Source organism: Schistocerca nitens, chromosome 6, assembly GCF_023898315.1.
Source record: "Schistocerca nitens isolate TAMUIC-IGC-003100 chromosome 6, iqSchNite1.1, whole genome shotgun sequence".
NCBI lineage: Eukaryota > Metazoa > Arthropoda > Insecta > Orthoptera > Acrididae > Schistocerca > Schistocerca nitens.
In genome coordinates this window covers 442,960,415-443,032,503 of record NC_064619.1, presented here as the reverse complement: position 1 = coordinate 443,032,503, position 72,089 = coordinate 442,960,415, and positions in this window count along the sequence as shown.

Genomic DNA, 72,089 nt, shown 5'->3' with positions numbered 1-72,089 from the left:
CGCTACTCTTCATGGTTTTCTGTTAGTCGACGAGGAACGCGCCAGGCACACGCCTTTCACTACCTCAACTGCTGCACGAGTGTGTCAGCACTACCAACAGAGACGTCGGGATGTGCAGCGAGATGTTTGATTGTGATCCGTCGATCACCTCGAATGAGAGTGTCCGCACGTTCCAACACGGCAGGAGTCACAACAGTGTGCGGCCGGCCGGCACGCAGGAGGTTGTGTAGGTTTGTGCAACCTTGTTGTGATGGTCACAGACGCCTCCCCTAACGACTCACCGTGCTTTTGTTGACTGCTAGGTCTACGTAGACATTCTGCAAAAGCCTATGAATATCTGCTACGCTCTGATTTTCCGCCAAAAGAAACTCAGTAACAGTTCTCTGCTTGCAACACACCTCCGACACATACGCCATTGTGAAGGCTACATATAGCGCTGCCATCTATCGGGACTTCATGAAACTACAGGGGCCGAAGCGGGAATATTCCACGATGTTCCACAACGAATTCCAACTGGCTCAGAAAAAAAAAAAAAAGTCTTGCTGGACTTCTTGAAGACCTCTCGTAGTAGCACACTGCGTTATTTTCGTGCTTTATTATGCTATCCTAGTGTTGCTATTTCATTTTTTGTCAGGCAGTGTATATCAGCTATCAGTTTTAAAAATGAGTTCATCGGAAACTCCCCTCCCTCCGCCCCCCCCCCCCACTCCTCCCCTTCCTCAATGTCGCAATCCTCGAGACGACAGTTTCAATACGATTTTCGTAAATCACCTGTTGTTCGCGTGCATCTCGTTACGAGAAGTTGAAATGAGTGCAGCAGTATATGGCGACAGTTGAGTGCCGGCCAAATATGCAACGGAGCCGGGCTGTGCGTCATGGGGGCACCATTTGGCGCAGTAACGGCCGAGCGGCGGGGTGCATTACTGGGGGCAGGAACGGAGCCAAGCTGTGTCACTTCCGCCCCGCGTCCAGACTGCCCCACTGCGACCTTCCGCTCTCTCGCCGTCCCGGACCCTAACTATTAATGGCGCGGCCTAAAAGCTCGGCTCTGGTCCGCGGCCTGCCGCCGGGTTCGTGATGGCCGCCACACATGGAACTGTAAACACAGCTCTTTGCTTCATTCCGCCTGACCAGTGAGTCATTAGCGCTGTACGCGAGTGCGTCTTGGATCATACTGGGTATACTAGATGCCGAGCACGTTAAGAAGTGTCAAATTATATTAACTCTGCTGTTGTGTTAGAATGCATATACCGTTTCGGATCAATATGATCCCATTTGTTAAAAACTGGAAATTCAATTATTGGAAGAATAGGATATTTAACAATCTCTGTGAGCAGCTGTATACAACTTTCTTTTTTTAAATTAATGAAACTCCTATTCTAAGAGGGGGCGGCTCGTGGAGGTTATTACATCCCTAGATACCCATATTTATGTAATAAAATGTTTATATTTTAACAAATATAAATTTCCAAATTTCTAGGCTAACTTTTAGAGAATAAAGTAGCATTAAAACTAAGACTCTCGAAAATGGCAAGGAACTATAGAAAATGCAAGCTACACTACTGGCCATTAAAATTACTACACCAAGAAGAAATGCAGATGATAAACGGGTATTCATTGGACAAATATATTATACTAGAACTGACATGTGATTACATTTTCACGCAATTTGGGTCCATAGATCCTGAGAAATCAGTACCCAGAACCACCTCTGGCCGTAATAACGGCCTTGATACGCCTGGGAATTGAGTCAAACAGAGCTTGGATGGCGTGTACAGGTACAGCTGCCCATGCAGCTTCAAAACGATACCACAGTTCATCAAGAGTAGTGACTGGCGTATTGCGACCAGCCAGTTGCTCGGCCACCATTGACCAGACGTTCTCAGTTGGTGAGAGATAGGGAGAATGTGGTGGCCAGGGCAGCAGTCGCACATTTTCTGTATCCAGAAAGGTGCGTACAGGACCTGCAACATGGGGTCGTGCATTATCTTGTTGAAATGTAGGGTTTCACAGGGATCGAATGAAGGGTAGAACCACGGGTCGTAAAAAATCTGAAATGTAGCGTCGACTGTTCAAAGTGCCGTCAATGCGAACTTCAGGTGATCAAGACGTGTAACCAGTAGCTCCCCATACCATGACGCCGGGTGATACGCCAGTATGGCGATGACGAATACACGCTTCCAATGTGCGTTCACCGTGATGTCGCCAAACACGGATGCGACCATCATGATGCTGTAAACAGAACCTGGATTCATCCGAAAAACTGACGTTTTGCCATTCGTGCACCCAGGTTCGTCGTCGAGTACACCATCGCGGGCGCTCCTGTCTGTGATGCAGCGTCAAGGGTAACCGCAGCTATGGTCTCCGAGCTGATAGTCCATACTGCTGCGAACGTCGTCGAACTGTTCGTGCAGATGGTTGTTGTCTTGCAAACATCCCCATCTGTTAACTCAGGGATCGAGACGTGGCTGCACGATCCGTTACAGACATGCGGATAAGATGTCTGTCATCTCGACTGCTAGTGATACGAGGCCGTTGGGATCCAGCACGGCGTTCCGTATTACCCTCCTGAACCCATCGATTCCATTTTCTGCTAACAGTCATTGGATTTCGACCAACATGAGCAACACTGTCGCGATACGATAAGTCGCAATCGCGATATGCTACAATCCGACCTTTATCAAAGTCGGAAACGTGATGGTACGCATTTCTCCTCCTTACACGAGGCATCACAACAACGTTTCACCAGGCAACGCCGGTCTACAGCTCTTTGTGTATGAGAAATCGGTTGGAAACTTTCATATCAGCACGTTGTAGGTGTCCCCACCGGCGCCAACCTTGTGTGAATGCTGTGAAAAGCTAATCATTCGAATATCACAGCATCTTCTTCCTGTCGGTTACATTTCGCGACTGTAGCACGTCATCTTCGTGGTGTAGCAATTTCAATGGCCAGTAGTGTGTTTCAGGGTAGGATAGTTTATAGTTGCGTACATGACTGCCTGCCCACATGGATGGGGTTACATCCTGAGCATTTGCAGATGTGGGCGTCTGCAGAAATTTTTCCTCAATTGGCCAAGATTCAAAGCTTGCAGTTGCGATATAACTCGTTCAATGAGTCTGGAAAAGGGTTGCGCCTCACAAACTGAATCTGACAAGAAACACACAAAACGTATTACATCTCAAAAGACTTATCGTTATCTGCTTCATATTTTTAAGGTAGACTACTTTGGTACCCGCAAACGGCCTTGCCTCAGTGGTAACACCGGTTCCCGTCAGATCACCGAAGTTAAGCACTGGTGGGATTGGCTAGCACTTGGGTGTGTCACTGTCCGGGACTGTTGGCGATCGGGGTGCACTCAGGTCTTGTGAGGCCAACTGAAGACATGCGCGGAAAAACGGGCTAACCATCAAATGTAAGAACTTAGAAACAAGTCTTGCCATGTGTTTCTGGGTACGGGAACTATCAAAATTGACATTGGTCTCACCCTTAAATCCTAATGTGATATCCAGGGGTGAGACCAATATCAGTTTTGATCGTTCTCGTACAGATGGCAACACTTACCTCAGGGCTTCTACATTCGAAGGTTAGCCCGTTTTTCCGAGCATGTTTTCAGTTCAGGAGCTACTTGATTGAGAAGTAGCGGAACTGGTCACGAAAACTGACAACGGTCGGGAGAGCGGTGTGCTGACCCATTCGAACCCGCATCCGGTGACATGGTGGTCGGTCGGTACCGCTATGTCTTCAAGGCCTATCCGGATGGTGTTCTACTTTGGTACCTAAACGGTAAGCATATCTCAATCGTATGTGCAAAGTACATCTTTTTGCATTATTAATCGGCCCTGTCAGTATGGGTGCCCTTTTCTTTTGATTAAGCGATTTGAAATTGCATGTTCATATTAACAAATCAGGGATATCCAACGAACTGTGAAGCAAAGCCAGTAGGTTGTCACAAACTTTATTCATACTCCCATAATATGTTAAGCGTAGTCCAGGACCAATACACGACTAGATCAAAGTGAGAAACCTCCCAAATCCAACCTCAAATTGCAGATACAACCAACTTTTAGAGCTTAGGTCCGCACCAAGCCCATCTTCGTCGCTCCAGTTTGTCATATTATTGGACAACAAGCTAGCTGGAATACAGAATTTGTGTATCTTTGGCAGCATAGCTTTTGAGAAGTTCCGAGTTCTGAAGAGCACATATTTTCTATCTTTAAGTGTTACCCATTTTTCCCTCTCTCCTAACGCAGAAAACCGCAGTTTCACTTTTTTGACTCATGCGCTCAGGATCAAGTAGACATGTACAGAACTACAGTGTAACATGGCTCTGTGCTTTTGAGTGTACTACAATAGCTCTGTCTTGTAAAACATATTGCGGTACGGTTCTGTAAAGGTTTGTATCCACCTCGACTGCAGATCAGCGCCGAAACCGCTGCCACACCAAGGAATCGGTATAATTCCTCTGAACATAGTGACAACTAAGGAATCCCAAGATACATGGTGAATGCTAAAGCTGTAGTATTTCTCACCACGGTCAGCACTGTCAAATCTGCGGCTTAGTGGAGCCGCAGACAATGATCTTCAGACAATTTTGTAATGAATGAAATGGTTATACCCAGATTCCATAAGAGCAAGTGCACCCTCTTGCCCCCTCCGCCTTTGCAGCTGTTTTTGGTTGCAGATAAAATTGCAGCCAGGACAAGGCACCCGTTAACTGGCTGACCGTATCTGCTGTAAACAACAAATCTGACGCGATGCGTGACTGCACAGGGAGACACGACAAACCACAGGGAGTTGCGTAATGAGAGACAGATAGCGAAAGACCATCCATTCTGAAAAAATTCTACAGAAAGACTAACTTTCTAAAACTTACTGAAAAAACAGTATTGCCCTCATTTACACGTTGCACACACGTAGTCTACCAAGGTGTGTTCAAAATCATAGAGCTAAGCGAAATGCTAATGGTAGTGAGTGCAGACAACGAGTTTGGATTGTGTAAATCACGACGTTGTTAAAGTTATTTGTTGCTGTTACAGTTCTTAAATCAATTGAACAACACATTTTATTTTTGTACAACTGCTTTTCAGCTGTTGTATTTCTCTGTATCACAATTCGTTGGAAGTTGTGCGTAAACGGTATATACCAATATTCTACGTATTTTTGTGATTACGCAATTTATTATTACTGTATTAAACATTTTATTGCTAATATTATTAAATTATAGGCCTATGGGGTGGCGGGGGGTAGGGAAGTGGGGGGAGGGGGTGGCAGACAACTGAGACCAAGGCCCTGCGACCCCCACGATAATACACTCCTGGGAATGGAAAAAAGAACACATTGACACCGGTGTGTCAGACCCACCATACTTGCTCCGGACACTGCGAGAGGGCTGTACAAGCAATGATCACACGCACGGCACAGCGGACACACCAGGAACCGCGGTGTTGGCCGTCGAATGGCGCTAGCTGCGCAGCATTTGTGCACCGACGCCGTCAGTGTCAGCCAGTTTGCCGTGGCATACGGAGCTCCATCGCAGTCTTTAACACTGGTAGCATGCCGCGACAGCGTGGACGTGAACCGTATGTGCAGTTGACGGACTTTGAGCGAGGGCGTATAGTGGGCATGCGGGAGGCCGGGTGGACGTACCGCCGAATTGCTCAACACGTGGGGCGTGAGGTCTCCACAGTACATCGATGTTGTCGCCAGTGGTCGGCGGAAGGGGCACGTGCCCGTCGACCTGGGACCGGACCGCAGCGACGCACGGATGCACGCCAAGACCGTAGGATCCTACGCAGTGCCGTAGGGGACCGCACCGCCACTTCCCAGCAAATTAGGGACACTGTTGCTCCTGGGGTATCGGCGAGGACCATTCGCAACCGTCTCCATGAAGCTGGGCTATGGTCCCGCACACCGTTAGGCCGTCTTCCGCTCACGCCCCAACATCGTGCAGCCCGCCTCCAGTGGTGTCGCGACAGGCGTGAATGGAGGGACGAATGGAGACGTGTCGTCTTCAGCGATGAGAGTCGCTTCTGCCTTGGTGCCAATGATGGTCGTATGCGTGTTTGGCGCCGTGCAGGTGAGCGCCACAATCAGGACTGCATACGACCGAGGCACACAGGGCCAACACCCGGCATCATGGTGTGGGGAGCGATCTCCTACAATGGCCGTACACCACTGGTGATCGTCGAGGGGACACTGAATAGTGCACGGTACATCCAAACCGTCATCGAACCCATCGTTCTACCATTCCTAGACCGGCAAGGGAACTTGCTGTTCCAACAGGACAATGCACGTCCGCATGTATCCCGTGCCACCCAACGTGCTCTAGAAGGTGTAAGTCAACTACCCTGGCCAGCAAGATCTCCGGATCTGTCCCCCATTGAGCATGTTTGGGACTGGATGAAGCGTCGTCTCACGCAGTCTGCACGTCCAGCACGAACGCTGGTCCAACTGAGGCGCCAGGTGGAAATGGCATGGCAAGCCGTTCCACAGGACTACATCCAGCATCTCTACGATCGTCTCCATGGGAGAATAGCAGCCTGCATTGCTGCGAAAGATGGATATACACTGTACTAGTGCCGACATTGTGCATGCTCTGTTTCCTGTGTCTATGTGCCTGTGGTTCTGTCAGTGTGATCATGTGATGTATCTGACCCCAGGAATGTGTCAATAAAGTTTCCCCTTCCTGGGACAATGAATTCACGGTGTTCTTATTTCCATTTCCAGGAGTGTACGCATGGGAGTTACGGGCTGTGGTATGAGAGTAAACAGTAAACTTCCCATCAACAGGAAAAATGAAATATGTAATGTACCTGTACAGGTACTGAAAAAATTCTCATAGATCAAGCTTTATATAAAATGAGTAAATTATTAGAGTTATGAGGCATCCCTCAGTGCAAGACTAGAAGAAATCACTTACGAAAAAAAAACACTGTTAGAAGAAGAAATATGATAATTTCATTTATGTCGTGAAGATAAAATGTTTCATTTTAATTATGTTAACAAAAAAGTATATTTATTTATTTATTTCCATCAATAGGATAGAAATGCGTACTTTTATTTAATCTTTCTTTTTAAGCATTCACTTAAACCTGTGCCAGTAAATTGCAGGTTGTAATAATATGTGCAACCAATTGTTCTTATAAAATAGGGAAAACTGTATAGACGCGACATCTACAATGCTCAGTTAATATTGTATTCTTTCGTTTGAGTGTCCTATATTAAATTTTAGTTCACTACTTGTACACATGTAATCTACAGGATAAAAAAAGTGTCGAACAAAATCCCATCCCTCAGAATAGAACCCTGCATACGCACTTTTGGACACAAGTAGATGAGATGGGCTTTACAAATATGTCTGTTGCCGTTTCCACAGAAGGTTGTCTTATTATCATTGTTTGGTGGTGAGGATCTACAGCGTACGCTTTTTACAGTTTTTCTTTTTGTTGCGTTCTCCATGACTACAATAAGTAGTATTTTCAAGTTTTTGGATATATTTGGCAATCCTGGTGATTCGTCGGATATCGTAAGGTGTGTTCTTGATCGATAGTTGCTTTATGAGTGATTTTCCAATATTCTATTCAATAGTCTATTCTAATAGACTCCTAGTTTTCAATTTATTTGCGTTCTAAGTGCGATCTACTGAACCGAAGTACACAAAACACAAGCATATTGAGCACAAATGTACAGAATATTATAGAAAATAATTGTTGGCAGTCATTTTGTCTTTCGATTGCAGCTATGCGTACTTGTTAATTGGTCGAGTATCAACAGCTCCTTTAGTTCTATCGAATTTCAAAATCGTTTCTGCCTTTTTATTCATCTCTACTGCTATTTTGGTCATCCTATATATCGTATTCGCAAGGATGATCTTTTTGTTTTTCTTTGGGATGTAATTCATCACAGTGGTGTGTTTTGTGAAGTAAAATGAACTGTGAACTTCCCTCTTTGTTATTAACTTTCTGTGGAACTTCTGTTTTTTTTTCCTAATAGAGTCACTTTCCTTTTCAGCAACTGCTGTCCCAAATCGTAAGAAGTAAAAAAATTGTTACAAGTTACCTTCTGGCCTCTTAATTAGCTGATGAGATCAAACACAGCCCTCATACCGTAGTTTTTATCTGGTGCTGCTCCTGGTGCTTCGCCTGCCAAAAGTGCGCTTTCAGTATGTTTATGAAGGTCAACTGTAGCAAAGCGTCCATGGTTTCTCCTATAATTTTCTGGGTTATTTGGACTATGCTATCTGGATGAACAAGAACAATAATTTCTACTTCAGCGGCAGTGATTTGTTTGTCGTCGAGAGTACTCAGCAACTGTTACAACGGCTGAGTAACATACGGAACACACTGCTAGTGGGATTTCAAGTGGACAGTAATGCAAAACAAGTTATTTTCTGACAATATATGCGTTATTTTTTGAAATAATCAGCAACTGGTTACTAATTATGTCAGTAAATACAATTACAGTTTCTGGAGATGGATAAAATACTAAACATTCATTATTATATTAAATGAAATCCTTTACAACATACAAGTATAACAAGGCATTAAATACCACAAAAATAGTATTTCACATGATAAAGTAAAAAGATATCTTTTTAATTCATATTGACTCAAGCCCTACATACGTAACACTGTTTAAGCGATCAGAATTTCTTTGTCACAAACAGCTTTGCAATTGTAGACAATACCAGGGGCGGTGGCAAGGGGGGCGGGGCGGGCTATGGGTGCAATAGCCCTCTCCCAATGGAGTGCCATATTACACTAGATAAAATGACTTCAGAAATCTGCGAATATATCACTCCAACAGATTCAATCTTTTTTTTATAATTATATAGCAATATAGGTTGCGATGTATTTCAAACACATTTTAACAAAAGAATAAGAGCGGCAAATAGCTTACTATCTAAACCAATAAATATCATTTAACTTAAAATGGGCGTCTTATTATTTATTTACATTTTTTTACCCTGAACAAAACAGTTACCAAAAACTACTTTAAGGAACATCAAATTTTACCAATTTGTCGTTGGAGGACCCCAACTCTCCTTTTTTTAAGCGATATTCTATTCCCCCAAACCCCCTCCCCCTCCATTAGGCACCCCACCCCTTTGACCGACTTCTAGAATCGCAATACCAGCGTATTTCACAAACGTTTCTCGGTTTATACAAAGGATAATAATGACAGAATATTGTTTTAGGGTCATACAGACCCGAACACAACAACAGGAGTAAGGACAAAAAATGGTTCAAATTACTCTGAGCACTATGGGACTTAACAGCTGTGGTCATCAGTCCCCTAGAACTTAGAACTACCTAAACCTAACTAACCTAAGGACATCACACACATCTATGCCCGAGGCAGGATTCGAACCTGCGACCGTAGCGGTCGCGCGGTTCCAGACTGTAGCGCCTAGAACCGTTCGGCCACCCCGGCCGGCGGAGTAAAGACAGAGTGACATGTTAAAACCCGCCTGAGAATTATTTCCAGTGTCAGATCAATCTTCGTAGCCGAGGCCACTAACGTAAAATTGTCCAGGACGCTCGACATCGGCTCTGAGTTAGCAGGTTCGAATCCTGATAGTAAAAGATATTACCATCGCCAATCCTGGGTCGGTAACGGGAGGAGAGGTGGTAACGTACAGTTCATGGTCACCAGACATTGCGCCAGCGTCCTTGATTAAACTAACCTCTCCGCATTTTCTCATGGAGTGCGGGCATGTGACATTGTTTATGCTGATCCGTCCGTCGGTTGGTCGGTAATCCACTTGGTACTATTCAAGAGGAGCAGTTTACATGTCTAGAGGTACAAATCTGTATTACCAATGGATAAAAAGTTCAGGCGGCCCCAGTTGCGGGTTGCCCAACGGCTTCCAGGGGCAACAAAATTTGATTTTCAGTATTTCATATAATTATTGAGCAAATTTAAATTGCTGTCATAATCTACTCACTAAGAGATATATTCTTACGTTGAACGTTTAACACAATAAGTGATGTATTAAAGTTGGAAGTTGTGTATACGTCTCGAACAGCGTAACTCACAGCGCGCAATTGCCAACTCTATATTCATACGGTATTTCGGAACAAGAGAACACAGCGACTCCCAACAGACTAAACACATAATTTCAAACCTTTTCGAAACTTTTTGTCGCTTACAACCCCCACAAAATAATGCAAGGAAACCAGTCTATCGCTTACGACACATGTCCAGAAATTATAGTGTTCATTTGATGAAAAATAGAAGAGGTGTTGTTGTTGTTGTGGTCTTCAGTCCAGAGACTGGTTTGATGGAGCTCTCGATGCTACTCTATCCTGTGCAAGCTTCTTCATCTCCCAGTACCAACTGCAACCTACATCCTTCTGAATCTGCTTAGTGTATTGATCTCTTTGCCTCCCTCTACGATTTTTACCCTCCACGCTGCCTTCCAATACTAAATTGGTGATCCCTTGATGCCTCACAATATGTCCTACCAAACGATCCCTCCTTCTAGTCAAGTTGTTCTCTTATCTCCATTCTGCTCAATACCTCCTCATTAGTTATGTGATCTACGCATCTAATCTTCAGCATTCTTCTGTAGCGCCACATTTCGAAAGCTTCTATTCTCTTCTTGCGTATACTATTTATCGTCCACGTTTCACTTCCATACATGGCTACACTCCATACAAATACTTTCAGAAACGATTTACTGACGTTTAAATCTATACCCGATGTTAACAAATTTCTCTTCTTCAGAAATGCTTTCCTTGTCATTGCCAGTCTACACTTTATATCCTCTCTACTTCGACTGTCATCAGTTATTTTGCTCCCCAAATAGCAAAACTCTTTACTACTTAAAGTGTCTCATTTTCTAATCTAATTTTCTCAGCATCACCCGATTTAATTCGACTAGATTCCATTATCCTCCTTTTGCTTTTGTTGATGTTCATCTTATATCCTCCTTTGAAGACACTGTCGATTCCGTTCAACTGCTCTTCCAAGCCCTCTGCTGTCTCTGACACCGCATCTCGTGGTCGTGCGGTAGCGTTCTCGCTTCCCACGCCCGGGTTCCCGGGTTCGATTCCCGGCGGGGTCAGGGATTTTCTCTGCCTCGTGATGGCTGGGTGTTGTGTGTGATGTCCTTAGGTTAGTTAGGTTTAAGTAGTTCTAAGTTCTAGGGGACTGATGACCATAGATGTTAAGTCCCATAGTGCTCAGAGCCATTTGAACCATTTTTTTTGTCTCTGACAGAATTACAATGTCAACGGCAAACCTCAAAGTTTTTTACGTCTTCTCCATGGATTTTAATTCCTACTCCGGATTTTTCTTTTGTTTCCTGTACTGCTTGCTCAATATACAGATTGAATAACATCGGGGAGAGGCTTAAACCCTGTCTCACTCCCTTCCCGACCACTGCTTCCCTTTCATGTCCCTCGACTCTTATAACCGCCGTCTGGTATGTGTACAAATTGTAAATAGCCTTTCACTCCCTGTATTTAACCCCTGCCACCTTCAGAATTTGTCAAAAGCTTTCAACATTGTCAAAAGCTTTCTCTAAGTCTACAAATGCTAGAAACGTAGGTTTGCCTTTCCTTAATCGATTTGCTAAGATAAGACGTAGCGTCAGTATTGCCTCAACATTTCCACAAAATCCAAACTGATCTTCCCCAAGGTCGGCTTCTACCAGTTTTTCCATTCGTCTATAAAGAATTCGTGTTAGTATTTTGCAGCCGTGGCTTATTAAACTGATAGTTCGGAAATTTTCACATCTGTCAATACTTGCTTTCTTTGGGATTGGAATTATTATATTCTTCTTGAAGTCTGAAGGTATTTCGCCTGTCTCATACATCTTGCTCACCAGATGGTAGAGTTTTGTCAGGACTGGCTCTCCCAAGGCTGTCAGTAGTTCTAATGGAATGTTGCCTACTCCCGGGGCCTTGTTTCGACTCAGGTCTTTCAGTGCTCTGTCAAACTCTTCACGCTGTATCATATCTCCCATTTCATCTTCATCTACATCCTCTTCCATTTCCATAATATTGTCCTCGAGTACAGCGCCCTTGCATAGACCCTCTATATACTCCTTCCACCTTTCTGTTTTCCCTTCTTTGCTTAGAACTGGGTTTCCATCTGAGCTCTTGATATTCATGCAAGGTCTCTTTAATTTTCCTGTAGGCAGTATCTATCTTACGCATAGTGATATACGCCTCTACATCCTTACATTTGTCCTCTAGCCATCCCTGCTTAGCCACTTTGCAATTCCTGTCGATCTCAATTTCTGGAAAATTACAAGTTCACAGACTATCCCAAGAAGTATTTTCCGACTTAGTCGCCTTCGTTCCCAATGCACTTTGGGAGCTGAGGAATGAGCATCCTCATACCTACGTCAAAAAAGTCTGCTGCCACCTGTTTGGTCCATTGCTGGAAGGCACATCGGAGATCACCGTCGGTAGAAATTCTTTTTCCACCCATAAAAAATTTCCAAGAGACGTGAAAAGAAATTCTGAGCTGCTTGACAAGGACTGTGGGAGGGGTGGTTGATGATGTCCCGGAGGAAAGAATACCAGGATTGCTTTGTAGCACTGGCTGAATTGGTACGTGCATTTTCATGCAACAAGCACGCTGCCTTCATTAACATTCCCCCTCTTTTGTTCTATGTCGCCCTCCGTAATGTTTCACAGTGCCGAGTAGTACTGTTTCCTCCTAGGGCAAAATTTGGATGCGGAAAATCCTTTTACAGTTCCAAAAGGCCAGAAAAACGTTTTATATTTTTGTTTTTTGTTTTCTGCTAAAGGTGAGAATGGGTATTGCCCATAAATGTCTTTTCGTTTCAGAGATGTAGTGGACTACACACCTTTCGTCACCAGTCACAACAGAACCAAGGAACTGTTCACCTAGTTCGAAGCACTTGAGAAATTCCCGTGAAGATACGAATCTGTTAGTCTTGTGTTGAGCTGTAAATGACATGAGCGTTTGGCGTCATTGGCAGGGAGGCCCCTTACGGTGAAGGTCCGGCCGCCTTGGTGCAGGTCTTATTACATTAGACGCCACACTGGGTGACCTGCGCGCCGGATGGGGATGAAATGATGATGAAGACAACACAACACCCAGTCCCTGAGCGGAGAAAATACCCGACCCAGTCGGGAATCGAACCCGGGCCCATAGGAAGGCAATCCGTCACGGTGACCACTTAGCTATCGGGGCGGACGTGTTGAGCTGTGAACTGTATTTGATACCCTTCTCGCACACAGTTTTCTAAAACCAAGTGTTCCATTAATGATTTCATGCAAAAGAGATCTGGAAATTTCAGGAAACATTGCGTTCATCTCGTCCAAAGTCAATCAACGGTCACCACGAATCGTTTCGTCGATCTTCTTCACCATAAATTCAGTCACGACTGAGGGACGCCTACTTCTCTGTCCGTCATGAACATTTGTTCTGCCACTTTTAATATGACGACACCATTTGTACGCATTAGTATGACTCATCCCAACCTCATATACAGTTCTGATTTCGTTAAAAATCTGAACGGTGCAGCTCTTCTATTTGCAAACAAGAAACACCGCTACGCTTCTCATCTCGCTGTTGACGGGGTTGGAGCAAACACACTCATTTCAACACGGCACTACAACAGGTTTCAACTGTCTGGGACAAACGAGAGCGCATTCTGCTGTAAACACTTTGTCCTTGAACACGGTGTTGCCTACGTAGTCGGAAAAAAAAACACTTTTAACGTAAGACTCGGTGCTCTTATTTTATGAACATGCCCTCGCTGTTCATCCATGATGTTTACATTTATTTCTTCTTTACTTACAGCTCTATTAGCAATACATTTTACAGACAGTATCCACGTATATTATTGAACGTACCTGCAAAATTATATAGTTTTACGTCATATCAGGAGAGATGACGTCACAAACATTAACTTACATGAAAAATTAGGGTTTTGCATCTTAAACATGCTTAAAGACAAATATTTAACAGATTAACTCTTTTGTATGATAATCAGACGTCTGAAGCTGTTTTATATGTGGAAGTTCGATTCTCTGAGGAATCGGGTGTAGGGATTACTAGTATTACCCAAAAGAGAAATATTTTGACTATCATATTTGTTTAAATAGGTAAGAAACGATGCAAAAGACAAACAGCTCCCGGATGGAGGCTGTGTTTTCTGACCGCCAAAAAGCTATAAAAATTTATTACATTTAGGCATCATACGTTTCACTGGTAGAATGTCTCACATTCCGTCTTTGCGCCCAACAATGTTCCGAGAACCTTAAACAAACACAATTACTGTTAAGATCCCAGAAAAAAATGCTATACTAAATCACTGTTGTTAAATATCATTATTTTGTCTTTATTCTTAAAAAAAATTATACCCTTGATTGTTTGATGTCCCACAGCTGAATTTCAAAATCATAACCCTCTCTTTCATTCAAATTAGTCCTGAACACAGGAAAAACATAGATACAGGAACCATTGGTGTAACAGTTGTAAATTGTCGTAGCTGTGTTGGGAAAGTACCAGAGCTCCAAGCGCTAATAGAAAGCACTGATGCTCAAATCATTATAGGCACTGAAAGCTGGCTAAAGCCGGATATAAGCTCAGCCGATATTTTTGCGAAGAACCTAACGGTGTTCCGAAAGGATAGGCTGAAGACGGTTGGCGGAGGCGTTTTGTTGCTCTCAGAAAAAGTTTAACTTGTCGCGAAATTGAAGTAGATACTTCCTGTGAGTTAGTATGGGCAGAGGTCATTGTTGGTAACCGGAATAAAATAATAATTGGATCCTTTTACTGACCTCCAAATTCAGATGATACAGTTGCTGAAAGGTTCAAAGAAAACTTGAGTTTGATTTCAAACAATTACCCGACTCATACGATAATAGTTGGTGGTGACTAATTTACCCTCGAAATTTTGGCGACAATACATGTTTAATTCCGGAGGTACGCATAAAATATCATCCGAAACGCATTCTCTGAAAATTATCTCGAGCAATTAGCTCATGAGCCCACGCGAATAGTAAACGGTTGTGAAAACACACTTGACCTCTTAGCAAAAAATAATCCTGAGTTAATAACGAGCATCAAAACCGATTCAGGGATTAGTGAACACAGACTTGTCGTAGCGAGATTGAACATTGGCATCCCCAAATCCTCGAAAAATAAGCGAAAAATATACCTATTCAAAAAAGCAGATAAAAATTCACTTGATGCCTTCCTAAGAGACAATCTCCACTCATTCCAGATTAATAATATAAGTCTAGACCAGATGTGGCTTAAATTCAAAGAAATAGTATCGCCAGCAATTGAGAGATTTATACCAAAAAATTAACAAACGACGGAGCCGATCCTCCTTGGTACACAAAACGGGTTAGAACATTGTTGCAGACACAACGAAACAAACATGCCAAATTTAAACAGACGCAAAATCCCCTAGATTGGTGATCTTTTACAGAAGCTCGAAACCTGACAGAAAATACAAAGCGATTCTGGTCGTATTTGAAGTATATTAGCGGCAAGAAACAATGTCTTCTCTGCACGATAGCAGTGGAGATACCATCGAAGACAATGCTGCCAAAGCAGAGTTACTAAACACAGCCTTCCGAAATGCCTTCACAAAAGAAGACGAAGTAAATATTCCAGAATTCGAATCGAGATAAGCTGCCAACATGAAGTAGAAGTAAATACCCTCGGAGTAGTGAAGCAACTTAAATCACTTAATAAAAGCAAGTCTTCAGGTCCAGACTGTATACCAGTTAGGTTCGTTTCGGAGTATGCTCGATGAAAGATCCGTACACAAAGACTGGAAAGTTACACAGGTAACACCAATATTCAAGAAAGATAGTAAGAGTAATCCACTAATTTACAAGCACATATCGTTAACGTCGATATGCAGCAGGATTTTAGAACATATATTGTGTTCGAACATAATGAATTACCTCGAAGAAAACGGTCTGTTGACACACAGTTAACATGGGTTTAGAAAACATCGTTCCTGTGAAACACAACTAGCTCTTTATTCACATGAAGTGTTGAGTACTATTGACAAGGGATTTCAGATCGAATCCGTATTTCTGGATTTCCAGAAGGCTTTCTCACTGTACCACACAAGCGGCTCGTAGTGAAACTGTGCGCTTATGGAATATCGTCTCAGTTATGTGACTGGATCTGTGATTTCCTGTCAGAGAGGTCACAGTTCGTTGTAACTGACGGAAAGTCATCGAGTAAAACAGAGGTGATTTCTGGCGTTCCCGAAGGTAGTGTTATAGGCCCTTTGCTGTTCCTTATCTATATAAACGATGTGAGAGGCAATCTGAGCAGCCGTCTTCGGTTGTTCGCAGATGACGCTGTCGTTTATCGATTAATAAAGTCATCAGAAGATCAAAACAAACTGCAAAACGATTTAGAAGAAGTATCGGAATGGTGTGAAAAGTGGCAGTTGACCTTAAATAACGAAAAGTGTGAGGTGATCCACATGAGTGCTAAAAGGAACGCGTTAAACTTCGTTTACACGATAAATCAGTCTAATCTAAAAGCCGTAAATTCAACTAAATACCTAGGTAGTACAATTACGAACAATTTAATTTGGAAGGAACACACAGAAAATGATGTGGGGAAGGCTAACCAAAGACTGCGTTTTTTTTGCATGACACTAGGAAAATGTAACAGACCTACTAAGGAGACTGCCTACACTACGCTTGTCCGTCCAGTTTTAGAATACCGTTGCGCGGTGTGGGATCCTTACTAGATAGGACTGACGGAGTACATCGAAAAAGTTCAAAGAAAGGCAGCATATTTTGTATTATCGCGAAATATGGGAGACAGTGTCACAGAAATAATACTGGATTTGGGATGGACATCATTAAAAGAAAGGCGTTTTTCGTTGCGACGGAATCTTCTCACGAAATTCCAATCACCAACTTTCTCCTCCGAATGCGAAAATATTTTGTTGACGCCGACTTACATAGGGAGGAACGATCACCAAGATAAAATAAGGGAAATCAGAGGTCGTACGAAAAGATATAGGTGTTCATTCTTCCCGCGCGCTATACGAGATTGGAATAATAGAGATTTGTGATGGTGGTTCGATGAACCCTCTGCCAGGCACTTAAATGCGATTTGTAGAGTATCCATGTAGATGTAGATATGTGGCGCCGTTGGCGCTAGTTGCTTCCCTGTAATTATGTAAGATCTCTGCGATCGACTCTGTAATCGCGTGGCCGAGGTTTTCCTCTGTGGTCGCTCTTCGGTTATTTAAGCACACGACGCTGTGGGGACAGGGCTGGTTTTGGTCGGTGGGTTGACGCTCCGGTGTGTAGTGTGTTTGTCGGCGGTCGCTCTTTGCGCATGGTCTGCCTCTTTCAGTCACGGGGTCAGTGGGGCTGCGGACGGAGACATTTAAAACATAAAATTGCCAGTATCTGCATCCAGTGACAGGAAAGCCAAACATAACAAATGACAGGCTGAGAACCAGTGAACTTAAAAAGTAACCAATTTGAAATATAAAACTGCCTAATCTACATCCAGTAGCAGAAGAGTCCTAACGTAACAAATGACAGGTTGTGAATCAGTGCAATTAAAACATACTAGATTTGAAAGCTTAAAAAATTTTTGAAACATTTCAAGAATTAAAAAATTTAAAAGATAAACAGAAGTTTTTACACTAACTGGCCATCTGACGTTCCTGGAATAAAAGAGATGGAGACCGTAGACGAAGGGCGCGTGTCAGGGTTATAAAACAGCAGCGGAGAAGACAGTAAGTTACCCCCGAAACTGGCTATTGAAACCATTGACAAAGATATTCCGCAGATTTTTATATATAAGATCAACTTGCTCGTTAAGAACAGTATCAGGACTGTTCGATCTCCATTTGAATACCCATCTCTTCCAAAACGTTTAAAGTTTAGCCCTTATCATAGAGGTGAAGTACAGAATCATAGTCCTCACTATTCTCTAATTTATGATTATTTAACCCTAAGTTCATAGACATTGCTGATTCGGGATTGTTAACTTAACATTAACGTTAACGTTACAATGCTCCTTATATCTAGTCTAAAAAGATCTGCCAGTTTGTCCAACGTAGCGCCAGTTACATTGGGCACTCTTATTGTAAGGTTATCATTCAAAATAATCGAAAATTGGATATTGAATGCATTTTTTGAAAGTTATATGTGTCTAGAATGTTGGAGCAAAAAGTGTTTAATTTGTGCGTTAGAAAGCTTTCTACTGCCCATGTTTGGAAGCAGTGTCACAGTCGCCATGGGACGCTCTGAGCCGGAGACGCCCGGCTCAGGTAGAAAAAAATGGTTCAAATGGCTCTGAGCACTATGGGCTTAACATCTGATGTCATCAGTCCCCTAGAACTTACAAGCGAACCTCCCCATCGCACCCCCTCAGCTTTAGTTATAAGTTGGCACAGTGGATAGGCCTTGAAAAACTGAACACAGATCAATCGAGAAAACAGGAAAAAGTTGTGTGGAACTATGAAAAAAATAAGCACAATATACAAACTGAGTAGTCCATGCGGAAGATAGGCAACATCAAGGGTTATGTGAGGCCAGGAGTGCCATGGTCCCGCGGTTAGCGTGTGCAGCTGCCGAACGAGAGGTACTTGGTTCAAGTCTTCCTTCGAGCGTAAAATTTTATTTTTTATTTTCAGACAATTATCAAAGTTCAGGCACTCACACATAATCAAATTCGCTCTCCAAAATTCCAGGACATGTTCAGATTTGCTTGGATATATGCAGGATTTGACGGTCTACACACGGAAAAATTTGAAAACGTTAAAAACATGTTTTGACAGAGCACAGGGAAAATTGTGCGACTGTGAAATTGTTGGATTCATTTGTTGCAGTTTATGTGACAAATTCTTATGTTTTCATCACTTTTTTGGGAGTAATTCTAACAACCACAAGAAAACCTAAATCGGGCAATGTAGAAGAATCTTTTTACCCATTCGCCAAGTGTACAAGTTAGGTGGGTCGACAACATATTCCTGTCATGTGACGCACATGCCCTCACCAGTGTCGTATAGAATATATCAGACGTGTGTTCCTGTGGAGGAATCGGTTGACCTATGACCTTGCGATCAAATGTTTTCGGTTTCCATTGGAGAGGCACGTCGTTTCGTCTACTAATCGCACGGGTTTGCGGTGCGGTCGCAAAACACAGACACTAAACTTATTACAGTGAACAGAAACGTCAATGAACGAATGGACAGATCATAATTTTGCGAAAATAAAGAAAAACTTTTCATTTGAGGGGAGACTTGAACCAAGGACCTCTCGTTCCGCAGCTGCACACGCTAACCACGGGACCACTGCGCTCTTACGTCGAGAGTATCCTTGATGTTGCCACCTAACTGCGCATGGACTACTCATTTTGTATATTTTGCTCATTTTTTCACAGTTCCACACAACTTCTTCCTGTTTTCTCGATTGATCTGTGTTCAGTTTTTCAAGGCCTATCCACTGTGCCAACTTATAACTAAATCTGAGGGGGGTGCGATGGGGAGGTTCCTTTGTTAGAACTACTTAAACCTAACTAACCTAACGACATCACACACATCCATGCCCGAGGCAGGATTCGAACCTACGACCTTAGCGGTCGCGCTGTTCCGGACTGAAGGGCCTAGAACCGCTCGTCCACCGGGGCCGGTGGCTCAGGTAGAAAACTTGTTGTTCTGTAACGCACGTTCACAAGATAATTTATATTGCAGCAAGCATGCAAATATATTCGTCTAAAACGCTGATGAACCACGTGTGCAGGCTGCCGAACGCAGCATGTCCAACTCAGCCACATCAGCTCTTCTCGCCAAGAAGAAAGAGGGAATTGCTCTGCAGGAACAGGTTAGAAGTGGGGTTAATATACGGTCCTGGAATTGAAAACTAAACATAAGTACGAAAACATTTTTTAGTCAAAATTTGGTCAAAACTGGTCAAAACAGTTTCTGGTCCTCCATATTGGATTAGCTATTTTGAATTATAAAAATATAACGTCATATTTGTATTTAGCGACATTGAAAATATATAATAACATGTAGTTTCTGATTCAAATTGAACTAATAATACATATACAAGTTCTCCCTAGGCTTTTCTCGAGAAACGATTTTTCAAAACTGCGTGCAGCCTAAAATAAAAACTGTTCAACCTATTAGCTTCTACCCTTAGACCCCAAAAAGTAAACACTTTTCTTTGGAGTTTATATCGGTAATATATGAAATCCGTTAATATTAACTATTCTTTGTAAAGCCATAAAGATTGGAAAAAGCCAAAAATCGAACTCAAAATTGGAGTTAGCACCATATCGTTAAATTTCCTATTATTCCATTGTGGTTAGGTATAAGCTCCCATAGATGTAATGTAGTATCGACTGACGTTATCCATTTTTTATTTCAGATAACACCTAAGGGGTTACACTGCACGCAGTCTGCGTGCTTCAAACTCGCAGGTCCTTCACCAAACCGCAATTACGGTCGCCATTTTGCTTTCTTGTATTGAAAACCTAAAATAAAGTTCAAAGTATAATCAACCAGAATCCCAAAACAGATCCTTTTATGTGTTTCCATTGTCTCAAAAAATTTCCAGAATGGCCTCAATCATCCAATAAATGACTGTTGTACTACATGGTTTAAGTTTCCTGTACTCTGAGCGAATGAGACGTTGACCATTATTGTGAAGAATAAAGAAAGCAAGAATAGCATTTAAATCCCTCAACCACTTTACAACTTTCTTCGAAATGATAATCATGTAAACAGAGCACTGTGAATTGGTATCGACAATTTAGGTACACTGTCTTTGTAAACAGAAAAGTACCTGTCCAAGGAGTGTGCCCGATGCAGCCATGGAGACCGAGTATGCCAGACGCAACTGTGGACGCGACTGCTACGGTCGCAGGTTCGAATCCTACCTCGGGCATGGATGTGTGTGATGTCCTTAGGTTAGTTAGGTTTAAGTAGTTCTAAGTTCTAGGGGACTGATGACCTCAGATGTTAAGTCCCATAGTGCTCAGAGCCATTTGAGCAACTGTGTAGAGTGTCAGGAAAACTTTCGTATGCGTCGCTAGTGGTGAGCCCAACAACACTCGACACATCAGTGGCACCACGACGTCTCTTTAGAGTCAATGAGCAATGGAAACATCCATGCATGCAGGTTCCGAAATTGTATTCTTCATCATCACATGGGCCTAGCACGTGGGTGGCGTGGTAGAGGGTGATTGTAATTAATTAAAGTGCAGATACTCATGGAAGACCAGTGTGGGCTATAAGTATCGTATAACAATTAAATCTGGTGTAGATATGCTAATGTCTTAATGTGGAACCGATTTACGCAGGAAAGAACATAGTTCCATGTGCAAATCTGGCGCTGTACAGCATCTCTTCGACGTCTCTGGTGCTCGTGTTGAAAAGCAGTATAAAAAACGGTTAATAACAAAATCAATATTATGCCCTTCTCACTAGTTTGACCTTTCTGCCCCGGCCTACTCCTAATCCATTATGCATGGAAATATGTCTGTACGCTTCTCACAGGGCCGACTTGCACCAGGTGGTCAAAATTGCAACTAATTTGTTTTACAGGGTAAATCGGTTCCGCGGTGATGTGGAGCTCTGTGAGTAGCTGCTTTTTATCACCACACGGTAGTATGAGGTGCCTTTTCGTACACAACACGACCATTTCTCGTTAGCACAGCCAGTGACTTTCACAGCAGATGTTACATTTCCGATGCGTTAAGGTCGGTGGTTGTACCCTATACTGGAGCTCTCTGTGACGTTATCGATAACGCAACACCGCTTGTTATCTGCGTCATTCTGACCTATTTTGATACAATGAGACTTCAATTGTTACTCTATCCGACATGTTCCCCAAATCCATCACTCAATGAAAACGTTTGGTAACATCACCAGTCGTCAGCCACTACGTTTGATGAGCTTCGGTACAGAGCTGAAGCACCATGGAAAGACATACCTGCAGCGTTTATCCAAGCTCATTTAGACTCAATGCCCAGCCGAGTTAGTGCCGTTATTCATGCAAGAGGTGGCAACTCTATGTACTAAATTTTGCACCCTGCATACTCCCAAATAATCACAAATTTAATGACGTATTCTTCATACTACACTCATCTACAATACCATGGAACGTAAATGGGAACCAAGAACGAAAGAAGACCTGTATCAGCGGTTTCGAGAGTCACGCAATGGCCGAATACTGGAACCGAAGGAGTTATAGTGTTTTGGCCGCATCTTTCGAGCTGATGGATCTCGCCCTAACGGAGACCTCCATTCTCAACCTGCTGGAGAACGCCCAATACGACGTCCAAGGACACGATGGAAAGATCGAGTACTAACGAGTGGAACCGACACCGGTTGAAGATGAAGCTAGAGACCAGCAAGGAGGGCCCGTCATCTTCAGTTGATATCTCTTCCGTTGCGACTGACTCATTTCCCTTTTTATTGTACTTTCTGTAATGCGTTGCTTTATAATTTTTATTGTTTTCAGTTTTTGTGTTTTCCTTCTGTAGTGTGTTTTTTTTTTCCTTTCGCATTCTGCTGTGAGCCTTACAGGCCCGTTGATGCTACAAATGATGGTAATGATGATTCTTCGTACGCACAAAAGATAAAATTTCGAAATTAGTTATCCTTCATATAATCGGTGTGATGGGCTGTTGTTTCCGACATATTAACGTAGATCTAGGTAACTTTCATAACCGTTTTTACACTCTCTTACGATTTGCTAATTATCTCTTGTGAGTAAGCCTCTTTTTTATGTAGTTATAATGGTACGGAATAATATTTGCAAAACACTGAAAAACTACATTATTTACATTATGATTTATAATGTGATAAACATAGTATAATATTAAAAATTATGGCTCCTATTCGAAGGTATGGCTTCAGCTCTTACTTGAAGACGTTAAATACCCGCTACTGCAGAACACGAGTAACACACTTTCCTTGGGGCAACTTTACTAAACAACTTTTTACTGCAAACTGAACTGTCATCCGGTTTAGTAACAGAGGGAAAAATACGCTGTTCAGCAGATTAATCTCAGGTAGCTGCTGTGTTGGAGATAGTGTGCTCCAGTCGCTACAGCAAGTCACATGCCTAGGCTGTGATCAGACAAACTGGCCATTGGCGTGACATTCGAGGTACGGACGGGTAAGAGCCGGCCGCGGTGGCCGACCGGTTCTAGGCGCTTCAGTCCGGAACCGCGTGACTGCTACGGTCGCAGGTTCGAATCTTGCCTCGGGCATGGATGTGTGTGTTGTCCTTAGGTTAATTAGGTTTAAGTAGTTCTAAGTTCTGGGTACTGATGTCCTCAGATATTAAGTCCCATAGTGCTCAGAGCCATTTGAACCATTAGAACGGACGGGTAAGATTCCTGATAGCACCCTGTTTAATAGTGGCCGGATAGTGGCTGCCCTATGCGCAGAACTCTCCATCGTAGAGGTCGTGCAGACACTTTTTTTTTTTCACGTGCCAGTGTGTCAGGGCTGTAATCTAAGTATGTCGATTCGATAAAGACAGCCACCACCAAGTCACCCATCATTTGCAATTTAATCAAAGCTCTTGACGCATTAGGAATTCTACGATACCAGCATATATCGATATATTCATTTACATAAAGAAAAGTCTATATAAAAACTATCTCCTTAAAAATTAATTATTTCACGCCTAAATACTTATATTCCGTGTATTTAAAGCAATACTGAAGTTTTAACGTAAAATTTTGAAATTCAGTTCTATGAAATTTTGCTAAATATGTATCAGGAATTGTCTCTGACAAAGATGTAAACTCTTTGCTTTGTGTAGTATCTGTGTTCGTCTTCATTGTGAACTAACTTGACGGGAAATGGTGTTTAATAGCAGTGGAAACATTGTGAGGCTGCAGAAAGCAGACGTGACTCGCCCGCTAAACCTGCTGGGCAGAACAGTGATTGTGGAAACGGCCAAATAAGGTGGCGGCCAGTTTCACTTCAAAATTGCAATTTAATAACACATTTAAACCAAAACGGCACATAGCTGAACCTGTACAATTACGAGTTTCAAAATCCAATTCTTTCACGGCTGAAGGCCTCCAAACAAGAAATCTTAAAAATCAACAAGATAAATTTCAAGTAACTGAAGACACACAGTTAAAATTGCAAAATAAAATTATATATAATCACAGCTATCTAGGCTGAAAGCCTCATGGCAAAAGTGGATAGAACAAACATATACAAGGTGCAACACAAACGGCTGAAGGCCACAAAATTCTAAATTTTTAAATATATTATCATAATCTTTTAAGGCAGAGGGCCGCAATGTTTTCGCTTAAGGGGAAATTTCTAGAACTTAAGCGACTAAAGGCCCACAGTTGATTTTCCAAAACTTCAAAAATACCTTAAACCTTTAAGTGGCTGACAGGGCACTAAATGAAAAGAGAGCACAACAACAGTTACTTTTAGCAAAATATCCATTTGCCGGAATTCGAACTTATTTCTACGGGCTGAAGGCCCTTGATTTACATAACACAATTTAAAAAATTTCTCTTAAAGCATTGGCTATAATAGATTACCAACAGACCATTAAACACCCATGAAAAGGGCAGTAGAGACAACAGCACTCAGACGCCTCTGGTGGGCCTGCCCTCGAAACATTAACGTTCACTTAGATGAGACGGATGGTGGGCCCAACTACACTTGATCCGTCGGTAACCCAACCAAGAGGAAGTCACGGGCCTACCGACCAAACAACTTGCTAACCACCAATCGGTACATGAACTCAAGGACCAAACTGTTACGGACGTGATTATCCACAATGAAATATGTATTATGCTGTCAAAACTACACACCGTGTTGGACAGCGATAACAGGTGAGGAAAGGTCATTGCCTGAAATTACGTTAGTGGCCAGGGCAGGTAACCGAAACACTAACGCCCACAAGGCAGAAAATTCCGCTGGTACACTTGAATTTGAAATAAGGTAATATAGTTAGCTCCACCAAAAAAGAACACTGGCTGAATTTATGTCAATGGGCAGGGCAGGTAACCAGAACACTAACGGCCACAAGACAGAAAACTCCGCTGGTGTACTTTAATTGTGGTGAACCAATATAGTTAATTCCACCGCACGGCCGATCGATTTCACCACTACAACCACTCGGTGTTGCTCACAGGAAAAGCCCCCCCCCCCCCCCCCACAACAGCGTACCACCGACAACAACGACACAACATGAACGGGCGTGGCTTGGGTACTTTGAAGACACCACTCAACTTTGACGTCCTGGGTCGGTGAGCCACGAAGCTCGTAGCGATCGGACAGCTCCACACACTCTCCGACACTGCACAGGGACCGCCACCGGACCCAGCCAACCGCGCCGCACGTAGATATCCTCCCTGGTCCGCACCAACCGACCGACTCCCCTCAGAATGCCGACAGCATGTGAAATAGTCGTCAGTGGAAATAACGCCAATACACACACAACCTGACAAACACCTGCACGAAGACCTAAAGATACCCAACAGTAAATAAGCACGCGCGAAGACAAATCGGGAGTTAATGCACACACCCACAGCCGACTCATGAACGATCGGCGAGCCAAAACGTGTCGTCCGGTAGGACGACCGACCGACGATCCGCCAAGACCGTGGCCCGGCTCAAGTGATGCGTGGCGGCAATGGTCGGGCGAGCCATGTCGACGCAGACCTCACTGCTCCAACCCGACTGCACTAGTGCCGCATTACAGCTCCCCGACTGGCAGATCCGAACTGCTCTCCAGACACGTTCCAAGTGACTGGCAGACCCAAACTCGCGTACGGCAGACAACGACTGGGAAGTAATAGCAGTCGAGCGAAGATACTACAAGAAGGGAAATATTAATACGCGCAGGCAAAGCAGCAACTCAGTGACAGTAGTAAATTAACGTAGTGAGGTGGAAGTACGTTAAAAATAGGGGGTAAAATACATGATGGCGGGAACATGAACCACGCATGGGTCAAGACGTATTGCTGGAATTGTTAGTTCATATTGTCTTTACAATCTGTGAAAAGTTTCAGAATACAAACGTTTAAAAATTCAGATGCGTTACTTCATTTTGCAATTTGAGATCTACCGGATTTTCAGAATCCTTTCATCATTTAATTTTCTACGTGCTAGGTCAGCCGGCAGAGCTTATGTGTCTAATCGACAAACGAAGTCAACAACAACACAGTCACCTAAGTAAAATCTGTATACCTCACTATGTGGTTGTGCCCTTCGATGCAACTTATTTGAAAATAATGACTACCGTCCGTTCTGAGGACAAGGCACTGAATGTGCAGCATTAAAGGGGAACGTTACATTTAGAAGTGCAGAAAAAGGTAAACTGTATACAGACGATGTATCACAACTAGCAAACGAAAATTAAGAGAGATGAAAGTATATGATAGCAGAAGCAAGAAAATTCTAGTAAACAGGGTTCCAAAAAGGATTCATCTGCGAAATAATTTTTGTGTCTGTAGCATCTCAAAAATTCAGAGCTGTCCTTTAAAAATCTTTTAAGTAACCACATTGATGATAGTATAACTGAACAATATTAAAGGACTGTAGTGATGTAATTTAAATTTTATTATATTAATTAGTTTAGATGCAATGAAACTTTATGGCCGAAGATTAGATATTTAATTTCTTTGAAATGTGCAAGGAGAACTGTTAGTAATGTCCCCAGGTATAGCAGTCGTTGGAGCTTCCGTCCCACGTTCACAGTAGGTGCCGACCGGATGCAAAGACATTGATCTTTCGCCGGTACGGTGGCCGGATGAGACGGCGCTAGCGGGTTGTTAGCGTATAGACTTGGATTTTCTTCTGTTCGGTAAAAACTGAGCTAGTAAAACTGCGAGAGCGCCTCACTCCACTCTCACTCTCTGCCTGAACATCTTTGGCGTTACATCTTGGTGGAGACAAGCCGTACTAACTAGGACAAAGAAGATACGACGGTTAATACAATAGCCGTTAGCCTGGGACTCCATCTTGGTCTCTATTCTGATACAGACAAATGAACTTGTTTATCAAGTGCTGGCTAGCAGACGGAAGTTACGCATTCCTCTGCGCATTAAGCCGTAGTTTTCGAATAATTAATTTTGACAACCACTTCGCAATTTTATTAGTGGTTCATCTGCGCCGCAGCCGTTAAAACATGACATGCTATCGGACTGCCACCTACACTCCACACATTTTGGCCAGGCCAGGTAAACAACGTAATTCGTCGACACGTGGGACAAGGCAGCTAACGGTGATGTGCGCGCAGATGGGATATCCAACGTCAAGAGACACACGGCACGTGATGGTTAACATGGATTTTTGCTCTCAGCACCCTGCGGCGGCAGTTGTCACCTTAATTGGCTCGCAAACAATACAGTTGTTCATGAAAATGGATGTTTAGAATTCCTACGTCAGCTCTATTAAAACGCACGTTTCTTCCCTTGTCTGATCAAATGGTTCAAATGGCTCTGAGCAATATGGGACTTAACATCTAAGGTCATCAGTCCCCTACAACTTAGAACTACTTAAACCTAACTAACCTACGGACATCACACACATCCTGCCACGGATTCGAACCTGCGACCGTAGCGGTCGCGCGGTTCCAGACTGTAGGGTCTAGAGCCACTCGGCCACTCCGGCCGGCCCTTGTCTGTATGCTAGTCATGCTTTTCCACATGTGGTTTAGACAAATAAGAACTTCAAAAAATGGCTCTGAGCACTATGGGACTCAACTGCTGTGGTTATCAGTCCCCTAGAACTTAGAACTACTTAAACCTAACTAACCTAAGGACATCACACACATCCATGCCCGAGGCAGGATTCGAACCTGCGACCGTAGCAGTCCCACGGTTCCGGACTGCGCGCCTAGAACCGCGAGACCACCGCGGCCGGCTAAGAACTTCGATATCAGCGAATATGTAATAAGACAAAATGGAAAGACACATGTTCAGTCAGTAAGGATATCAGCTTATAAAAGTTCACCAAATCGAAAAAACTTACCCCTGTTAGAGAACGTGCTTACATTTACAAAACATCAAGAATTACAGAAATTAGTTCTACTAATTTCGTAAGAAAGTCCCACAGCCCTTTATAAGATGTGAAGGAGAAAACAAAAAAACTTAAATACAGCAATACTCGAATCCTCTGACAATCTACTCTATTATCTAATGTTTTGCCTCTATCCACCACTCCAGTCTGTAGCTTCGTGAGAAATGACTTTGAATTTAATAATTTGTAGGCTTTAATCGATGAAATGTTATTAATTTACATTTAATTATAACAAATCCTTAAAAGAGCGACATGTCATTAATCTTCAATTTTCTGTTGCCTTAAAACGGCCCGATCTCTCAACTCGCGAGCTATAACGTTTAATAATGAAATATGAAAATTCTTTAACCGTCACTTTGATGTTTCCCATCGCTTTGTTACAAAAAATCGTACCCGTAGCTATTTGTTCTCGAGACATTCGATATCCTGGTGCTTAGAAACAGCATATAACCATGGGGTACAAGTTATAACAAAAAACCCACTTCTACTGAACACGACAAATACGATATGGCGTCTTGCCTTCTACCGACCTCAAGCTTTTCGCTTGTGCCGTTGGGAGCTTTCTTGCTTCTTACTGGTTCTACCTTACGTGACACGTCGCCGAAATGTCTCATAACCTAAATCGCTACTCAACATGACGTATTAGAAAGTGATGTCACACAGCTTACAGAGCGCCACGTCAGCGTTAGAATACTCAACCCTTGTTCAAATGGTTCAAATGGCTCTGAGCACTATGGGACTTAACATCTGAGGTCATCAGTCCCCTTGAACTTAGAACTAATTAAACCTAACTAACCTAAGGACATCACACACATCCGTGCCCGAGGCAGGATTCGAACCTGCGACTTTAGCAGCAGCGTGGTTCCGGACTGAAGCGCTAGAACCGCTCGGCCACAACAGCCGTCCTCAACCCTTGTTCCGACGGCTTTAGTCTCCATGTGAATTCTCATCTTCGTTAGGCCTACCCTTGTCTTCTCTTCTCAACCATTATAAATACTTCGGCCTTCGAGGAAACTGAACGCTTCGTGCTCTGCAGCTTGTAAATATTTCTTAAACGACATCTAAAAGACAAAGATATAGGTGTTCGTTCTTTCCGCGCTCTATGACATTGGAATAATAGAGTCGTGTGAAGGTGGTTCGATGAACCCTCTGCCAGGCACTTAAATGTGATTTGCAAAGTATCCATGTAGATGTAAACACCACGAGCTGAACTTCAAATGTTTACGACGATTAAACACATTTAGATGTCCTTTTACAATTCTGTCTTCGTAAATTTGAATTTCAGTTTGTTCAAGTGTTCCTCATGTCAGAGATAGGCTATGCTCAGGAACGATGATTGTTGACCTAAACACCTTGCTTGCGGTAGGGACAGACATTAAATTTGTGATTATTTTTCTGTTGAGCAAATTTCCATAAATCCTAGAACGCAGTACCTGTTTTGTACAGTAAACAGTATTATATTTTGTGTTTCCCTTTGCTTTTCATCCTCGTAGTTTATTAAAACGTACAACAGTGTTTTATTATGCTAGTTTGTAAAAACCTCCATACTTGTGCTCCCTTCCCTTTTGCCTTACGTTTACCTGAGTCACAGTTGCCGGCCGCGGTGGCCGTGCGGTTCTGGCGCTGCAGTCCGGAACCGCGGGACTGCTACGGTCGCAGGTTCGAATCCTGCCTCGGGCATGGGTGTGTGTGATGTCCTTAGGTTAGTTAGGTTTAAGTAGTTCTAAGTTCTAGGGGACTTATGACCTAAGATGTTGAGTCCCATAGTGCTCAGAGCCATTTGAACCTGAGTCACAGTTATTTCTGCTAGAAAACATCCATGCCTGCAAGTAAGTGATGGGCCTGATTCCAACTTGCCAGCAGTTTTCAACATTTAACATGTCTGTTTCCTGTTGCCGAGTTGTAACCGGTATGGAGAAACAAAGATATATAGGAGGAGAAATACGTTATGCTGTGACGGTGAATGCAGCTGCCCGTTCGGATTCCATAACGTATTGCTAAGCAGGATTGTGTCAAAATGGGTCACGAATGCTCTACGGCCACGAGAGGTGTTCTGGGTTTACTCCTTATACCCTCCGTAGTATTCCAGTGCCCTACTATTAGCAAGCTTTTGCACAGTCACTGAACCATCATTAATGTCGGATACGGTCCCTCTAGACAAATTTGTGAGTACAAATCACTGTTCTCTTCATGTTCCTCCCGTATTCTCCGTCAAAACAGGAAGAGAATGTCTAATTTCTGTCAGTTTATAGAACAACTTTTCTAAAAAATAAATTAATAACAACAGAGCTCAACGGACGTAAATAACACAGACAATACAATCACGTCTCCTCCGTGTCCTTTTCTCACGTTATTGTGGCTGTGGAAATCCAGTTTTCTCTTTGCCTGATGTGGCAAATAATTCCATTAACGACAGCAATGGGTTTGACTATCACAAGAGATAAAATACTACTTTCTAAACTTCTCTGAAACTATTACTCGAGTTTTGGAGACTGATTTAGGGTAGAATACGCCCCTATGAAACATATCGCAGCAGCAGAATTTACTGTAGATGCATTCAGGGGTGTCTGCTAAAAGTTATCCAGGGTAGGAGGGAAACAAGAATCTAAAATTGCCATTTTTTAAATGGTTGAAATGATCAGATTAGAAAAGCCATAGTAATTTCACACTATGATCACCCATGTAATGGCCGTCATCAGCGAAATCTAGAAGTGTTGAGAATTCTTTAATAAATAACAACTCTGCTCCGTCTTGCCCCACTCCCATTTCGAACGTATGTGGTTACATTTGAAAAAAAAAAACGAATTAATATAGCCATGACAAAAGATCTTACTTGATGTAATAATGACTTACTAGCAATTTACCTGGGTGAATACAGAATTACGATAACTTATACGGTTCCAGAACTATTTGTGTTTACGATATCTTACGCAGTGATGGAAATATGTGTGGTGAACATCTCAGCTTAATCACCTTGATTATTTGGGCAATCATTGTAAAAGTAAGAATATTACGAACACGGCGATAGCACAAAAGTTGCTACACGGTATTCTACCAACGTAAATTTCTTCTTTTTCCCTGTGTCTGTCACGTTTGCATATGTCCGCTGATGTTAAGAAGAATTTCGCTAACAGATGACAAAAGTGTTGTTTATTAAAACACAACTGGTTTCGCGGTCTAAAGCCGCATCATCAGGTGCAACCTGGATGGTAAAAACCAAAGTAGGTGTCACCACATGATGTGGATATTGCAATTAATAAATGAGTGTCTAAAACAAAATCACAACGTTAAAGATCATTGGCATACCCATCGCTCCTAAGCAAAATTTACTATTCAGACAAAATCTAAAAATGTGATGAGGATGTACTTGCCGTTTAGGATGTAGCTTGCACCTGATGATTTGGCTTTAGGCCCTCGAAACCGGTCGTGTTGCCGGGCGGGGTAGCCGCGCGGTCTTGGGTGTCTTGCCACGTTTCGCGCGGCTGCCACCCGTCGGAGATTAGAGTCCTCCCTCGGGCACGGGCGGATGTGTTGTCCTTAGCGTAAGTTAGAAGTTCCAATCAAGATTTAATTTAATTAAAGTTTCTCACAAACAACACTTAAAATTGCGTTATGTTCAATTGTCAACAAGTCTTTCTAATGTAACAGCACCTTTAGCAGTTCATAGGCGCCCTCTACAGTAACTTCCTACCAGATTGTTTTCGCCCTGACTATCACTTAATTGAAAGTTCGCAATAAATGTTCAAAAATTAATGCTCGCCATAAAAGTGGAAATAAATTCACCACTTGCCACGCGGAATTGAATTTCACACGGACGGCACACTAACAGTTACTTTACCGAATTCTAAACGATCCAGGACGGTGTACAGTCCTCGCGGTTCACTATCCGTTTTCGTTGCCAAATACGCGCTTGTCACAGCTCGGCTCTGACGTCATCCGAGGCAGAGCGCGACCAGACGTTTATCTGCCGTGGACTTGTGAAGTGTCTGCGAGCGAAGTGAACCTTCTTACTGCTTCAGGGGCTGTATTTATAAGATGCCGGTGCGGACTGCCGAGAAAACATCTGTTGTCTCTGTCTGTTTGCATACGGCGGCAGTCTAAAACGACCGCTATCTCGGGCACATAATCTTTAATAATATAGTTACCAATTACTTCAGAAACTTCTTAATTTTTGCTGGTACGCAGATAAGCAGTTTGAAAGCACGTAGAAAGTTTCAGCTCGCTAGAAGGAAAATTTGGCTTAATAGAAGTTATTTAGTGGAACTAACGGTAGATTGCTACCTCTGAACCATACCTTTGCTAAGACTTATATCAGTTGCTATTTATGTTACAAGTCTTAAACTTGGTGTAGCTATATTATTTGATATATTTGATCATCCGGTTTATCCAAAATCCTCTATCAGTAAAATTTCAAGTACTTAATCTACAACACTTAGGTACATTTTAGTTACAAAATTAGTTTTTATTTAATTACTCAAAAACTATAAAAGGTAGATTAACGTGGACTCTCTGTTATTATTTTTGGGGTGTACTGAAGCATAAAACAAATATTCAAGTTTCTAAGTCCATTATTTAGCGCCTCTGATTTTTCCGAGAAACGTGGATTCTGGCGTTAATTTTTGTTTTATGGTTTTGGAAACCGGCATCACTTATTTATAACTTCTGACTGCACCTTCTGACCAAATTCTGGCTTTCTAGTGTCATTATTTAGCGCCTCTGATTTTTCTCTTAAAACGGCATTTTTCCGTAAACTATTAAGTTTACAACATCAACACTTGGTATTTGGAACATTATTACACTAATCTATAATTTAACAAAGTTTTAAACATAAATTTTGATTTTTAATTTCATACTAAATTGTGTTGCAATACTTGTGCGTTACATGCAGACGCGTTAAGGTGACGTGGCGCTACTAGCAGTGAACTGGGGTAAGTCCGGCGCACTCGCTCGCCCCTGTATCTCACACATGATACAGCGCTTTGTTTGCTTCAACTTCACCCGACTTTCTAAAACACGAATATTTTTGTAAATGTAATTACTTTTGCTTCAAAAGTGAGTGTGTTGAAGAATGTTGCCTTTTGTGTCTTAGATTTAGCTATAACTGTGGAACTGGTTTCTTCTGCGTTGGGAAACAATTTGATTGCTTTTGACTATTTATTGTCCGATGTGTGTGGATTTCCCTTAAGCTACAGCTGCGATGGCTCATTTGATATATCAAATAATGCAGGTGTCACATTCCATACGTGTTTCCTACGTTCCACATTCACTGACTTGGCTAAAAGTGTAGCGAGCAAAACTCTGCTTTGCTGGCTAGATGTACAACGTCTTTCTGCAAAGGGTCAGATGTTCTGATGGCTACGAAGTCTTTCGCGACGTATTTCTTGAATAAAAATCTCTCGGTGTACATGCCGCGTCAATTCAGGATAAAACTCCAAGCTTTCGACCACTACCTCCATGGTCGTCGTCAGGGCTAAAACTGACTGTCGTACACTAGCGAGGCCCCCACTTTTATATACAAAGGACGGCTTGTGATTGGCTGGAATACGTCACAGCAACAGCGATATGGCGCGTAGTGAAGTGGCGCCGTCTACTTCCGTAGATGTAGTTTCTATCCCGCGTTGCTTGCAGCGCCATCCCTTGAATCAGGAGGTAAAGTGCGGGAAGTTTTCCTCTGCGATTTTTCTTTATCCAGTGCACTCTTCCAGGTGTTGCTAAGTGCTTAGTCGTTGTCTCTGTTAAAGTTATTATCGCTAAGTCTAATTTGTTCTGATGTTTAATAGCAATTTTTTGTTGCTAAAGGAAAACGATATTATGCAGCAAATGTCTGTATATTACAAGAGAATCGTAAATAAACTGTCATGTAACGTACCGTTCCGTATCTCCCAGGGTAATTAGGAAACAAAATAAGAACAAGTGTGATGTCAATTTTTGGTTACTGTCCATTTTTATGTCACTACATACTCTCACTCTTGGAAAAACTATGTTACAAATCAATATAGACGTTAGTATTTGCCCTCATACGATATCGTATTCACAAGTGTCGCTTGGTGGCCGCTTGGGGCGCTGCTACCGCTGTGGTTAACAAAAACGAAACGGAATGTCGCGACTGTTAGACTGCGATGCAATGTGCCGCGAGAAGCAGAATCAGTGCAGCACTCTAGCTGAGACACACAGCCCGTGTTTCTCGGAGTGGTCATTACCGGGGCCGAGTTAGCTCCGCTGTCGGCTGGCGAGTGATTGATTTCCCAACCAACGAGCACCGCTGGGAGTTCGGCCAGCGCGTTCTGGCGCCCCGGACAAAACAACCAACAGTAGTGCTGCAGCTGCGTGCACCCGGGGCCTTGTTTCGGCTTCGTACTCGCAGAAACGAACAATAAAGAAGGCCCGTCCCGGAACGTGCATTTGAAAGACGCCATAAAGCAGAACAGTGGGTGGCGGAGCTCCGAAATGAAGCTGGCTGGCCGGCGAATTCGTCAAGAGCAGACACACTGGGGAGGGCGAGGTTTAGCTCTTGGAGGCCCTCCAGCGCGGGCGTTGTGAAATATGCTAATGATTGGTGGAAACATCGCCCGACAAGACGCATCGGGGCTCTCTGCAAACACCCATGCGCTTTTTGTCGGAAAAACGGGTCAGCGCTGTGATTCTATTGTGCTGCTAAGAAGCCCGAAACTATTTCTTTAAGGAGCGATATAGAGGATAGTAAAGAAAGAAATACGCCTCGAGTCTTAAAATGCATTTACATTCCGTACTGCAAGTGCCGCTCTAGGCGGATATTCTAATGTCGTCAGAAATTCCCATTGGAGAATTGTTAGTTATCCATGTCGAGGGAAACGAATTTCCTGATATATTATTGAAGTAATGTAGTTTCTGAGGACGAGAAGGCAAAAATCACGCGGACGCCGTAGATGGCGATCTGCATCTGCGTTAATACCCCGTAAGTCACTGAACAGTGTATGGCGAGAGGCATATCGCATTAGTATTATCGATTTTATGTCCTATCCGCTTCCCAGATTGAGGGTAAAACGACTGTCTATATGCTTCCGTAGGCGCCCTTGTCTCTCTTACCTTATTCTTAGGATCCCTACGCGAGAATCATTTATTGTATGATTATACGATAGCGGAACAAACACTGGTAGCAGTTACTTCTGTAAAATATCTGGGAGTGTGCGTGCGGAACGATTTGAAGTGGAATGATCATATAAAATTAATTGTTGGTAAGGCGTTGATAAGGCGGGTACCAAGTTGAGATTCATTGCGAGAGTCCTTAGAAAATGTAGTCCATCAACAAAGGAGGTGGCTTACAAAACACTCGTTCGGCCTGTACTTGAGTATTGCTCATCAGTGTGGGATCCGTACCAGGTCGGGTTGACGGAGGAGATAGAGAAGATCCAAAGTAGAGCGGCGCGTTTCGCCACAGGGTTATTTGGTAAGCGTGATAGCGTTACGGAGATGTTTAGCAAACTCAAGTGGCAGACTGCAAGAGAGGCGCTCTGCATCGCGGTGTAGCTTGCTGTCCAGGTTTCGAGAGGGTGCGTTTCTGGATGAGGTATCGAATATATTGCTTCCCCCTACTTATACCTCCCGAGGAGATAACGAATCTAATATTAGAAAGATTCGAGCGCGCACGGATGCTTTCTGGCAGTCGTTCTTCCCGCGAACCATACGCGACTGGAACAGGAAAGGGAGGTAACGACAGTGGCACGTAAAGTGCCCTCCGCCACACACCGTTGGGTGGCTTGCGGAGTATAAATGTAGGTGTAGATGTAGAATTTACGATGGTGGCAGAATAATGATGCTACATTTTTCTTGGAATACAATTCTGTAAATTTACCGAACAGGGTTTCGCGAGAAACATGTTCTTTTCTTTCCAAGGATCCCCATTTAAGTTGCACTACTACTTCCGTTTCATTTTCGTAAGGTCCGCCCCGGTAGCCGAGAGGTCAGTGCGACAGAATGTCAGTCCTAAGGGCCCGGGTTTGATTCCCTGCTGGGTCGGAAATTTTCTCCGTTCAGGGACTGGGTGTTGTGTTGTTCTAATCATCATCATTTCAACCCATCGACGCCCAAGTCACCGAAGCGGCGTCAAATCGAAAGACTTGCACCCGGCGAACGATCTACCCGACGGAAGGCCCTAATCACAGGACATTTACGTTTACATTTTCGTAAGGGCTATTCCGAACTACACGGGCTAGTCACAAATGTTAAGGGCAATACCGAACTACACGGACCAGTCACGTAATTGTGATCACCGCCAATGGTCGACGTCAACGTGCAACAACCATTCACAAACTGCAGGTGGCACCACTAGCAGTGGAGGGTGTACAGTGTGTCGGAGGGATGCGCAAAACAGTGCAGGTGCTGTGATGCAGAAAAGGAGCGATTTATCTTACGTTCAAAGGGGTATGACCATTGAGTTTCGGGCCAAGGGCGGACGCTTTTTCGAAACGGTGAAGTTTGTTAACTGTTAGCATGTTGCCGTGGTTAAAGTACACTGCTTAGCAAAGTGGCGCTATCCAAAACTGGCGCCGAGGAAACTGTGGTGCACACGGGCCGTAGTTGGCAACGAAGAACGACGGCTGAGGAGATGTGTACGGGCGAATAGACGTGCAACTGTTGAGCTACTGACCGGCCAGATGAACCGAGAAGCTACCGACAGTATCTCCTCTACGACCGTTCAGTGAACGTTGTCGCGTATGGTTCTCCACATCCTAATTCATGCACCCATGCCGACTACTGTTCATCAAGTGGACGTCGACTGAGTGGAGGCAGTTGGCCTTTTCACATGAATCACCCTTTATGCCCGACTGGACAGATGCCGTGAAACGTCTGGAATCAAACACCCTGCAGCAACTGAGGGGACATTATGGTCTGGGGACTGTTTTCCTGGCATTCCCTGCGTGATCTCGTCATTGATAGGAAGAAGGGTGAGGGAGACATATAAGTAGATTTGCCAAAGTCTTTGTTAGCATTTTCGGTAACATGATATGTCTTGTAGGCGATGATGTCTCTGTCCACGAAAGATTCGAGTCCAGACACGCTTGACACACCCGTTCCTCCTCGTACAATGGCGACTGTTAGCCATCCATTGCCATGTGTAAATGTATCGTTAATGTCGATACTAAAGTTCAATTTACATCCACAAAATACAGCTGGTCCATCTAGAAGGGCGTGTGCAGCAACAGATTTCATTGTGTTCTTCTTCTTGTCAGCAGCAGATGTTGTCATTTGAACGTCTTCTATAGTTTTGTATATTGTCTGTCTTGCACGTCGCCGTTGTCGTCGGTGTTCTTCTTCTTGTCAGCAGCAGATGTTGTCATTTCAACGTCTTCTATAGTTTTGTATACTGTCTGTCTTGCACGTCGCCGTTGTCGTCGGTAGCGCATCTTGGCAGCGTTCAATAAAGTTGCCTGTGCGACAGCAGCAGCGCGAATGAGCCGCTGCGCGGCGATCGCTCGCTTTTATTCACGCGGCACAGCGCGTGACCTTGATACGGACTTCGCGTATTTCACAGTGCCAGCCGCGCGTTATCCCGTACGGGCGCACTAGCATCGCTACCGACGACAACGGCGACGTGCAAGACAGACAATATACAAAACTATAGAAGACGTTGAAATGACAACATCTGCTGCTGACAAGAAGAAGAACACAATGAAATCTGTTGCTGCACACGCCCTTCTAGATGGACCAGCTGTATTTTGTGGATGTAAATTGAACTTTAGTATCGACATTAACGATACATTTACACATGGCAATGGATGGCTAACAGTCGCCATTGTACGAGGAGGAACGGGTGTGTCAAGCGTGTCTGGACTCGAATCTTTCGTGGACAGAGACATCATCGCCTACAAGACATATCATGTTACCGAAAATGCTAATAAAGACTTTTGCAAATCTACTTATATGTCTCCCTCACCCTTCTTCCTATCAACACGTTGTAGACGTAAAATTTCTGTTAATGAATCTGTATTTGTATGGTGTAAAGGAAAAGGTCTAGCCTGGTAGAACCATGTCCAGTTTGTTTTTCCTCGGCACGAAGGCCTCTACCAGCATGATAATGCAACGTGTGACACACACCACAGTGTATGTGCATGGTCCAGAGAGCACCATGAGCTTACCGTAGTTCCCTGGCCATGAATTTAAACACAAACGGGAATCTTTGGACCTGGCCACAACACTGAAGTTGGCATGTTTCTACATCCCTATCGGTTCTTTCCAGAACGTCACTGACTCTCTTCCTACACGCGCGGTTCGTGCTTCAAATGGTGGTTATCTTGGTCTTTGACAAGTGGTCACATTAATGTGACTGGACAGTGTATTATGATCCTACCAAAGCGTTTCTGCTTTTATTCGATGTCTATTATAATGCCTACCTTATTTCACGATATATACAAATGACCTAGTAGATAGTGTCGGAAGTTCCATGCTGCTTTTCGCAGATGACGCTGTAGTATACAGAGAAGATGCAGCATTAGAAAATTGCAGCGAAATACAGGAAGATCTGCAGCGAATAGGAACTTGGTGCAGGGAGTGGCAACTGACCCTTAACATAGACCAATGTAATGTACTGCGAATACATAGAAAGAAGGATCCTTTATTGTATGATTATATGATAGCGGAACAAACACTGGTAGCAGTTACTTCTGTAAAACATCTGGGAGTATGCGTACGGAACGATTTGAAGTGGAATGATCATATAAAATTAATTCTTGGCAAGGCGGGTGACAGGTTGAGTTTCATTCGGAGAGTCCTAAGAAAATGTAGTCCATTAACAAAGGAGGTGGCTTACAAAACACTCGTTCGACTTATACTTGAGTATTGCTCATCAGTGTGGGATCCGTACCAGGTCGGGTTGACAGAGGAGATAGAGAAGATCCAAAGAAGAGCGGCGCGTTTCGTCATAGGGTTATTTGGTAATCGTGATAGCGTTACGGAGATGTTTAGGAAACTCAAGTGGCAGACTACATCTACACCTACATCTACATTCATACTCCGCAAGCCACCCAACGGTGTGTGGCGGAGGGCACTTTACGTGCCACTGTCATTACCTCCCTTTTCTGTTCCAGTCGCGTATGGTTCGCGGGAAGAACGACTGTCTGAAAGCCTCCGTGCGCGCTCAAATCTCTCTAATTTTACATTCGTAATCTCCTCGGGAGGTATAAGTAGGGGAAAGCAATATATTCGATACCTCATCCAGAAACGCACCCTCTCGAAACCTAGCGAGCAAGCTACACCGCGATGCAGAGCGCATCTCTTGCAGAGTCTGCCACTTGAGTTTGCTAAACATCTCCGTAACGGTATCACGATTACCAAATAACCCTATGACGAAACGCGCCGCTCTTCTTTGGATCTTCTCTATCTCCTCTGTCAACCCGACCTGGTACGGATCCCACACTGATGAGCAATACTCAAGTATAGGTCGAACGAGTGTTTTGTAAGCCACCACCTTTGTTGATGGACTACATTTTCTAAGGACTCTCTCAATAAATCTCAACCTGGTACCCGCCTTACCAACAATTAATTTTTTATGATCATTCCACTTCAAATCGTTCCGTACGCATACTCCCAGATGTTTTACAGAAGTAACTGCTACCAGTGTTTGTTCCGCTATCATATAATCATACAATAAAGGGTCCTTCTTTCTATGTATTCGCAATACATTACATTTGTCTATGTTAAGGGTCAGTTGCCACTCCCTGCACCAAGTGCCTATCCGCTGCAGATCTTCCTGCATTTCGCTACAATTTTCTAATGCTGCAACTTCTCTGTATACTACAGCATCATCCGCGAAAAGCCGCATGGAACTTCCGACACTATCTACTAGGTCATTTATATATATTGTGAAAAGCAATGATCCCATAACACTCCCCTGTGGCACGCCAGAGGTTACTTTAAGGTCTGTAGACGTCTCTCCATTGATAACAAAATGCTGTGTTCTGTTTGCTAAAAACTCTTCAATCCATACAGCTGGTCTGATATTCCGTAGGCTCTTACTTTGTTTATCTGGCGACGCCTTCCGGAAGTCAAGGAAAATAGCATCTACCTGGGAGCCTGTATCTAATATTTTCTGGGTCTCATGAACAAATAAATCGGGTTGGATCTCACACGATCGCTGTTTCCGGAATCCATGTTGGTTCCTACAGAGTAGATTCTGGGTTTCCAAAAACGACATGATACGCGAGAAAAAAACATGTTCTAAAATTCTACAACAAATCGACGTCAGAGATATAGGTCTATAGTTTTGCGCATCTGCTCGACGTCCCTTCTTGAAGACTGGGACTAACTGTGCTCTTTTCCAATCATTTGGAACCTTCCGTTCCTGCCCGCATCTCGTGGTCGTGCGGTAGCGTTCTCGCTTCCCACGCCCGGGTTCCCGGGTTCGATTCCCGGCGGGGTCAGGGATTTTCTCTGCCTCGTGATGGCTGGGTGTTGTGTGCTGTCCTTAGGTTGGTTAGGTTTAAGTAGTTCTAAGTTCTAGGGGACTGATGACCATAGATGTTACGTCCCATAGTGCTCAGAGCCATTTGAACCATTTGAACCTTCCGTTCCTCTAGAGACTTGCGGTACACGGCTGTTAGAAGGGGGGCAAGTTCTTTCGCACACTCTGTGTAGAATCGAATTGGTATCCCGTCAGGTCCAGTGGAAGTTCCTCTGTTGAGTGATTCCAGTTGCTTTTCTATTCCTTGGACACTTATTTCGATGTCAACCATTTTTTCGTTTGTGCGAGGATTTAGAGAAGAAACTGCAGTGCGGTCTTCCTCTGTGAAACAGCTTTGGAAAAAGGTGTTTAGTATTTCAGCTTTACGCGTGTCATCCTCTGTTTCAATGCCATCATCATCCCGGAGTGTCTGGATATGCTGTTTCGAGCCACTTACTGATTTAACGTAAGACCAGAACTTCCTAGGATTTTCTGTCAAGTCGGTACATAGAATTTTACTTTCGAATTCACTGAACGCTTCACGCATAGCCCTCCTTACGCTAACTTTGACATTGTTTAGCTTTTGTTTGTCTGACAGGTTTTGGCTGTGTTTAAACTTGGAGTGAAGCTCTCTTTGCTTTCGCAGTAGTTTCCTAACTTTGTTGTTGAACCACGGTGGGTTTTTCCCGTCCCTCACAGTTTTACTTGGCACGTACCTGTCTAAAACGCATTTTACGATTGCCTTGAACTTTTTCCATAAACACTCAACATTGTTAGTGTCGGAACAGAAATTTTCGTTTTGATCTGTTAGGTAGTCTGAAATCTGCCTTCTATTACTCTTGCTAAACAGATAAACCTTCCTCCCTTTTTTTATATTCCTATTAACTTCCATATTCAGGGATGCTGCAATGGCCTTATGATCACTGATTCCCTGTTCTGCACTTACATAGTCGAAAAGTTCGGGTCTGTTTGTTATCAGTAGGTCCAAGATGTTATCTCCACGAGTCGGTTCTCTGTTTTATTGCTCGAGGTAATTTTCGGATAGTGCACTCAGTATAATGTCACTCGATGCTCTGTCCCTACCACCCATCCAAAACATCTGAGTGTCCCAGTCTGTATCTGGTAAATTGAAATCTCCACCTAAGACTATAACATGCTGAGAAAATTTATGTGAAATGTATTCCAAATTTTCTCTCAGTTGCTCTGCCACTAATGCTGCTGAGTCGGCAGGTCGGTAAAAGGAGCCAATTATTAACCTAGCTCGGTTGTTGAGTGTAACCTCCACCCATAATAATTCACAGGAACTATCCACTTCTACTTCACTACAGGATAAACTACTACTAACAGCGACAAACACGCCACCACCGGTTGCATGCAATCTATCCTTTCTAAACACAGTCTGTGCCTTTGTAAAAATTTCGGCAAAATTTATCTCTGGATTCAGCCAGCTTTCTGTACCTATAACGATTTCAGCTTCGGTGCTTTCTATCAGCGCTTGAAGCTCCGGTACTTTACCAATGCAGCTTCGCAGTTTACAAGTACAATACCGATTGCTGCTTGGCCCCCGCATGTCCTGATTTTTCCCCGCACCCTTTGAGGCTGTTGCCCTTTCTGTACTTGCCCGAGGCCATCTAACCTAAGAAAAACCGCCCAGTCCACGCCACACAACCCCTGCTACCCGTGTAGCCGCTTGCTGCGTGTAGTGGACTCCTGGCCTATCCGGCGGAACCCGAAACCCTACCACCCTATGGCGCAAGTCGAGGAATCTGCAGCCCACACAGTCGCAGAACCGTCTCAGCCTCTGATCCAGAGCCTCCACTCGGCTCTGTACCAAAGGTCCGCAGTCAGTCCTGTCGACGATGCTGCAGATGGTGAGCTCTGCTTTCATCCCGCTAGCGAGACTGGCAGTCTTCACCAAATCAGATAGCCGCCGGAAGCCAGAGAGGATTTCCTCCGATCCATAGCGACACACATCATTGGTGCCGACATGAGCGACCACCTGCAGATGGGTGCACCCTGTACCCTTCATGGTATCCGGAAGGACCCTTTCCATACCTGGAATGACTCCCCCCGGTATGCACACGGAGTGCACATTGGTTTTCTTCCCCTCTCTTGCTGTCATATCCCTAAGGGGCCCCATTACGCGCCTGACGTTGGAGCTCCCAACTACCAGTAAGCCCACCCTCTGCGACCGCCCGGATCTTGCAGACTAAGGGACAACCTCTGGAACAGGACAAGCAGCCATGTCCGGCCAAAGATCAGTATCAGCCGGAGACAGAGCCTGAAACCGGTTGGTCAGGTAAACTGGAGAGACCTTCCGTTCAGCCCTCCGGAATGTCTTTCGCCCCCTGCCACACCTCGAGACGACCTTCCACTCTACCACAGGTGAGGGGTCAGCCTCAGTGTGGGCAGTATCCCGGGCAGCCACAGTCGTAGTACTCTGCAAGAGAGGCGCTCTGCATCGCGGTGTAGCTTTCTGTCCAGGTTTCGAGAGGGTGCGTTTCTGGATGAGGTATCGACTATATTGCTTCCCCCTACTTAAACTCCCGAGGAGATCACGAATGTAAAATCAGAGAGATTCGAGCGCGCACGGAGGCTTTCCGGCAGTCGTTCTTCCCGCGAACCATACGCGACTGGAACAGGAGAGGGAGGTAATGACAGTGGCACGTAAAGTGCCCTCCGCCACACACCGCTGGGTGGCTTGCGGAGTATAAATGTAGATATAGATGTAGATAGCACCCGGAAGTGTTTGGTTCGAATCCAAGATGAGGAAAAATTTTGATCACCTGTACTCTACAAGCCTTCATGGCCGAGTGGTCAGCATGGCTGATTCTCACGCAGAGAACACGCGTTCGATTCCCGGAACATGCAGGGATTTTTCCTTGGTGGTAGCACTAGACTGGGGTCTACTCACCCTGGTGATGCCAATGTGAGATCTGCTTGAATGAGATGTAGCGACTGCAAAATCTGCAGAGCCGGCAGCGGCCGGGAGAGCAGTATGCTCACCTCACGCTTCTCCATATTACAACCAAATTAGGCCATTGGCTAAGGATGACATGGTGTTCGGTCCCTCCTGACAGGCCCGTCTGACGCCAGAACGGCGGAGCTTTACTACTGCTACCACCACCATCTATTTGTGAAAGTATACTTCTGAATGGGCCCCAATTTCTCTAATTTTTCAGACATGGTCATTACACGAGACATGCGTTGGAGACAGCAATATGCTTCTTGCTTCGTCTTTGAAAGAAGCTCTCAGAATTTCGCGCGTAAGACTGTTTACGGTGCACAACAGCTTTTTTTTCAGCGACGCACGCAGCATTTTGTAGGGCTGACTAAACAAACCTGTGACTAACCGTTCTTTACCTTATCCGTTAATCCATCTTGGTAAGCGCCCCAGACTGATAAACAGTACTCAAGAATTGGTCACACCTTTTATAAGTAAACATTTTCAGGCATGAATTACATTTCCTTAGGATCTTTTCAAGTCTGCTTCCATAGCTCTGTGGCTAATGTGGCTGACTGCAATGCAGAGGACTCGGGCTCGAATCGCGGTACTGCCAGAGCTTTCTCGTTGCCAGGAGGTCTGGAACGGGATGCATTCAGCTTGATGCTAACTGAGAAGTTACTTGACAGTGCCCCCTCGTAACAGCACCAGGTCTGCTAACCCAACAACGGCCGGGAGGTCGATGTTCTGATTCCCACCCCACCCTATCCCACACACGCGAGGCCATTGGTTGACAATAACACGGCGATTGATCGATCCAGACTGGCCTGTCTGGGGCCACAACAGCTTCAGTTATCTCGCTAAAGATTCTTTCAGTACATTTGAGTCTGCCATATGATTTCCCCACTGCTCGATTCCTGTGGCCGTTCCACTTTAAAGTGCCCCATACTCTTGGATTCTCGAAGACTGTGACTGATTCCACTGACCGATCGAAGACCACGTGGTCGAACGATATCAGGCCTTTCCGTCGATTTATACATGTATTTCATTTCCTTATTTTTAGAGACAGCGCTCAATATTTGCAATTGGTTCTGCGTAATTCTGCATTTCGCATCAATTTTATGACGATATTGCCTCCCTATAGATAACTGAGGAACATATTTAAGTGGAACTGTTCCCAATCTCACTGACACTGATAAAACGAAGCTAGAATACAGAGCACAAAGAACATTCTTTCAACATTCTCCACGCGCCACTAACATGTCGAATTTTTCAGCAGTAGGAAATACCATCTTCAACCAAGTCCCACTTCTTGAACTATCACAAACTAACTCTGTCAAGTAAGTCGCAATACAGTCGGTGTAGCCGGCCGCGGTGGTCTAGCGGTTCTGGCGCTGCAGTCCGGAACCGCGGGACTGCTACGGTCGCAGGTTCGAATCCTGCCTCGGGCATGGGTGTGTGTGATGTCCTTAGGTTAGTTAGGTTTAAGTAGTTCTAAGTTCTAGGGGACTTATGACCTAAGATGTTGAGTCCCATAGTGCTCAGAGCCATTTGAACCATTTTTTACAGTCGGTGTACTGTGAAGGAAACAAATATATGAGCATCATTGCCTCGTAACTAGGCTTTTAAACGGAGTCGACAAATATCTGTATTTACACTACGTTCCTCTGCAGACCAGGTGGAACATGTGCTATCAACATGACGGCTGTGTAACGGACAGTGCACGGCGTAGAACGGGACACTGTACCTTGGGCTGGCCCGATCACCAGATGTGACCCTATAGGTCTTTTTTCTCCTCTCAGGACAGCAAAACGACACTGCTGTTTATTGGGACATATCGACTGCACCAAACGACACGAAACGACGTGTTACCGCTGGGAAATTTCCGATGGGATGTTGCACCACGCTTCACGTAGCAGATTCGACGCTTGAATTGAAGCTGTGGTCCACATTTTGAACAGTACCTTTAAAGGCTCGTTCTCTTTCGTCTTCAGAATCCAAAGCATTTGTTTATTCACTTCCTTGTGTCAGTGGTGATAGTAGTGCTGGTATTAACAATGTTCAAACTGAGATTGCTCACTGACTGTTTATCCTAGAATCCTGAAGTAAGCCATAATTAACATTTTGATTTACTGTGTAATGGATCTCAGGGTAGGCGGCGGGCCACCCCTACCCCCGAATCCTGGCCACCTCTGTTGTGGGAGGCAGGCTGGCGCCGGTCAACCGAAGAGAGGCCCCCCCCCCCCCACCTTGGTGAGCCTCTTTTGTACGTCAGAATGCTGTCGAGAGCAGTAGAAGTGTAATGATGGAACTGACAAATAAATCACACGCCGTAACAGACATTCAAATGTGTGGACTGATAACGAATGTTCAGAGAAAGAAAATAAAAGCCACAAGCTAACAGATGCATGGTAAAATTTCAGAGTGATTCCATTTATGAATTGTAGTTGTTTAAAACTTGTACCTATTATTAGAAGGAATGAGAGAAGCTGGAATCTTCAATGCAAGAAACTTGTGGGAATATTTCGTAGTATTAGGTTATATTGTGAAGGAGAGGTAAATTTCAAGTGGAAATGAGGCAGAACAAGCGCTGGTGACGTATCTGTACGTTCATGGTATGACTGTTGTACGCATGTTTTACGAAAGTGACGGATGGATGAGGTTCGTAAGTCGAAGACTGATGCATAAAAAAAGAGCAGAGGACATTTGCAAGTAGTGTTAAGTGCAAGTCTGTCGCAGACAGTATGAATAATAAACATTTAAAGTGGAAATAGAATGCAAAGGGCGTTGAAAGGGCAATGGACATATTCATAGACAAAAAATAGCGAAAGAACTGTTAGTGCTGCTTAGCAAAAAAAAAAAAAAAAAAAAAAATGGCTCTGAGCACTATGGGGCTTATCATCTGAGATCATCAGTCCACTAGAACTTAGAACTACTTAAACATATCTAACCTAAGGACGTCACACGCATCCATGCCCGAGGCAGGATTCGAACCTGCGACCGGAGCGGTCGCGCGGTTCCAAACTGAAACGCCTAGAACCGATCGGCCACACCGGCCGGCAGCTTAGCAAAAAGTGTTAATAATGAATGACTTATAATTAATTGAATATCTTATATTATCGTATTAATTTTCCATTTACGTTTCTGTACTTTACTTCCTGTTGTTTATTGTCTGTCTTTCATTTTCAGTGCATAACAATAAGTTTTCATTGTTTTTGGAATGTATGCAGACGTCTGAGACGAAATGTCGCCAGAACACAAGCAAAATATTTCTATTCTGATGTAAATTGTATGTACAGTTTGAGCCAGGGAACTTACGCGTTTCCTTGCTCCCGCATTAGCATATACACTCCTGGAGATGGAAAAAAGAACACATTGACACCGGTGTGTCAGACCCACCATACTTGCTCCGGACACTGCGAGAGGGCTGTACAAGCAATGATCACACGCACGGCACAGCGGACACACCAGGAACCGCGGTGTTGGCCGTCGAATGGCGCTAGCTGCGCAGCATTTGTGCACCGCCGCCGTCAGTGTCAGCCAGTTTGCCGTGGCATACGGAGCTCCATCGCAGTCTTTAACACTGGTAGCATGCCGCGACAGCGTGGACGTGAACCGTATGTGCAGTTGACGGACTTTGAGCGAGGGCGTATAGTGGGCATGCGGGAGGCCGGGTGGACGTACCGCCGAATTGCTCAACACGTGGGGCGTGAGGTCTCCACAGTACATCGATGTTGTCGCCAGTGGTCGGCGGAAGGTGCACGTGCCCGTCGACCTGGGACCGGACCGCAGCGACGCACGGATGCACGCCAAGACCGTAGGATCCTACGCAGTGCCGTAGGGGACCGCACCGCCACTTCCCAGCAAATTAGGGACACTGTTGCTCCTGGGGTATCGGCGAGGACCATTCGCAACCGTCTCCATGAAGCTGGGCTACGGTCCCGCACACCGTTAGGCCGTCTTCCGCTCACGCCCCAACATCGTGCAGCCCGCCTCCAGTGGTGTCGCGACAGGCGTGAATGGAGGGACGAATGGAGATGTGTCGTCTTCAGCGATGAGAGTCCCTTCTGCCTTGGTGCCAATGATGGTCGTATGCGTGTTTGGCGCCGTGCAGGTGAGCGCCACAATCGGGACTGCATACGACCGAGGCACACAGGGCCAACACCCGGCATCATGGTGTGGGGAGCGATCTCCTACACTGGCCGTACACCACTGGTGATCGTCGAGGGGACACTGAATAGTGCACGGTACATCCAAACCGTCATCGAACCCATCGTTCTACCATTCCTAGACCGGCAAGGGAACTTGCTGTTCCAACAGGACAATGCACGTCCGCATGTATCCCGTGCCACCCAACGTGCTCTAGAAGGTGTAAGTCAACTACCCTGGCCAGCAAGATCTCCGGATCTGTCCCCCATTGAGCATGTTTGGGACTGGATGAAGCGTCGTCTCACGCGGTCTGCACGTCCAGCACGAACGCTGGTCCAACTGAGGCGCCAGGTGGAAATGGCATGGCAAGCCGTTCCACAGGACTACATCCAGCATCTCTACGATCGTCTCCATGGGAGAATAGCAGCCAGCATTGCTGCGAAAGCTGGATATACACTGTACTAGTGCCGACATTGTGCATGCTCTGTTGCCTGTGTCTATGTGCCTGTGGTTCTGTCAGTGTGATCATGTGATGTATCTGACCCCAGGAATGTGTCAATAAAGTTTCCCCTTCCTGGGACAATGAATTCACGGTGTTCTTATTTCAATTTCCAGGAGTGTATTTGTGAAGGTGTCTGGCAGAGATTCATGAAAATGGGAAGTACTATATGTTTTTGTAACTGATACACAGAGGGGGGCAGAAGTCATGGGTTAGCGATGTGCACATATACAACTAACGGTAGTATCGCGTAAATAAAGTATAAAAGAGCAGTACATTGGCGGATCTGTTATTTGTACTCAAGTGATTCTTGTGAGAAGAATTCCATCGTGAATATGGACGCACGACAGGAGTTAACTGACTTTGAACGCGCAATGGTAGTTGGAACTAGACCTGTGGAAAATTCTATTTCGGAAATTGTTAAGAAATTCAGTATTGCAGTAACCACAGCGTCAAGAAAGTGCCGAGCATACCAAATTTCAGGCATTAGCTCTTACCACGGACAACGCGGTGATCGACGGATTTCACTTAACGATCAAGAGCAGCGGCGTTTGCGTAGAGTTGTCAATGTTAACAGACAAGCAGCAATATGTGAAATAAGCGCAGAAATCAATTGGGGGGGGGGGGGGACGTACGACGAACGTATCCGTTAGGTCGGTACGGAGAAATTTGGCGTTAAGGGGCTACGGCAGCAGACGATCGACACGAGTGCGCTTGCTATCACCACGATATGTCCTGCAGTGCCTCTCCTGGGCTCGTGACCATATCGGTTGGACCTTAGACAACTGCAAAACGGTGGCTTCGTCAGACGAATCCAGATTTCAGTTGGTAATAGCTGATGGTAGGGTTCGCGTGTGTCGTAGACCCCACAAAGCCATGGACCCAAACTGTCAACAAGTAACTGTGCTAGCTGGTGGTGGCTCTGGTGGTGACTTCATAATAGGGTGGGCTGCTTTTACATGGAATGGACTGGATCCTCTGAATGTTCAGCTACTTCGAGATTTTCAGCCTTTCATTCATATCCTGTTTCCAAATGACAATGGAATTTTTATGGATGAAAATGTGCCATGTCACTGGGCCACAATTGTTCATGAATGGTTTGAACCCCATTCTGGATAATTCGAGCAAATGGTTTGGCCACTCAGATGGCCCGACATGAATCCCATCGAACATCTGTGGGACACAATCTAGAGATCAGCTCTTGTAGAAAATCCTGCATAGGCGACACTTTTGGAATAGTGGGCGGCTATAAAGGCAACATGCCTCGGCATTTCTTCAGGGGACTTCCAACCACTGGTTGAGTCCATGCTATGACGAGCTGCTGCACTGAGCCGAGCAAAAGGAGGCCCGACACGATATTAGAAGATAGACCATGACTTTTCTCACCTAAGCGTAATACTTGTATATGTAAGCTATTTTCTTGAAATTCTCAGAATGTCGTTCTGCGGACAACGCAACAAATTTTATAATGGTACAAACAGCAGGGCACATCCTAATTTGTAGATATACCTGCTCAGTATCGATGTTAAGTGCTTATGATCGTTGTGAGGCGAACATGGAGCGAAACTATTTGAATATGAGTGGAAAGACAATATAGGACTTTATTTGTGGACCACTACGACTGAAATACAAGAGATTTAGGTGCTGTTAAAATTCGCAGCGCTTAAACCAAGAGCAGTAACTGGAGCTGAAGTCAGAGGTCTGCCAGCGCCCTCCCCCCCCCCCCCCCACTCCCCCCTGTCCCCACCATCAAGCAGCCACTATCGTATGCGAGAATGCCGTTGAGAAGAGCGGAAAGGATCCTTTCACAGATGGGGGAGCAGAGGGGCCAAATGGTTGTTTCTATGGGACATGAGAGGCCAATGTGAAATGGGCGATATGCAGTTTACTAAGGGAAAGAGCGCTTGCTGTGAGTGGTTTTCAGCATCTGCACAGGCTTTCCTGCTGAGAGATGTGTGAGAAACATTGCACTGAAGTAGAAGGAGATATTGACTGAGGAAGAGGGGATGAGAAATGGATGGGACACATCTGTTCGTAACTGGCAACATGGAGTTTGCTCAGTGAGGGAGGTCCACTATTAATGAAATCTGCCAGTCCCGTCTACTGTGGGGATTGTGGGTGCACACAAAATTTAAAAAAGATGGTAAACAATAATTTGATTGGATGTAGAAGAATATGAGCTAGCCAATCGAGTGTATGGTCAGTGCCCACCACCTGCCAGGTGGACTTGGATGAGAGGTGTTGTACATATTACGAGGCATTTTACCACAGGTGGTGCAAATGCAGTGGACAGTGCTGTCTCGATCAGTGAGTGCCTTCTTTCCCATCTTGCCAACAAGTGTCCCTCCAATGTAATCTCTTTGCATCCTCCAGAGTCATGTCCCTGGGCACTGACCATACACTCGATTGGCTAGCTCATATTATTTTACATTCCGTCTGTTTCATGGCAACAACGATTTAAACACCCTGGTGGCGACCGTGAGATTCTTGAAACTAATAATGGGTAAATTGTTATTTGCTTTTTCATGGGAAAAAGTAATTTGTGAATTGTATTTGAATAACTGTGGTCCAAAGACACTTTTTTTATAAAAATAAATGTTTGTGACTGATCTCGTTACGTCCTTGACTTGCACTCCTAAATCCTATCAAACAATTTGAAAATGTAGCAAGACACTGTTCTTTCATTTTTATTTAACACTAGCTGAAAATCTGGCACTGCCTGGGTATTTGTTTTGCCAATTTTCTATTAAAAGCAAAACCAAAAAATGAACTGTCTTTTTATCGTAATATCGAACAAAATTTATTTCCATGTATTCGTGAAAACACCTTTGAAATGATGAAACAGTCACACACACACACAAAAAAAACATGCGTAATGTACAAATGTATACCGATCAGCCAGAACATTATGCCCACCGACTTACTAGCGATGCAAACCCGTCCAGGCAATAGCAGCGTCCCCCGGCGAGGAATGACACTCCGTCAGACATACGAACGGTGCGTGCCCGTGTGTACAATGGGGAGGGCAAACGATTCATCTGAGTTTGACAGATGGCAGGTTGTGATGGCCCGGAGACTTGACACGAGTATTTCAGAAACTGCACGACTTTTCGGGTGTTAGAGGAGTGTCATCGTAAGTGTCTTCAACACGTGGCAAAACCAATGGTAAAATAGGACAGGCGGCGACCTGTGGCGGAACCAGCATCAGATTTTAATGATGGGCCTCCGCAGCCGATGACCTATGCGTGTGCCAATGTTAACACCACGACACCGGCAACTTTGACTGAAATGGGCACATGACCATCAGCACTCGATGTTCGCGCAGTGACAAAGCATTGCGTGGTGTGATGAATCCTGATACCTTCATCGTGCCGATGGGAAGGGGCGCATCCGTCTTCTTCCAGGGCAGCAGCACTTTTACACCAGTGTGCGGGACACAGACAAGCTGGCAGCAGCTCCATTATGCTCTAGAGAACATTCACGTGGGCATCCATGGTTCCAGTGGAGCACGTGCAAGGCACTACGATAGCCAAGGAGTATCAGACACTGGTTCAGACCATGTATAACCCTTCGTGACGATCATGTTTACTGACGGCAGCAGTTTTCAGCAAGATAATGCGCCATGTCACAAGACCAGGAGTGTAATGGAATGGTTTGAGAAACACAGTGGAGAGTTCCAACTGATGTGCTGATCCCCCAACTAGCCAGATCTTAACCTGATCTAACATATCTGGGATCTGACTGAATGTGGTCAGAGCTCATCACCCTCTCCCGGGAATTTACGTGAAGTAGGTGACTTGTGTGTGCAGATGTGGTGCCAATTCCTTCCTGTGATCTACCAAGGCCTAACTGGTTCCATGCCACCACACGTCACTGCTGTTATCCGTGTGAAAGGTGGACATACTGGCTATTAGGTATGTGGTCATAATTTTCTGGCTGAAAAGTGTGTAAGTACAGCTGCTTCACATGCCTACAGCGCAATTTTATAAACGTCTCTGCGGCTACGTCACTTTATAGCTCTGGAGAGTGCTAATGTTTTCACATACAGCCGTTTGCACTTCACAGTGGAAAGCTGCTGAAAGCACTGCCACGTGTCAGGGATTTCCTTCAGTTGACTGGATTATAGGAGCGTCTTGGTAACGCAAATGCTCACTCAAGTGCAATTTAATAATTTGTTGTAAAAATTCCAACTGTTAGAACTTTCGTTTTGTTAATGACCATGGTCATAGTTATTTTTCTTTAAAGTGGCATTCTAAAATAAAAACGTATCCTAGTGATTGTTGAACTCTGCGTCTGCTCTGTAATTGAGGGCCCTTGTTTGCACTTCCCTTTCGTGTAAACGGCACATCAATATCACCTTCCATTTCAAAAGTGTTAGAGGTGCATTAGAAGTCCACATTGTAGGTGAACCACACTGTATGTTGTACAGTGGTGGCCCTGTCACACTTTCTTGATGTACCCAGGTGGCACATTTACTTCCGACAGTGTTTCCCCATAAGAATGGCAGACTGTGTTCAATTAGGTTCCAGGCCAGCAGCGTAATTGTTGCGATATTCCACATGCATGAACTTTGTTTAGTAGACAGTGGCGTGGAAGTGTGTTGAAGGGTATCTGAACTCAGGTCTCAAGGCATGAACCTGAGCCTCACTATCTTCTATATCTCATGAGCGAAAGGGGCAGACTATGTTTCACATGATTGGTGCTTCCTAAACCACGTCGACCGGTTTACAAGTGTTCTCCATTGCTGCATAAGTATTCTGCAGTTTCCAGAAAAGTCATCATACCTGAGCTCAATAAATGCTCGATAATATTACAAGAAATTGATGTCAGTTAGATGCGTCCATAGATCTCCCAATTCGTCTCGATTTGGCAAATTCCATTGTTCCAGCAATCTAAGCTAAATTAATTCTAGAAGAAGAGCCAGTTTCTCCACATATCCAATATATAATTAAGCATGAATCCTGAGTCATGTGACGTTTCTTTTATCGAGCGAATAAGCTATTTTTCAGTTTCGCTCTCATATGTTTCTATGTCTATTTCACAACCATGTGACGGTCGAATGCAGGAAACTACATTATAATCTTCTTCTGTGAAACTATATCGAATTTAGTATTTCGGCCTTCATTTTATCATATTCTGTTTCATTGTGACCAAGCAGCATTTTGGACAGACGAATTTGTTGCATTAACTGATTGTACACAGAATATTTCTTTAAGTTCTGGCCACCCAACATGTAAAATTTAACATGAAGAAATCGCTGAACGCTTTATCATAACTATGCTTACACATTGTTTGACTTGGTCTTGGTCAGTTCTGGAAAGGAGTGTGTTAGTGGATCTCTGGGACAAATTCATATGTGTGCTAGGCTGTGTGCAACATATGTTGCTACCATGGAGCAAAATTATGAAGCTGCTAAGAAAGCAGAGAGAGCTGCATGGACATTCCAACGAAGTCAGATCTTTGCTACAGTACTTGTACAGTACTTGTTAATCAGAAATATCCTTCTGATTTTCATTACAATGATTACAATGACACACATTCTGGAGAAGGGCGTATTTATAATTGCACTGGAAAAATGTTAATTACTCCCAGTAGACACAACGCTAATATCATGTTAACACCACCTCTAGCCTTCATAACTATCTCAATTTAACAAAAAAGAGAGTCTACAAGTTTCTTAAGGTACACCATATCCATCTGGAGCCACTTATTGATTGTTACATTCCATATAGCTACCAAACTGCGAGGACATTGATTCTACATTCTGCAGTTCTGAGCAGCCCCAGACGTTTCCTGTGGGATTAAGATTGGACATCTAACCTCACCAGCAGATGTTGCTATATGGTGCCTAAGTGCTCCCACAACATGCGATGCACCACCCAAATTTACATATTCGCCTATAATTGACCATGAGTAGCGATCGGACTCATCAATGTTTGTGGGCGGATACTCGCATGTGGTAAATAATTAGCACTCACTTTACTGATATCTCTCGAGAATGCAGAGCTTGTATCTTACCACAGAAACACAATTTTAATTAAAGGAACTGACAAACTAACGTTATTAAAAGTACTGAATAGGAGGCCACAAATATTAATCGGCGACACTTTGAGATGTAGATGTTACACTGCAAATGATTAACATGAGTACCATACGTGTACTGAGTCAATTAGCGGGAAAATGAATACTTTCATCTGCACAAAACGCCTCTATCGTTAACTTGATACACTTATAAATAAATGTGCTGTGAAATAATCAGTGAACATAACATGTGAAGCATTGAAGTTGCTTAGCTGCTGTGGTGGTGTTTTTATTGGTAGTGTGCCTAATTATTATTACTGTCGTATTACTTCACAATATCTGGTCATTCTGTATGGAAATGTGCTTTGTGTTATTATTAAAATATTACACTTTATATGTCGGAACAAGCGTATAACGATGTGATTACACTTTCATGAAACAAAGAAACACTTTAACAAACTGGAAGTTACTTTTGTCACATGCAAATAAATTTATGAAATCATGTAGACTGAAATGCCACCACAGTAATTTTATTTTGTAGGTAACAAAAGTTACACAGTGTCTTTTGGTGCCTTCTTCTGCAACACTGCTTCCAGTTTATAGTAATATTTGTAATAACATAACTCATAAAATTCTTTCGTAACACTACGATGTTTTACTCCGAGATGCCAGTAACAGAAATTTAGAACATCATATTTATCACCAGCTTACATACCTTTACAAACAGAGAGAGGTGGTCATGAATTTTACAGTTTGGCGTCCAAAAATGAAAATTGTTATTCGCTGATACGCTGAACTGCACCAATAAAAAATGTGTTTTAGACCCTTCACAGGTGGTGAGCACTGTTTTAGCCTCTAACGAGAATTGCTACAGTACGATGAATTTGCAGCTTTTGTCTTTGGCTTGGATGTCGTAGTACCTCCTATCGTCATAATTCGCCAGCACAGTAGATCCTGCTGCAACGTAGTGCATACCAAAATCCAGCATACAACTTCAAACGGGCGGATAAAAATATATATAGCGACCTCTTCTTTCTTAGATAACAGTTGCTTAAAACACTGCAGAATTAATAGCACGTCCATCCGAGGCGTGTATAACAATTATGCTCAATTTTGTCAACCATAACGTAATATATACGTTTGCCATTCCACACGTAACTCGAGACTGTCTTCCACTTCGAGAATGTTCTAGTGAGTAAAAAGGTGGTAATGCTGCCGCCAAAACCCTTCTGCCTGGAAGCCCCCCTACTTATGTCTTAAAACTGAACTCACGATCCTGTAAATTTGTATTTACATTAGCGCACGACAATTACGATGAAAACAGTTTTACAAAATACACATAACAATACACAAGTCATCTTTTAAACAGTGAAATTCAAAGCAACATATCTGCGCTTAAGATTGTAAGATTTCTTCATTAGCTGTCTGTTGGCAGCACCGTGCAGGGATAAAGGAGCTCATTTTGTCACTGTTACCGCTAGATGGCATACGCATACCGTGCCTACTTTAATTCTTCACTGCCTTCTATATATCGTTATCCATCTGTGCACGGCTAATACTCATAATAAAAAGTTACGAAAAAAATTTTAAATTATTGAAATGGAACAGGTGGTAATGATACTTGTATCGTTACAAGCAGGAAAGTACACTTGCAGCATATGAACATGGGCTGTTGTCAACTTGAAAGACGGGAGTTCCCACAACATTCTCAGCATGGAGACTGAAGGAGGGCAACATTTTGTCACTGAGAATTGCAAATAAACATACTGCTTTATGTTCACGATGCCTTAAATCACATGAAAAAGAAGAAGTCTACAGTCAGATACTGTCCAGTTTCTGTGTTTTTGACCCATTTATGACGAGCAACTTCTTGTGCCATTGGGAACAGTGTCCTTTTGCGAGCCACCCGACTCCAAATGCCCCTTGCAAGCAATTCACATTATAATGTTCTATCGCAATCCGGTTGGGATGGACGTGTGTTCACTCACAGCAACAATTTTTGGCCCGTTTAAAACCGACAATTATTGACAAACCGGCCCGCACCTTTATAAGGCCACTGTTATTGTGCAGTGTTATATGGTGCGAGTGTTGTACCATTCCTTGTACTCGCATTATACAATCCATGCTGATAGATCAATAAATCTGGCTTACATCATGGGCACGTCCAAGTACGATAGCCCCTCTCTACCATTCTGTCACGCTTACACGTCGATCTAATTCTTTTGCAGGTAGTATTATAGTAGCCTCACACTTTTCGCGGATGACACAGTTATCTAAAATGCAGTATTTTCGAAGGAAAGCCACAGAGATATTCGGCCAGTTGATATGATTTCGAAGAGGTACAAAGATTGACAACTTGATTTTAATGTGCAGAAATGTATAACTACACTTCAGAAAACGAAACAGCCTATGACTACAATATCAGTGAGTTATACTTGGAACCGATCAACTCGTACATATACGAGGTTTGCTCGGAAAGTAATGCACCGCCATTTTTTCCTCAAAATTTTTTATTGAACATAATGAGAATTACACACACGAAAGAATGGTGTTTTATCTTAAACTTTATTTTTCCACGTAATCTCCATCCCGTTCTACGGCCTTTCTCCAGCACGAAACAAGGGATGTGTGCCCCGACGCTACCAGTCCTTGTCCTGGTGGCGGAGCCATTGTTTAACTGTGTGAATCAGCTTCTCAACATCCTCTAAATGTCTTCCACGAGTGGTGTCCTTTAATGGCCCAAACAAATGGAATTCCGAGGGGGCTAGGTCAGGACTGTAGGGTAACACTGTCCAACCCTGTTTTGCGATGTGTTCAGCAGTGCCCAGAGTTATGTGGGGCAGAGCGTTATCGTGTTGCAGCAAAACATCTCCTGGGTTGCTGTGGCGCCGATGTCACCAGATGCACGTCTTGAATTTTGTTAATGGTTGACATATGATTCTGAATTGATGGTACCGCCTCTTGGCATCACATCAATGAGAATCACACCTTCACAGTCCCAGAACACGGTGATCATGACTATACCGGCGGAAGTAGTCACTTTCAATATTTTATTCTGTGGGGAGTGGGAATGGTGCCACTCAATCGTTTTGTTTCGGCCTCAAAGTGGTTGGCTGGTGCGCTGCTGGCGCCAGTCTCCATCGATTGTCATCCCGATCGTTGTGAGTCGATTTTCGATGCCTGCTTGTGTTCTTCGCATCTTTGGCGGATGGCTGTTTAACTGTGGCGCGCGCGCTCTGCAGGGGCTTGAGTTCGCTATCAGCTGTGTGAGCGACAGTGACGTGTGGCGCTGTGGATGTATGCAGCGTGGCGAGTGGCCGAGTCGGTACGACGGAGGAGCGTGGGCAGCTGCTGCGGCGTGTTTAGCCATTGGAATGCAGATCCGCTGCTGACAGTGATTGGGATTTCCTTGAGATTTGAAGGACAGATTTCCTTTGTGTCTGTTACATGTTTCTCAAAGTGAATGAACTGGAGTCGTCGAATTGTTCCTTGGTGAATTCTGTTCATGTTAATTGAACAGCCGAGTGCACTGAAAACTATCTTGATTGTTTCAGTTACTTGTCACTGTATTTGGTCTGGCCGCCTCATATGCTGACGGCGTATAATGGAGACATGAAGCTGTGCATAATGAGTAGCTAGAGGTCATACCAAGTAGTGCGTAAGTCTGTGCCTGGCGTTCGAGAGTGGGCTGTAATAATTTTCCCAATTTCGTTTTTATATGTTATTATTTTATTTATTTGTTCTAGAGAATCGGCTAATAAAATTTTATGAGCTGTTACTGGGCGAGTGGTCAAGTACGTAGTTTAGTTCTGATTCGGTTCATTTTGTGTCATGTATAATTAAAGGTTTATTTATAACCAGTTGGGCAGATATGTTTTGTATCTCTGATACACCAGAATGTTGTCTGCCGCTGATGTGCTTATGTTTCAGATAATTGGCAGTGGTCGACGAGAACAAACTGTGATCGGGGTATCACGGTGGAAGACAGAAATTTAAGGACTTGGATCGGTGTCTAAGGTTACATTGTTAGTGTCCTGCAATTCCATCTTTCCAGTGGAGCGTTGTGGTTTTCCGGAAGCTTAATTGTAGCTCAAAGTTGAATATAGTTCTACTTCACTTTCTGGTCTGTGATTCTCCTATATTTGTTAGAACCTTTCGGTCTGCTCGCGTCCATCACTAATTTTCAACATAAAATTGAAACGGCCCCATTTTAATACTATTTAATATGCTATTATTATATTCTGGGGATGAAAAGTATGTGAACCTCGTACCTGTAAGTAATACTAGAGAGAAGCCTAGTTAAGTGTATTAATCTGGTAATACTTTTAATTTGTTAGAATTGCTTAAGATCAGTCCATGGAAGATGTCTTAGTTGTTGGTAGTAGCTTTAGAACTCGATATGAGTTACGTGAAAGTCACTTTCTATCTAAATCATAAAGCATGTTTAAAAGGTTTGTGTGATTCAGTTATGTCAGTTAAATTTGATTAATAGTGGTTTTGTGAACATTGTTTTAATTAGTGAAAACTGGTTGAGTAAAATTTGAAAGATCTGTGTCTATTGGACTTAAATGCATTAATGTTTTAATCTGAGTCCTGCTGGTGGTTCGGTAGGGCAGATGCCTCTTATTACAATCGTTGTTAATGTTAATTTCATTTCGAGCATATTTTTGTAATAAAGAAGTTTATGGCAACTGCAAGCTGATTATGTGTTTAATTTCGATGTGTCGAAAGGAATAACACATCAGTGATGAACCCAGGTTTCATCACCAGTCACAATCCGGGAATAGAAGGCCTCCCTCTCAGCTTTAGGACCCTGCAACAAATCAAGGCAAATGTTTTTTCTGTGCGATTTGTGATCCATTAGACGCCGCGGGACCCATCTTGCACACACTTTTGAGTATTCAAGACTACGGATAATTGCATTCACACTTTCTCTGCTGACTGACAGATGCAGCGCCAATTGTCGAGTCTTAATGCGTCTGTCCTCGCGAATGGCAACACCAGCTCGCTGCAACATGTCAGGTGTGACAGCCGTGCATGGTCTCTCCGACCTCTACAAATCGTGGAGCGCCGCCAAACCGCCTTCTGACGACCTCACCCTACGTGCCCAGCGACTAACTGTACTTCTGTCGACAGCAGATGCTATACAGACTGTGCACAAGCGTTTGTGAATATTCTGCACAGTTTCTTTGTCCGCAGTGAGAAATTCAGTGACGGCACGTTGCTTGTAATGTACAGTCCTTCTCAAAAGAATCCGAACGACCTGAATTGCATTTCGCCTGATGCGAATGCAACGCACATAGCGCAGCAGTCTAGCAGGTCCTCTAATCGCCACTCCGTACAGTCGTTTGACTATTGAAAACGGTTCCAACAAGTCACCACTAGAAAACACTGCTCTGTATCGCAAAAACTCAAGATGTAAAGTAATACCAAGGTACTACAAATATCAGGAAACACCTCATCACAGATATGACGGTTCTTCAGGCTTGTAAGTTTGTAAGTAGGCTGTTTAGGTTGTTTTATTGGTAACGCCACCTCTGTATGAAAATCACTGGCTGTGCTGTGTGCAGTCTGTGGCTGCTTTGCATTGTTGTAATACTCGCCATTGTAGTGTTAGGCAGCTGGCTGTGAACAGCGCGTAGCGTTGGGCAGTTGGAGGTGAGCCGCCAGCAGTGGTGGATGTGGGGAGAGAGATGGCGGAGTTTTGAAATTTGTCATGAACTGCTATATATATTATGACTATTGAGGTAAATACATTGGTTGTTCTCTATCAAAATCTTTCATTTGCTAACTATGCCTATCAGTAGTTAGTGCCTTCAGTACTTTGAATCTTTTATTTAGCTGGCAGTAGTGGCGCTCGCTGTATTGCAGTAGCTTGAATAGCGAAGATTTTATGAGGTAAGTGATTTGTGAAAGGTATAGTTTAATGTTAGTCAGGGCCCATTCTTTTGTAGGGATTATTGAAAGTCAGATTGCGTTGCGCTAAAAAAATATTGTGTATTTTTCGTGGCACAACAATACGTTACTGTACAGTACTTTCTTCATCACACCAATAAGCATAATAACTAAGATATCTATACGCAAAGCATTTCACTTTTGTTTATCATGAGGTAAGTACATTGACTTCTGCAGAACTCAGCTTTCGGAGGATGATAACTACGACACTTCCACAGAGATTATGTTACAGCAAGACGCACATTTAGCGCTACAGGACACGCATTTGAGTGATTAATCTCGCACTTAAAACATTTATTTTTTTTAAGATATTTGAAGTGCAATGATACAAGGGTTTTCCGTGATACATTTCATTCCATTGCTGTAATCTGTAACACCTGAGGGTATAATTACATTAATCCTCAGGGGGGTACACGCTTACTTTGTGTACCATGTGTTTGGCAAGCACAAGAAGCCCTAGCTAATATGGTATTTGCTTATACAACTTTACACATCGGTACCATATTTCTCTAACACACAAATTACACAGCTATCTGATCATTTAACTGAGAGAAAAAATTTTTTTTACTGCATCAGTGACACATGTTTATGCAATTACACAATTGGGTAACTTCACACTTACGAAATTGTATTTTGTCTGTACTTTGTGAACTGTTCATATTTTTTCGGACCCATTGTGGTATTATGAGAGCTTTGAATGATATATTTGGTATGGGATCATGATTTTTAAAGTACGTTTGAGCAGATGACACTTTTGACATGAGCAGAGAATTTTTTTTAGGTTTTGAAATTATTGGAGGAAGTTACGACGATTTTGAGAGTTGACTGAGGTGTTATGATATTATTACGATGACTATGTGTATTATGCTGTTGCGGTATGTTTATGATCAATAAGCTGATGCTATATGAGTTATTTGAGTATGCTACGTATCTGTTATCATAAAATATTGAAGAAGTGTCGACGAATAAGGTAAGGACTAATGAGTAGTGGTTAGGGACTCAATCTGGTTTGTGAAACAGGTTGTTGGAAACCAAGAATCGTACTTTAAGAGTTATGAAACGTATGTAAATGCGTGAATGTATTACAATGCCGACGAAAACTTTTTGGACACTGTTATATCAATAGGATTTTGTTTCTACAGATTTGTAACGCAAATTCTTGACCTGTGAAATATTTTTATACGAGACTGCCACTGTAGCGGAAACTGTTGTCGTAAATATTTCGGTAAGAAAGGTAAGTGACCTTGACGTAATGCGTCTTGAGCGGCCACCTGTACCAGCCACCTGGAGAAACAGCCATTAGGTAAGAAAAAAAAAAAAAAGAGAGAGAGAGAGAGAGAGAGAGAGAGAGAAGCGATTATCTTCGCTATTGACGTTCCTTTGTAGAAAGCATCGCAAATATGACACGCTCATTACTTGAAAACATACGATTACTCGTACTTTGTGCTACTTACTGAAATGCTTATGAACTGATGGGAAATATTCATACAACTGCACACCTGATTAGGACAAGTGTCTTTCTACGAGAGTTGAGAGAATTTCTACTAACTTATGAAATGTCACATGACTATGAATGATATGTTTATGCTTTGTTTTTCATAGTTGCTTATTTCATTTGATATCTAGTTTCCAGCTGTGTTGCAGCATTGCTTTTATAAAATAAAATGCATTTGCTAATGTGAACACTTTCTGTCAACAGATCTATTAAATAATAATTTTGTTATCCACATTCTTAAAAAAAAAGGAGCCCTTGGAATGGAAAGAACAATAAGAAGGGACTAATAACAGTAACTGCATATATAATTTTCTTTTCGAGTACTTGGTAATTTTTGTAGAATTAGTTTTTGTGGTGCACCACTTTAATTGCTTAGACATTAAGATGTGAATAGACATTTCCCTTGTCTGCGTTGTTATCTTTAGTGTACTATTTTTTCTGCTTGAGCTATGTCATGTTTAGGTATAAGATATTTCATTTTCTGCTTCTGCTTGCCAGGCATGGTGCTATTAAATTTCACTTTGCATTACTCTGTTAATCTAGTTATGCTACTGATTTATTTTTCTTGTTGCTGCACATTGGCTCATATTAGTTGTAATGTTGCTTCGCTTGGTAATTTAGATATACTGCAGCTTGCTTTGACAATTTCCATTTTTTTTCATTGCTGTTTGTATTAATCGTTTTATGTGCTGCTGCATTGCCTCGTCCCTTAGTTTAGCATCTGAGCTCAGTAGATTTAAGTTAGCTTAAGAGGGGGTAGCCTATAAGAGAATGAGTTGCTGAGTTGCGATGAATTTGAAGAAATGCACTGAGAGGCTAACGAGAAAAGTACAGAAAACAGGTATAGATAGGACTTTAGGAAATAATGAAGAACGAAGGGAGATCTCCGAAAAGTAAAGAAAGTTTTGTTTGCAAAATACTGCAGTAAAAGAAACCCTGTCCTTTCCTTGTGTTATTCCGCTATATGTTTGTGTACCCTTGTGTATTTGTGTACTTCCTGTCTTTAGTTGTGTATCTGATAAGACCTATGTTGTAGAATTTTTCTAATACTATGTTATTTACTTTGTAAAGATGTTTAGACATTATTTATTCTGGTTTGTTGCTCACATGTGAAGGTGATGTTTCAAAAATTCTTCTGATCTTTATGTGTTTACTTACGTCATAATTCCTGTAACACTGATGTATATGTTTATTTCCATTCTTTTGTAAAGCCCCTATTACTAAAAATGTTATCTGTATTGTTATGTTCTTTAATGATGTTTTCTGTATCTTTGTAATTGTATTCTCATGTTATAAAATTGTAATGGACACCAGTTCATCATATTATTAAATTGTAAGTTACATTTCACTGCACACGTTCATGTTGGTCATAGTATATGGACAATATGTGAGAAGTAGGGACTGTTAGTGTTTGCACGTGTGTTAATAATTCAGCAAGGGACTGGATAACAGCATTGCTGGTTCTAAGGACAATTCCAAAAACTTTGTGAGTGCACAAGTTGTGGTTATGGGCTTGCTATATTATCCGCAAGACTCTTCAATGGTGATTGTGCACCTGCACAGTCACAACAGATGGCTGCTGGCCATCTCTACAAGGACTGCAGTGGGTCTGTACCTCTGGTGGCCCACCAGTACCGTAATCTCGACAAGGACTACAGTGGGTCTGCATCTTTGATGACCCACCAGTACCATTATCTCTACAAGGACTACGGTGGGTCTGCGTCTTTGCTGACTCACCAGTACCATTATTTCTACAAGGACTGCAGTGGGTGTGCGCCTCTGGTGGCCCACCAATACCGTAATCTCTACCAGGACTACAGTGGGTCTGCTCTGTGATGACCTACCAAACGATATTCTTCAAAACTTCGATTGACTCCGCTGTGGGTTTGCTCTGTTGCGGCCCATTACCTGTCAGCATGTCAAGAGTCAGCACTGTCTTTCCATTGGAAGGACAACACTACTTCTTCAAGACTGCATGGAAATCCACTACTTCTGTGTGCAATTTCTTTTACTAATGAAACTTTGTGAAAAAAAACTGTAATTACTATTATGATGAATGATCAGGACTATCTTTATGGACTGTGAGAAAATTTTAGCTTTTGACTAACATTGTATCAATAAGTGTGTGCATTTGATTTCTTTGTTATTGTAATTACGATTATGAAAAATTTTAACAAATATGTATTGCCCAGTGCCCAAAACAATTTGTAAAATTTTTTGTGGGGAGCTTGGGGGCTATGTAAGTAGGCTGTTTAGGTTTTTTTATTGGTAACGCCACCTCTGTATGAAAATCACTGGCTGTGCTGTGTGCAGTCTGTGGCTGCTTTGCATTGTTGCAATACTCGCCATTGTAGTGTTAGGCAGCTGGCTGTGAACAGCGCGTAGCGTTGGGCAGTTGGAGGTGAGCCGCTAGCAGTGGTGGATGTGGGGAAAGAGATGGCGGAGTTTTGAAATTTGTCATGAACTGCTATATATATTATGACTATTGAGGTATATACATTGGTTGTTCTCTGTCAAAATCTTTCATTTGCTAACTATGCCTATCAGTAGTTAGTGCCTTCAGTACTTTGAATCTTTTATTTAGCTGGCAGTAGTGGCGCTCGCTGTATTGCAGTAGCTTGAGTAGCGAAGATTTTTGTGAGGTAAGTGATTTGTGAAAGGTATAGTTTAATGTTAGTCAGGGCCCATTCTTTTGTAGGGATTATTGAAAGTCAGATTGCGTTGCGCTAAAAAAATATTGTGTGTCAGTATAAGCACAGTCTTGTATAATTGTTAAAAAAGGGGACGTTTCAGGTTCACATTTATTACAATAAATGACATACATGAAATGTTACTACACTCATTATTACATCACATAGGTAATTCACGTAGTAAGTTCGTCGTATTCATGATTTCCTCTTCAAAATAATATACCGTACTTATTATTTAACACAAAATGACATTAAAAATTTAAGTTATTCACGAGCAGCTAGTTGAGAATATGTATGAACTTCAAATGACACGACGAACAATATCATTCTGCACATGGATTCAAACCCAGGTCATGCAGACTAAGCAAAGACTTCGTAACTGACAGAAACTAACAGGCATTCCTGACTACGCATACAGAGAGCGATATACCTCGATTTTAGACAGTATCAGTTAGCAAACATCAACTTTAAATTAAATAACGTAAACATTGTTAACGGACGCATCTATTGTTCTTATTAACGAGCTACGAGAGATGTTAGATATTGCTTCTTCACAAGTAACTTACTTGAAATGCCGTGAGGTAAAGCTTTGTGTTGAACAGGGGTTCGAACCCAGAACGTAATTGGATTGTCATCGAAGCACAATCAACTGTGACATATCGGGTTTTCTCGGCAGTAGCTAGATGTTTTAACTGAAATGACGAGACGAAACATTAATTTTTTCTTTCCGAGGACTCCAACCTGGCACCTATAGCTGTTATATTCTAGAGAAAACGAACGTTAAATATGGGTTTGTTGCACCAGCAGCTACATGTGAGCATGTCTGAACTAGATATAATATGACGAAGAGTTCAGTGGTGACTGGGAATCGAGACACACACATATCGTTGTTGACTGCACACAAAGAGACGTCAGCTACCGAATTTTTCTCCACCAGCAGCTCGGAATAACATCCTTGAATTTACAATGATTTCGCAAACAGTTCTGTGTCTCACTGGGACTCAAAAACGTCAGATACCGTTAGTGTTGACAACGAATGAAAATACATCAAAAAACAAAATTATTACCCACCAGCAGATAGGTGTTCTCATGCTAGAGCTTGATAATACATAATGAAAGCTTTAGTGCCGGTCCAGGATTCGAACCCTTTCACGTGCAATATGTGGAGATGTTGAGGAATCTGCAGTTTTGAACAAACAACAAATTGCAGTCGAGCTGTATTGTCACGAATGGATCAAATTCCGCATTAAGGAGGGTCTGAGTAGCATTCCCAGATCAGAACCAATTTTATCGACATACAGAAGCTCAAATAAAAGATGGAATAAGTGTCCTGTGACCCTACATAGCGTTTGTTTCGTCACTAGAAATAAATAACTAGTACAAGAGAGGTTACTGTTGATAGAGTTTCTACGTGTCGCGACTTCTGACTTTATTGTGGTTCAACCTGACGTCTACTTGGTATAAAAGGAATATCATGTTTAACATGAATATCAGACCACAATGCCATTTTACCTTCTTCACTTGGCGTAGCCAGAAGAGAACAGAATCTTTCTCTCCTTATCAAAAATCATCAGCAGAAGTTGGAATCGAACCCAGCCCCTAAGTATATGAACTTAGCATCAATCCGAAAGACCACCAAATTCTCTTCTGTATCACTTATTTTTCTATCATAACCATGCTGCGCCACACTGGATGAGAATTCTGACACACAGACTCCCTGTAGTGGTTTGCAGGATGTTCAGTACATTCATTTACTTGGTTGACCGAATCGCCATGAACTAGCTGCCTCGGCTACCCAGTGCATACATTCGACTCTATTTTGTAATCACCGAAATAAAATCACGTAACTTACACCTACACAGTACTGCCAACAGCGTAGGATGCAGAAATTTAAACAGGAAGTGTTCCTTTCGACTTGAGCTACTCTACTGCGCTATCTGTTTGTTAAAAACGTCGTGCAGTGCAAAAGAAAAGCTGTAACTGTCTGTCTCTCAGAAGTCTAGATCCGGCCATATGCATTATCTAACAGCACTGTGCAATGCGCAAGTTCTGGAAGAATTGTTGTTGAGTTTTCGAGGTGTTGTAGCTATGTCTCAGCTAGTAGAGTAACGGCAAGCGTCGCGCAGTGTTGATAAGACGTCGAGAGTTTGGGCACATTCACTGCTACATTTTTTAAAACTCCATACTGCTGTCTGCTGAAGTTATCGATCTAATGGAACTTTGAACATAATTCCCTTCACTTCTCAACCCAAAATAGTCGCATGTGGAAAAAGGGCTAACTTCTGCGACGTTTTGTTCTTTTGAGGTTTAATAGATGGCCAGACTGCTGATGCATCTCGAAACTTTTGTTTTATGTATGGGGAGAGCGCATCATGCCAAAATACGTCAGATAAGTATTTTCTACATTAGCTGTCATGTGGCAGTGGAATTTTATTCTTCATAAAACTTTGTTTGACAGCTTTAACTCAGAACAAGTTGTCTACATGCATGTAATCAATAAACTGCATGTGCATTGTCAGACTGTTATAGATAACATCAGAGAATTCGCATACATCGTTGATGATTAATTTCTCTCTCATGTTAACTAATGTTTTAAAAACACTAAAAGAAACCGTACGAAAATTGTGCACTGTATTATAAGAAATGAAATAAAACTACCCACGATAACCTTACGATGAAAGTCTGTTTCAATAAAACTGAGTATCTGTGCACAAGCGTGCCTCTATCGGCACGAATTAGTAAAATACTAATCACATAGACTTCGATTGGGTCTGTGTTTGATTGGTATGCTGTGTCATACTCAAGTGGTATGCAAATGTGCCATTTCATAAATAAAGTTATGTATTCCTAGAAACCCAAAATTTGTTTGTCAGCAGCGGAAAGAGGCGTTACCTGTTGTGCAGCATTGTAAGTTTTCCACCATTGCACTATGAGCCGAAAGTATTTCCTTGCGATTTCCTAATCGATGTGTGATCTGACTGCTTGTAGCTCTTTCACAGAAGGGATAAAAACATTACAGTCAGCAAGACTGGAACCGCAAACCATAACAGTCGCTTTCTCTTAGGTTAGCACTTTTCCACAGAGCTAGGGGAGAGGCACGCGTCTAGGTCTAATCTTACGAGACCAGTAGTGGCTAGAACTCGTAAACCGCTATTGGAAGGACGAGATTAGATGCGATTTTCACGTGCATCGATTTTCCTGCGCTGAAAACCGTAAATTTACACTCTTTTGTTACAGCTCAAGCGTTAATAATAACTCAGATTATTCAATGGAAATGACAGGAAAAATCAAGTGAACTTTGAGGCTTAATTCCGTGCACACCAGGAAGTAACTCGTCGATCGCAGGGTTGCCAAATATACCTTGCCTTGTTGCCAAATCTCAGTTACATTACCAGCAGGTAGAAGACGAACCGATATGATCCTACAGTGGGCTGGGAAGTGACCATAGCTGACGTCTCAAAGACGCGGCTGCTACGGCCTGGAATACGTAATCCGTCTGATTACATTTCTGTTACTTGGTTTAGGGACTGGAGCGTAGTTACTAATAATACTCAGAACTGACTGCAAACTAAGCTTATGAAATCAGTAACTCTCGTAGTTGTTTTCATATATCGTTCGTAAGTGTACTCAAAACTAAGAAAATCATTGACGAACGTTTTCGTGCCTCGCCGATAGTCGAGCACAACAAACAAATAAAAAAAATAGACTGTGTGTGTGTGTGTGTGTGTGAGACAGACAGAGAGAGAGAGAGAGACAGAGAGAGAGAGAGAGAGAGAGAGAGAGAGAGAGAGACAGAGAGCGAGAAGAGAGAGAGAGAGTGAGGGAGAAAGATAAAAATAAAAAAGAATGAAAGACAGAGAGTAAAAAATTGTTGCAAAGAAACTGAATCATGGTATGTAAGGAAATCTTTAATTAAAATGACACTTTCTACATCATTACGAAATGTCGTATTCATGATCTATGGAAGAAATATTAATCTAATCTAATCATATCATATTGCTGACTAGTCACGAAGAGGCACGAATTACAGAAATATTTCCAATATCAGTAATCAAATCTAAACTTTAAAAGAAAAGACGACAGTTTTTGTAATAAACCGGGACTCCTTTAAAGACCCATTCGTCCCTGTTAACTAACCACGAAAGATGTGTGATATACCTCCATTCAGAAGGAACAAAGTATTCATGCATTTAAAGATGAAGCGCATGATGTGAAGTTCTGTGACGGAGATACGAACCCAGCACGCAATCGGATTGCTAACTAAGTAAAATCAAATGATACGTATCGGTTTTTCTTACCAGCTGCTAGATGTTTGAATCTAAAATAAGGATACAAATTTTTATGCTTGAGCGACAATCGAACCGCACACCTACCGTTCTTCTTTATCATCCACGAACATAGCTTAAGTAACACTTGCTTACTCACCAACAGTAAGATGTGTGCGTGTTTGACCAGAAATAACGACACCTATTGCATTTGTTGGCAACACATGACCAGACATTAAAAATGCACGTTAAGTTTCACTACCAGACTGGTAAGCACGTGATACGGCTTGAAATGAAATTATGAATATTTTTGTACTGGATCAGGATTCGGATCCACATACTTATTTTTGGAGGAGACCTATAGAAGATTGCAGTCTTGGGAAAAGGAACGAGATGATTGAACTATACTGTTCGGAGAGATGCAGATCCTCGAAAGATGAGATACGAATTCGAATCATCGTCCAGCACCAAATTTTTCAACGTGTTTAGTTCAATCAAGTACAAGAAAAATAATAGACCTGTTCCTTTAAATGGCTATCGTTTCATCAAATAAAATAAAATTTTCTAATGTAAGTATGTTTACTGGAGACAGTATTTCTGTTTACCATGACTTCCGCCTGTTTCATTTCCAAACGTAACCTGCTCTGCCCAATTGGTAATGAAGGAACGTGATGTTTAATGCGGACCCCGGATGATAACGTCTTTCTCTTGAGGTTACCAGAGGTAAAGTAAATCTGTTTATGCCTCTTAAAAGTAAATGCCTGAACCCACGCATTGCTCATGTGATAGTTCGTTCCAGCAGACCATTGAGGCCACAGTTCCCAGCCCCAGTAACGAATGACGTGCTTAGCTTACAAAATTAGTCACGGTGGAAAAAATGCGAGTTTATTAAATGGTTACGTAGAAGCAATCTTCTGACGTGGAGATTATGCTATTCTCATGTCAGCAGGATGTAAAGACTCTTCTAGGCATCACAGCCTGGATGTAAAGCCATTTTGAAATATTCACTAATTCAGCAAATTTCTTAGTTCGAGAAAATCCACTGTGAAGTGTGAAGTTACCGGATAATTCGATTATTACGGTCATTGTTACTATCATTTTCTTCATATCGTTGCTGGAACACATGTGCTTGAAGATCATTTAGTGCCTTTTGGTCATTATAGCAGTAGTTGCCCACGAAGAGATTCTTTCCCTGTCTACGGAGTCCTTTTCATGTTAATATCAAACATCAGCAATTACTCGCAGATTACATTAAAACTAAAGTAATTGATGAAGACGTTACTTGACAACAAAAACGCGCTGCCTTTCTTAATTTACTTGCGCCTAGAAATGGCTGTCGAATACTGACAAACCAAAAGCCAAGGGATCTTACTGCCTTCCGTTATACGTCGCTGTCAGTTCTTCCACAAGATTTGGTCGACGTGACCTGTTTCAAGTTGTGTATGGCAGAGAATGTTTTAGAAAATCAATTGTTTTCCTTTGCAATAAACAGAAAGATTTTCATTGTAAGCTATCCAAGTTCAAAATTTTCGCATTATTATTTCAGATTTAATATTCACTTCTATAATGTAGGAAAGTATTTCGCAGTTGCAAAACCCGCATCCGACTCATTGACCTTATACTTAGTCGCTGACCATAAATTCTAGCTCAGAGTGACACCAGTTTAAGTAACCTAATGTAGCGAAGACTGTTTGCCAGTGCAGTTCACTCATTGGGCTCCAATAGTACACTGTAACAGTAATTTCTGTGTGTATGCAATGCATGCGGATTGTGGAATTTAGTGGTGCTCTCTCTTCCACTCCTGTATACAATATGCCTGACCTAAACGGGCCCTTTATCCTTACAGGTCCTGGGCAGTGCCATATCATTCTGACAACAGTAATGTGCTTATAGTGACAGCCTCACTGTTCGTTTTAGCTGATTTTGTAATCTTTTAAATAAAACAACATGACCTTCCAGTGGGAGACATTTCGTCCCCCTTTTCCTTGTGTGAAATTTGTCAGTAAGCTTTTTGCCTTCCAACCAGCGAAATGCGGCAGAGTACAGCCAGTAAACGATTCACAAACCACGATTTAGTGCCGTTAAGACGATTTCTTTAAACATTGTCGTAGCTGAAGGAATTTAGTTTCTTCTTAAATTGTCTTATGCAGCAACGTTCACAGATATCTCAAATAGGAAAAGCTTTTTATCCAGGTACGAAGGTTGTGAGACAAACTTGCCACAGTTTGTGTCAGCTTGATCTTTTCGTCTTATAGCACTGCATAAGTATTTTGTCTAACAAGGGGAGGCCGCCAATTGTGAAATTCAGATTCGATTCATACTGCGCATAATAAAACCTCATGGCCAGAGGTGTAATGTGGCAAAGCACCAAGATGCACTTCTCAGCCGTTGTCGAGAAAATCGACAGTTAAAAGAAACCGTTCCGGTGAACTACTCTCGACGATTAATAATTCTCTACAGCGTCGTGGCGCAGGGGTAAGCGCGCGGTTTCGTAATCCGAAGGTCGCCAGATCGAATCTCGCGCCATGCAATTTTTTTATTATTAGTTTTTTGTAATTCAAATATATATATATATATATATATATATATAATATATATATTTGAATTACAATTTTTATACATACAAAGTATTAATGAATTACTTATGCATGTTGCTGAAGGCGGATCGCTCTCCAATTGTACCGCCTCGATTTTCCCGTTTTTTTTTTAACAGGGTGTACCAAAGCTCTCCCGTCCGCACTGATTTTCGACGATGTTATAAGTTGCGCTAGGGACCGCATCTACCTTCTTTCGAAGTTAGCAGGCAACTACGCTGTTATGCGGCGGCTCGTTTCGGCCCATTCAACATCTGTCCTTCAAGTGTAACGAGCGAGTAACGGAATTTATATTTCATACATGCCGCAGCAAATTTGTGTTCGTGGGGTCTCTATTCTAATTCGAACGTTTGACTTACGCTATACGTATTCGTTTCGGAATATCGTTTCTACGTCTTCCGTTAACTATACGTGGTTAACATTTTGAAGACATTTAATAACATTTGTGAAATACAACTTTGTTTGCGGAAAACATGATGATGTTCGAAGTCGCCAGTTTTTCCACGACAAACGACTTTCAACAACTTATTATATGCATACTTGTTGCAACTGATTGCCGGGAATTACACATTTGAATTATAAAAAACAAATACTAAAAAAAAGGGTTGCATAGCGCGAGATTCGATCCGGCGACCTTCGGATTACGAACCCGAGCGCTTACCGCTGCGCCACGACGCTGTAGAGAATTATTAATCGTAGAGAGTATTTCACCGCAACGGTTTCTTTTAACTGTGGATTTTCTCGACAACGGCTGAGAAGTGCATCTTGGTGCTTTGCCACATTACACCTCTGGCCATGAGCTTTTATTATGCGCAGTATGAATCGAATCTGAATTTCACAATTGGCGGCCTCCCCTTGTAAGAGGTATCACATGTAGTGTTCCTGTAGCTGTGGGAATCATTGGTTAAAAACGAGTTTAACGCCAATGGATACAGTGCTGACAAATATTCAAAATGAGTATCAACCTGTCTGAGTTCATCCACAAACTGAGGCGTATTTATAATACTGTAGCTAGACTGTGTATCCTTGTCTTTCTTGAGTGGGCATTA